Source organism: Leptidea sinapis, chromosome 47, assembly GCF_905404315.1.
Source record: "Leptidea sinapis chromosome 47, ilLepSina1.1, whole genome shotgun sequence".
Lineage (NCBI taxonomy): Eukaryota > Metazoa > Arthropoda > Insecta > Lepidoptera > Pieridae > Leptidea > Leptidea sinapis.
This window is the reverse complement of record NC_066311.1, coordinates 5,274,814-5,335,761: the sequence shown is the minus strand read 5'-3', so window position 1 is coordinate 5,335,761 and position 60,948 is coordinate 5,274,814. Positions and strand designations below refer to the sequence as shown.

Below are 60,948 nucleotides of genomic sequence, written 5' to 3'. Positions count from 1 at the left end.
GGTGTAAGAACCAAAGCAAATATTCCAAACGGATCTTCAGCCAGGTGCTGCAAAATCGGCAATGCAAAGGCAAAAGTTTTACCAGACCCAGTTTTAGCTGCACCAATACAATCATAGCCTTGGAGTACTTGAGATATGCAACCTTTTTGAATAGGCGTTGGAGTTCTTATTCCTGTAAACAACATATTTAAGTAATGGTCCAGATATTTCTTTTAACTTCAGATAGGAGCAATACGATTAACTACCTAAAGTGGCTAATTGTTTTATCAACCAAGGTTTTACTCCTAACTTAACAAAATCACTTTCCTCGTAGTTTTCCATTTTGTTATTTCGATTACCGTATATATAATAAAACACAGTTTTTTATTTTTACTTTAGTATTAGGCTCAGGCAATCTAATAAATTGTAAACAACAGAGCATGTTTTTAATTGTCAAATGTCAAGTGCAAACCAAAAAAGACCACAGAGTACATTTTGTTTAAAGAAAACAAATAAACATGCGATGATAATGATAAATACGAGTCTCGGTAATGAGAGTATTCTACTAATCCTCCACAGTGTCCACACTGTAAGTTCACTGAAGTGAGTATTGTGTATAGGTCCAAAAATTATATAAAACAATCAGTTTTTTCCTATACAGTAGTTGGACTGAGTTATTCATTCTCTGTCAACTACTCGACTCAATATCAATACTAATTACAATTTAAATTTTCATTAGTCTGTGTGGGGAAGCAGTTGTTAGGAGTTGTATTTATTTAATTTTTATTTTTTATTAATGCCTAATCCCTAGTGCATACTGCTTGCTTAGTATTAAATGTTTCAAATCATAGCAGAAATCTGTGAATGATTAGAAAGATATTATATACCTATATAAATTCAGTGTAAATAACAATAGTTCACAACATAAAACATTATCTGTTTGATGCACTGTGTTGCACATTTCAACTTCTTGTAAATTTTATCGTCTAAAAATTTAGGTCCAACGTGTTCGACGTAGACTTTCTTCTAACCTACTACTGTATAAGAAAAAGTAATTGTTTTTGTTTAGTTAAGCAAGCTTTCAAGGTACGTGAATATATACTATGCTTAAATAAATATTATTTGGACTCTGAACCTATGTGAAATAACTAATAGACATAGATTAGGGAACTAGATCCCAATTCGATTATATTTTCGTTGTCCTTAATCTTAATCTAAGTTATTAAATAAATAAAAATATAAAATTCTCGTGTCGCGGTGTTTGTTACCAAAGTCCTCTGAAACTTCGAAAACGATATATATGAAATTTTGTCTCTGAGAATCGGCATAGATCTACTTTTCATACCCTTAAATGATAAGGGTGAATCCACCCCTAAATACTTATTTTATTTTATGACAATTTATTTTATTTTATTATGATTCAGCATTGAAAAATATATACAACTACAAATATTCACTCTTCTACGATCGTAGTACCTCCTACGATAAATTTTATGTACTTTTTATTTGGTAGGTCTGAGAATCACTCTTCATCTATTTTTTATACTCCATAAATTTTGATTATTGAATATTTTTTTATTATTTTACTTGGCAATACAATGTTTGCTGGGACAGCTAGTAGTTCAATAAGTTTAATATTTTTAAGAATAAATATTTGATTGAAGTTTTGTCAATAAACAAATTAACAGGTTGAGAAAAAAAGTTAGGTGATTTAAAAAAAAACCTTTATCATTTGTTTCAGGGGAGCAGCATCAACAATGAGGCTGTTCAAATTTCTTTCAAATGGTGCATTTACTGCTAGTATTAAAAATGGAGGCAATGTGAGTAAAAAAAAATTCCTTATAACACTGATGCTTTTCAGCATTTGCTAGAAAACCATATTCAAATTCAAATATTATTATTCAAAATAGGATTCCAAATCACTTATTGAACGTCAAAAACTACCGCCCATTCAAAAGATACTTTTTTTTAAATATAAAATGTGGATTACAATGTGATATCGTACAATAAACATTTATAATTAAAGAGCCTGAGAGTGTTCGCTTTATTCCCAGTCCGTGGTGTCATTAAGAAAATTGTTTATGCTATAAATTTCGTAACACATTTGTTTTGTACATTTTCTGGGATCATATTGTAGAAGCATATACATCGCCCAACAAAAGACTTAAAATATTATTCAAATAATTATTTACATAATATTCATATTTTTAATACAATGTAATGTACTTACTGTGAAAGTAGTTTCCGTTCAAATAGAAATGTAGTTTAATTATTTTATTTAGAGGTCAAATAAAAAATATTAGTCACATTAACTATGTAATCATTACTTTTTGAAAATATAAAATAGGCCATTTTAAATGGTATCTTAATATAAGCAGGATTCTGAATGAATTCTCTGGTTCAATACAAAACCCAAAAACTCTGAGCAGTATTACAATTGTGCTCATTACCTTGAGACATAAGATGTTAAGTCTCATTTACTCAGTTATTTCACTAGCTACGGCTCTCTTCAGAACGAAACAGAATAATGCCTACACTACTGCTTCAGGGCAGAAAAAGGTGCTGTTGTAGTACCCATACTCTTGTGGGCATCCTGTGCAAAAGAGCCTCCCACAGGTAAATGTACTGTTTGATAATTATCTACTAACAACCATTGTTATTAACTTTTATCAACTTAACAGTACAATCAGCTTATTGAACTAGTTTTAATAATAAAAGACCATTTCTACCTTGTATTGGCTATGTTTTCAAACCCCCTTATTCATAATAGTCTGCTCACTTAAAGCATTGCTAATTCTCACTCTGTCTTCTTCTATTGACCTAAGTCAGAATGAGAAAAAACACTCCTTAGCGGCTGTTTTAAGTTAGCGGACCATTACGATTAAGGGGGAAAATGTGTAAGCTGTGAAGTGTAGATTTGTAAGGTTTAGTCTTTATTTATGAATCTCCTCTTAATCAAAAAACATGTGGTAGCACTACATTAGGAGTTTTTGAGTTTATCATATTGAAACATTAAGAAATACTTATTTCGTTGTTCCGCTAATCCTTATTGCAAAACACTTCTTCTTCTGTGTTAGATAAAAAGATAATAAGGTGCAGAAAATGTGTATTAATTTAACAATTAATTGTTTTTATCCTACTAACATTATATTAATGAAAGTTTGTTAGAATGTATGGATTTATGTTTGTTACTCTTTCACGTCAAAACTACTGAATGTATTTTGATGAAATTTTACAATAATATAGCTTACACACCAGAATAACACATAGGCTAAAGCATAATATATAAAACAAGGCATAAAGATATTGTGAAAGATTGTGTTTAAAAATATAAAAACAAGTATGAAGTAAGTAGGAAAAAAAAACTGCCATCTGTAGGCTATTCTGGCGTGCGTGGCGAATATCGTTGGAGTTAAACATAAATAATGTATAATGAAAATGTTTATCTTAAAGAGTCATACAAAAAACACGCGACAGGATACCTATATATCTATCTTTTATCTGTAAAGCAAAATAGTGAATCATAAATACAATAAAAATTTATAATTTATTTTTAACGCACAGTTGGTGGTAACAAATTGATCCTTATATCAAATCGAATACTTTTGTCGCATCTGGTATTTAATGTATAGTACTATTTTAAATAGTTAGGACGATTAGCAACCGAGTGCGCGATACTATGGTGCGGTCGGGCGGTGGACGAACTACTGAATAAATTTAATTCAAATTTGAAATTTTAACATGATATCGTGACAAGATATAGGCTAGATGCAGTCATATACATATTTTTGCTGTTTTAAAGCATTCACGTGGACGACGTCACGGACAGCGGTCTAGCAGGTAGTATAGCCATAAGTAAAGTAATAAACATTAAAATATACTGTTGATGTTCTTGTTTAACCGTCCATAATATTTATTAATACTTACAAGGAAGTTATTAATTTTTATTTAAGTGTAAAATGTTCATATGTAGCTCAAGTACAATATACACTGGCCTGCAAAAGTAAGTATCACACTTTTCAAATTAATTTTTTTTCTTAACTATAGAAGGTAGAGATTTAAAATTAAAAACGTTTTGTTGCAAATTTTATAGGCTTTAATTCTTAGAAACTAAAATTATACATTAGTAACATTTTTAACTTAAAAAAGATAAAACAATGAAAATAGACATTTTTAGTTTAGTGTAAAAAAATTCAACTAAAATGTATTACATGTTATTTAATTTTTAATAACCGGTATTGCCTCCTCGAGCTCTGATTACAGCTTCGAGCCGGTTTGGCATACTGAACACTAGGTTTCGGAGCCGATGTTGGGGAATATTCTCCCATTCTTCTACCAGGGCCTGCTTTAGTGCTCTGAGGGTAGTAGGTGGTCTGCGATTTCTGACAAGCCTCCCAAGCTCATCCCAGGCGTGTTCAATCGGGTTGAGATCAGGACTTCTTGATGGCCAAGCCATCACGCTGATACCGACCTCCTGAATGTACTCTTGTACGATATGAGCCGTGTGTGGCCGGGCATTATCATACATCAGCATCGATCCATCACCCATATTTGCTAAATACGGCCCTACATACTCATTGAGAATCTCTTGAGCATATCTTTGCCCAGTGAGGGTGCCATTTTCTATGGCTACTAGCTCTGTGCGACCTTCTGAAGATATGCCAGCCCATAGATGTACACTGCCTCCACCGTATTGGACTCTTTCTGAGATGCAGGCTTGAAGGTATCGCTCACCAGGTCGCCTGTAAACACTTCGCCTTCCATCAGAAGTGTAAAGGGAGAATCGAGACTCATCTGCAAACAAAATTCTTGACCATTCGTCTTCATCCCACTGCATGTGTTCACGGGCGTATCGCAGTCTCGCTACTCGATGCTGTCTCGAGTTTTGGGCCACTCGCTGGTCTTAGGGGTTTCAAATTTGCTTCAGCAAGTCTTCTTCTCACTGTACTGTCACTAATGTAGTCCCTCCGGGTCTGAAGTAGCTGTTGCTGGACTTCAACTGCATTTTGGTGGCGATTTCTTAACACAGTGGAAATAATATAACGATATTCTCGGGCACTGGTGCACTTGGGTCTGCCATTACAAGGTCTCCTCAGATGGTGTCCAGTCTCTTCGTACCTTCGCTTTACCTTCTGGACCGTTCGTACCGTCACACCCACCATTCTTGCAGTGCGACGCATACTGATGCCTAGTTCCAGAAAAGCCATGATCCTAGCACATTCTTCAACTGAAAGAGGCATCATAAATAAATGTTATGTGCTTTTTAGCATAAATTTTTAAAACAAGACCCATCGATCTTGAAAAAAATTTAAAACAGAAAGAAAAATGTGAATGGTAAAATTGTAATTCGGAAACGTCCACTTTGAAAAAGGAATGGTTTTAGTTTTGAAGGTTTTTTTCAGCCAATTCTTAAAAGAAGGTTACCGACTATAAAGTTTTTATGTCCTTTTTATTTCGAAAGTATATCTTGTGAACTTAAAACGTTATCCCAATTTTAAAAGTGTGATACTTACTTTTGAAGGCCAGTGTAGTATTTGTCATTATAAATAGTGCATTTCATTAAAACTGGTATGATGCACTAGTGTGGTAGAACACTATGCCTTTTCAAATACTTTTGACTTTTTTTTTCAAATACATGATTAGCATTTTGGAATTAGTTTTTGAATCTTTGTTAATTTAATTTCTAGCTTTTACCCGCGACTTCGTGCGCGTGCAATACTTTGGGCAGCATTTTTTATTTTTAATATATTCACTTTGTAAATAATACACTACAAACTGCTGTGGTTAATACATTGTTATAAGCTACCAACTATAGAACTTTCATCCCCCTTTTCACCCCACACATGTCTAAATTTTAAAAATGCTAAAACAAATATTTATTTATTTCTCATCAAGTGCCTAAATACAAAGTTTCATGGTGTTATCTTCGATAATGACGAACTTTCATACAAATTTCAACGCCGCCAAGGCTTTTATTCGCGATCACAGGTAGCCCATGTCCATTCCCACGCTCTCGTCTATCTCTGTACTAAATCTCATGAAAATGGATTCAGTGGTTTAGGCGTGAAAGCGTAGCAAACAATCTTACATTCACATTTATAATTTTAATAGTGATTTTTTGTCATAGCGGCAATTTTAGCAGTCTTGTTAATGTTGTTTATAAGATAGATAACTTGGTGATGCGTAGATACGTCACTACAATGTATGTCATTTACCGACTACCGCATTTATCATGGGGAGTGTTCTGAAGATTTGTTCGATCTGATTCCTGCTGCCGAATTACACCTTCGCACGTCACGCCATAATTAGGATCATCCCTATTATCTGGACGTGTGGCGTCTTCCATGTAGAACTAAGCTGTGGAATGAGCTTCCTTGTGCGATGTTTCCGAGACGATACCACAAGGGTTCATTCAAAAAATATGCGCGGGGACACCTTTCTAAAAGGCCGGAAATGCTCCTGGTATTCTTCTGGTGCTGCAAGATAATTGGGGCGGCGGCTTCCATAATAAAAAGATACAACTGGACGACTAGATCAGTGCTGAAGCCTTTGAAAATGGTAAAAAGTGAAAAAAAAAATAGTAGGATGAAACCCATTAGAAACGGAAGAGATTTTTTTTTTAATTTTTCACATAAATTTTGTGGCTATGTGAAAAAATTGTAAAAACAAAAGTTTTAGATCTTTTTATTACCTACAACTTTGCCATTTGACTTATTTCCATAGGAATTGCAGTTTTGCCGGAAATCGAGATAAACCGTTTTTTACCCTTAATCACCCCCGCTTTTCCATTTCCCGACCTCAGAATTTATTTTTCCTTTCATTTTTGTTATATTCTCTTTCATTTCCAATGGGTTTCATCCTACTATTATTTTTTTTGGTTTCAAAAATTATCGACACTGGTCTAGACAATAAAGCAGCATCGAATTCGCGTTTGGAACCATAAAAATACAAACAGACCCAAACCTAGTTTTACAGTATTGTGAAACAATTAATGTATATTAGTGTTAGTAAGTAAAGATATTGGAAACTTAAAACCATTAAAATACTTAATATTATGATGACAGTACAGCTTATAGGCTGACAGTGCAGCTATATATGTATATATATTTAGGCGACACTAAATGCCAGCGACCTTAAGCGATATGAGTTCACGGCTTCCGGCCCTCCATCCATGTAACAAAGCCAATATTTTCAAAATTCTTGCGTGGAAAACAGTTTATATGCTCACAATCCTCGCTATTCACTACTAATCTGAATAAATGAACCTACACAAAAACGTACAAGCTATAAGAATAAATTTTCTGAGAGAAGTACCAAAAAAAAGCGTCACGCCATGCCAAAAAACTTGTTTAACTTCAAAGAAAAGTGGTAGTTCAAAAAGGCTCGGCAGTGTTAACTATAACCAACAGCAAGCATTAGCAACCTACAAATAAGACTTAAGGATATGTGTAACAGGATTAAGTAGTGTTCATAGCTCGAAATGCTATACTTTCACCACAAAACTTGTCTAAAACCACCATGTTTGCGTGTTTTCTGCTTACTCTTCGCCCTAAATGCGCAGCCACTTCTAATTCCATTCTTTATTTGTATATATAAGACGACGAGCTTGTTATTCGAGACTTATGTATGTACCTACTACTCGGTTGCATTATGGCACTAAAATACGATGTTGCATAGAACGGCACATACCAGTCACTAGAGCATCTATTTGCGTTAGTACTGACCTTGAATCAAATACTGTTGATAAATACGAACGAACGAATGCACTTTGTAAGTTTTGCGATAGGGCTGCCAACTCTGATAAAAATAACGCCATAAAAAAAACAGAATCAAGTCTATTAAGTAGAGAGATATATCGAGAAATCTTTTATATCTAAATATATATAAATTACGTGACACGTTGTTGGTCCGCGATGGACTCCTAAACTAATGAACGGATTTTAATGGGGATAACTTCATAGACTGCATTTTAGTCCAACTTGAGAGATAGGATAGTTTTTGTTTTGTATGGACATATTTTCTATGAGAGAATTTAGTGACGCACGGTTTGACAGTTCCGCTGTGAAACAATTTTATTATAACAACAGGGAGCATTTTTTACGAAATAATTCTTGATGTTGGCAAATTCTACAGAACAACGTCTATCGGGTCAGCTAGTGTATTATATTTCTCTATTTAATAATGTTATTATGTTTGTTGCATCACTTTACATATTATATTGTAATTGAATTGATTTGTAAAACGATGTAAATGTAAATCTTGATTTATAAGAGTGGCAATGAGTTTCTTTCCACTTCTTCTCAGTAGCTCAACCCTTTACGAAGTAGCAGTAGTTTATTTACGAAAATTGTTTTGTTTTTACATTCATAATTGTCATTTCCGTGACCTACATGAATAAAGTGATTTTGATTTGATTTGGTATCCAGTTTTTATTATTTTTTTTTGTAATTACTATGTTGCAAGAAAAAAATATATAAAATTTGGATAAACTAATTAATATCAATGACTAGAATTATGACCAAAGCAGTAAAAATAGAGTAGTCTTGCCGGCATTGCAAGTTTAGTCATCATCCTACCTACTGTTTTTTGTAAAATGTGTTGGCAACCCTTGACAGTGCACGCCGTGTCACGTTTTTTGTGTCATAAAATGCATCTATAGATACCTTCCTCTTTTATAATTATTGTTCACGCTTTTAGAGCAATGTTCCGGCTGACGATAAAGCCGAAGAGGATGTTTATACTACGTAATAAGAGGCGGAACTGCCTAAGTAAAAATTGAAATTAAGTTTAATAAGAAACGTGAAGGCATTTGACATAACTTTGAAATAGTAGTATGTAATTACAGTATACTTAACAAAAATAAAGCAACACCATTTGCTAGAGCAAATGCATCGTGCGTTTGACAACAAATGTTAATTTTTATCCTAAATTCACCATTGTTTATTTATTGTTAGGAACTATGACGTCACAGTATAGTAAATCTAAGCGCGCCAACGCGCCTTTAGTTTTAACAATATTTTAAAATATTAAAAAAATATATGCATATCCCTGTTGTCGTATGCTACCTTCGGCATTGACACATTTATAGCAAGGTCATGGTCTTGTGCAGTGGTCAGACTCGGCTCTTATCGTAGATTACCAATTAAGAGGGACTTTAAGGCGCTATAGTCCTAAAAACGAACACTTTTGAAAATCTTCTTAAAATACTACTACAAATATTTACATTACGCGTTCCTTCCGGAGTGGGGGTCGTTGACCCGCATCGCTCGGTTCGTGTCTCAGCCAGGCCCGTGTCTATGAGTACCTATCGAATCTTATAGATATACGTCCGAGCGATTTTTGTCTAAAGTGTTGGGAATACCTTGCTTTAATACGGATCAATGAACGTGCCTATTATTGCGTCCATTGCAAGATGAAGCAGAGATTCGCGCGCCTCCGCCTTGAGTACGGACTCAATAAGATTTTTCGTTAAAATAGAGGTTCGAGTGAACTATCGCAGTGTGCGTCAAGTGATTTATCAATGCCTTATGAAAACAACGAGTTTTATACGTTTTATATTAGCTTCACGTGTATGTTTGTATGTATGTTTGTAACTGACTCCCTTAGACGCGATTTTGACCCACTTTAAACGACCAGATTTCATTCAAATTTTGTAGATTTATCAATGACGGATGACAATACACTAATTTGGTAAGATTATTCCAATTTTCAATTTGCAAATTAAGATTTTTGTCAATTTATATAAATTTATCTATAGTCGATAAGGCAGGAATTGATGTTAAAGTACTTAATAGTTTTAAAAATACGCTTTTATAGAATATTAAACTAAAAAATTAAAAATTAATAATACTTAAAAGAAACTAAAAAGCACGCTTTACATAAAATTCAACTAAAAATAGAAAATAAATTTAAATTGAAAATAGTGTAAAAAAATATATTTTATTGTAAAAAAAGCGTGGGATGCTTTTTTAACAATAAAACACATTACAAAATACAAGCTTTACGCCCCACGCTTTTTTTTACAATAAAATATATTTTTTTACACTATTTTCAATTTAAATTTATTTAAATGTGTAACTAAGTGAAACTTCAGTAGTTACTATTTATTCTTCCTTATTCTGTGTTTTAATTAAACAGTTACGCAAATGATATAAGTTTTCTTCAGTGTTAATTCCGCCAATATTTGTTTTTAAACAATTCGACACGTGTTTCGCCTCTACACGCCTCGTGCACAAATATTGGCGGAATTAACACTAAAGAAAACTTAAATCATTTGTATAATTATGGATTTTCGCAAAGTAAACGCCTACTTCAATAAATTTTCCTTTAACAGCTACGGCTCACTTAAAAGCAGGCTAAGAGGTCGATGACCGCCGCATAGCCAGATGATGAGGGTGGTAATTCTGTTTGTATGATGCTGGAATCCGACGGTAGGGACACGTGAAGCTCTTCTTTACAGTCCATTATTTAGTAAAGCCTCTGCTCGAAAAAGACTTGAAATGACAGCGGCAATAGTAGATGATACACACGTCATAATTTTAGCCATCTTACTTTTTTTTTATGGAATAGGAGGACAAACGAGCGTACGGGTCACCTGGTGTTAAGTGATCACCGCCGCCCACATTCTCTTGCAACACCAGAGGTATCACAAGAGCGTTGCCGGCCTTTAAGGAAGGTGGACGCGCTTTTTTTGAAGGTACCCATGTCGTATCGTCCCGGAAACACCGCACAAGTAAGCTCATTCCACAGCTTTGTAGTACGAGGAAGAAAGCTCCTTGAAAACCGCACTGTGGAGGACCGCCACACATCCAGATGGTGGGGATGATATCCTAATTTGTGGCGTGTCGTGCGAAGGTGGAATACTTACTATTCCGGTTTGAGATTTGGCTGTTGATAGACAGACAGACAGACTGACGGACAGTGGACATTATTAATTATTGGGCTCCCGTTGATAACCCTTTGGGCCGGAATCCTGAAAACCGATTTGTAATCTTATTACTGATCAGATAACCTTCAGAAATTATTATTATTAATAATATAATTAATTGTAATTATGTATGTTTGTAATGTTTTCACACAAACACTGCTGGAACAATTTCAAAAATTCTTTCACCATTAGAATGCTGCATCTTCACTCAGTGACAAAGGCTATATTACATTTTTAAAACATAGGCTATATTACATTAAAACATCCCTGATAAAAATTCAATAATATAACCCGAGATGTGAAAAAAATAGTCTTAAAAAATCTGTAATCGCGTGCGCTGCGGAAACTATTGATATTGATAGAACAAAAAAATTGTTCAACAGTATTATAGGACGTATCAATCAATTTGCAAAAATGTCCACAATACCATTTTAATATTGACACACTAATATTGACACACTTTTTACACAAATCTTGCCCCAAGTTAAGCATAATATATAGCCTGTGTTATGGGTTACAAGACAATGATATATTTAATACAATATACTTACTTAAACATACATAAATTCATATAAACATACATAGATACATTTAAACATCCATGACTCAGAAACAAACATCCATATTCATCATATAAATGCTTGCACCTACCGGGATTCGAACCCGGGACCTCTAGCTTAGTAGGTAGGATCGCTAACCACTCGGCTATACAGGTCGTCAAATTATATGTCGAACTACTGTAGTTAAGCCACTATAACTATTTTTTTACACTTTAAAAGTTGATATTAATGCCGACAATAATCGAACCATATTATTCATACCACTGTATTAATCCGTATACAATTAAGTGATAATTATTTAAAGACCGTTTCAACACCTATCAAATATTTTAAAACTATTAAAATTGGACATTCCATTCCAAAGATATAACGAATTTAAAATTAAAATGTCAATCGAAAGAAAATAATGCAATAATAAACTAGTAACTAAGTGAAATAGAAGTTTTATATTAACAAAAATAAAGCTACAGTCCGTCATAAGGCCGTTCCCAATATACTATCTACAGATATAGATAAATTACTACCTTCTATTGTCAGTAATTAACTGTCAATGATCTGAAGCTTTCCCAATATACTCAATAAGTCATTCTTATCGCCTTATATTGGGATGCGTTAATTGCAATTCCCATACAAACTTCTATCGCTGGTAAGCTATACGTCGTCTCATTGACATACATCGTGTACGGATAAGGTGAGTTACCGCCGATAAGTTTATTGGGAGAGAAAAGTCAACGATACTTATGGTTTTTATCTCAAGTAAGACAAAGACTGAATATTGGGAACGGCTGTTAGTAGACTATTTAAGTGAGTGAAACCGCGCGGCATTGCTAGTGTATATAAATAATTGATTCTGATTGAGTTTTCCATCGATCATATTAAAACAGGACTGGGACAGACTCACTTATTCTCTCACTGAGCTCTTGTGGGAACTGTTGTTGTTCTCTGTTGACTTCTTCGGAGTTTACATAATATTGATTAGAGATAAGTTCTTCGCGTCATAATATTATCAGAATTAGCATAATATATTATTATGATAAATAATTCATTCAAGTCTGGCTTGAAATAACGTGAATCTTAAAAATAAATAATCATTATGCAGTCACGTGTTACTTGATTATGTCATTGAGCTATGACATAGTAACCCGTAATGAAGTAATTAGTTTTATTTTGTAAAGTAATTGTAATTTAGCTTCTGAACTCCTAATTTATTTTTAATTTAGCTACTTGCCAGTTCGCCTCCTATTACACTGGCCTGCAAAAGTAAGTATCACACTTTTCAAATTATTTTTTTTTCTTAACTATAGAAGGTAGAGATTTAAGATTAAAAACGTTTTGTTGCAAATTTTATAGGCTTTAATTCTTAGAAACTAAAATTATACATTAGTAACTTTTTAAACTTAAAACAGATAAAACAATGATAATAGGCATTTTTAGTTTAGTGTAAAAAAATTCAACTAAAATGTATGCCTCCTCGAGCTTACAGCCGGTTAGGCATACTGAACACTAGGTTTCGGAGCCGATGTTGGTGAATATTCTCCCATTCTTCTACCAGGGCCTGCTTTAGTGCCCTGAGGGTAGTAGGTGGTGGTCTGCGATTTCTGACTAGCCTCCCAAGCTCATCCCAGGCGTGTTCAATCGGGTTGAGATCAGGACTTCTTGATGGCCAAGCCATCACGCTGATACCGACCTCCTGAATATACTCTTATACGATATGAGCCGTGTGTGGCCGGGCATTATCATGCATCAGCATCGATCCATCACCCATCCACCCAAAATCTCTTGAGCATATCTTTGCCCAGTGAGGGTGCCATTTTCTATGGCTACTAGCTCTGTGCGACCTTCTGAAGATATGCCAGCCCATACATGTACACTGCCTCCACCGTATTGGACTCTTTCTGAGATGCAGGCTTCAAGGTATCGCTCACCAGGTCGCCTGTAAACACTTCGCCTTCCATCAGAAGTGTAAAGGGAGAATCGAGACTCATCTGCAAACAAAATTCTTGACCATTCTTCTTCATCCCACTGCATGTGTTCACGGGCGTATCGCAGTCTCGCTACTCGATGCTGTCTCTCGAGTTTTGGGCCACTCGCTGGTCTTCGGGGTTTCAAATTTGCTTCAGCAAGTCTTCTTCTCACTGTACTGTCACTAATGTAGTCCCTCCGGGTCTGAAGTAGCTGTTGCTGGACTTTAACTGCATTTTGGTGGCGATTTCTTAACACAGTGGAAATAATATAACTATATTCTCGGCCACTGGTGCACCTGGGTCTGCCATTACAAGGTCTCCTCAGATGGTGTCCAGTCTCTTCGTACCTTCGCTTTACCTTCTGGACCGTTCGTACCGTCACACCCACCATTCTTGCAGTGCGACGCATACTGATGCCTAGTTCCAGAAGAGCCATGATCCTAGCACATTCTTCAACTGAAAGAGGCATGATAAATAAATGTTATGTGCTTTTTAGCATAAATTTTTAAAACAAGACCCATCGATCTTGAAAAAAAATTAAAACAGAAAGAAAAATGAGAATGGTAAAATTGTAATTCGGAAACGTTCACTTTGAAAAAGGAATGGTTTTGTTTTTGAAGTTTTTTTTACAGCCAATTCTTAAAAGAAGGTTACCGACTATAAAGTTTTTATGTACAAAATTAAATTCTCTTTGGAGTCCTTTTTATTTCGAAAGTATATCTTGTGAACTTAAAACGTTATCCCAATTTTAAAAGTGTGATACTTACTTTTGAAGGCCAGTGTAGTATAAAAAAATACCACAAACAGAAGTAAACCTTTTTGGGAGAAATTCCTTTCGAAAAGAGAACTTTCACTCGCCCCGCTACACATCTTTCACTTTTTTTTATGACAATAAGGGACGAGACGACCAGGACGTTCAGCTGATGGCCCATTACAATGCGTAGGATTTTTTAAAATCCCAAAAATTCTGAACGGCACTACAATTGCGCTCGTCACCTTGAGACATAAGATGTTAAGTCTCATTTGCCCAGTAATTTCACTAGCTAAGGCGCCCTTTAGACCGAAACTCAATAATGCTTATACATTACTGCTTCACGGCAGAGTCTCATTTACCCAGTAATTTCACTAGCTAAGGCGCCTTTCAGACTGAAACAATGATGCTTACATATTACTGCTTCACGGCAGGAATAGGCGTCGTTGATGTACTCATAATCTAGACGGGATCCTGTGCAAGGAGGCCTCCCACTTTCGTTCGTTGTTCAGTAACTGGTTAGATGTCTTTCGCCGATTAGTTTTATGTGGACCCGATTGTATAACGAACGTTTATTTAAAATTTAATTTCTCTCGCACACACCGTAGAATTACAATATATTGGCGTACGTACAAAAAAGCGTGTGAGATACAACAACATAGTATGTAACGGACACACAACAAGATAGAAGAGGATAGCAAAGCTATTTTTACCCACTGTGACTGATATTGATTGACAAGTCGAAAACATTCAGCCACGCTTTTAGTAATTTTTATGTTAAGGCGACAATAAATGCCGGCAACCGTGAGCGATATGAGTTCACGGCTCCTATGTAACAAAGCCAATATTTTAAAAATTCTTGCGTCGAAAATGTAACATTTTTACAGGCGCAAACAGTTTAATTGCTTACAATCCTTATTATTGATTACTAATCTGAATAAATGTACCTACACAAAAAAAGTAAAAGCTATAAGAACAACTTTTATGAGAGTAGTATATTAAACAAATGCATCATTCCGAGAAAAAACTTGTTTAACTGCAAAGAAAACTGGTAGTTCATAATAGTTCTGGAGTGTTAACTTTAACCAACAGCAAGCATTAGCAACCTACAAGTAAGACTTAAAGGTATGTGTAACAGGATAAAGTAGTGTTCATAGCTCCAAATGCTATATTTTCACCACAAAACTTGTCTAAAAACACCTTGAATGCGTGTTTTCTGTTTACCCTTCGCCTTAAACCACTACCTAACGCACACATTGACAAATCAAAATTGTTCATGCATTATCGGGTTGTCAGGTGGTGTATATACATGTATAGTACATTCTAAGTCGATGTTTATTACTAAGTTGTACTACTAACAAAGAATATACATATAATAGTACAAGTGTGAAAGTCTCACTCCGCAACATCAATTAAAGAAATAGGGACTCTTGAGGTCATACAATAAGGTGTAATTCAGATCGCACAGCGCTACTAACTTAAATTTTTATTCACCTAGATGTTGCCTCTCTTTCTATCGCGTGACTCTTACCTCTTCTGACGACATTAGGGTTGACTTTTATACATAAACTGTACCTACCTAGTACAAGGTCAATTTATAAAAATAGCTCAGTTTTTCTATAATATAAATAATCGTAATTTTAAATCAATATTCTTTCGTTGTAAAACCTACATTAGTTGCAGTTGCATGTATGCTTTGGAAGACCACGACGTAGTCAAACCTACTTAATATATAGGAAATAAATTGTTAGCTATTATGAATGTTAATTTCATTATAATAATGATCACTTTGAATTAGATTGTTTCATCGAACTTAGGAAGTTTAAAAAAAATAATTTTGGATCGCAACGAGCTTTAATATGCTTTGCTTTTGTTTTTTTTTTTCAATTTTTAAAACATGCATCGGCCGGATCTGTGAAGTTAGGTGACAACAATGATCGCGGGTGCGTCACTTCTCGCTCGTGAGACCCTACTGGCTGGCCTACTGTGTAGAGGCCGCCGCACGTACTTACGAAGTCAAACAAATCAATCTAATCAAATCAAAATCAGTTTATTCACGTAGGTCACGGAAATGACACTTATGAATGTCAAAAAAAAATAAAATATTTTTCTTATTGAATCTACCGCTACTTCGTAAAGGGTTAAGCTAATGAGAAGAAGTAGCAAGAAACTCATTGCCACTCTTTAATATCAAGATTTACATTGACATCGATTTACAAATCATTTCCATTACAATATAAAATGTAAAATGATGCAACAAACACACTCAAACGTCAAATAGTCAATGTCTTACACGAGTAAGTCAAAAAAGTAAATGTAAATTAATACAAAAGTTGTTGAGTACAGTAGCTGCATCATCCACATACACCATAAATAAATAAAGGTAAACTATCATTTAATCCGGCCTTTGTATCGTATTCTGTATCATAGGCTTATCGTGTCATATTGTATTAGGAAATATTGATTGTAATCCGGACTCGAACTAATCTATTTCAAAACATTTGTTCGTGTTGTATCTATTTTGCGGTACTAACATTACTCATACATCGATATGTTCATTATAAACGCATTAAGTCCATAATAACAATAGATTATACTATAATATTAGTTAATAGCTTATGTCAAGCGACGTTGAATTTTGTGGGAATGATGTCCTAATTTCCTAATCCTTATGCGAAGGTGGAATCGGGTGGCAGGAATCAGGTGAAATAGCTCTTCGGAACACTCCCCGTGATAACTGCGGTAGAAGAACACAATGAAGCGACATCTCTACGCAACGCCAAGTGATCCAGCCGTTCACAGAGCAGTCATGGGTCCCCGATAATTCGATTGCTCTGCGTTGCACGCGGTCAAATGGTTCGAGCTGATACTGGGGTGCGTCAGACCAGAGATAACAGCAATACTCCACATATGTGGCCAGACCTGCGCTTTGTAGAGCGATAGAAGTTGAACCGGCTTGAAGTACTGCCGTGCTCTATTTATGACGCGCTGTGGTACCCATAATTTTGCCGGCATCCTGTGCAAAGCAGTCTCCCACTGGTAACAACTATAGTAACTAACAAGTAACAACCAAAGTGCATTCACTTATCGGCTTGTTTTTCTATGGTAATGGTTCTCATGCTTATCACACACTTACTGAATTTCAGACTTGTTACATTTTGGAACTGAGGTTCCGATATTACCGTCATTCGTTGCAAGCGTGCGTAACAATGTTATTAATGTTTTTATAAATATAGGCCACAGTCGTCAAGCACTTATTACATTTCTATTTCGTTCTTATTTAGATTTCTACACTATTTCTTATATTCTAGGTCAATGAACAGCACCGTACAGTATTTGATTTATCAGCGAATCTTATTGTGTCTCAAATGGCTGTATTTTGATTGGTTTGGTTTAGGAGCCCGCTTTTTTCACAACTTTTTTCTGGCTAGATTATGGGTACCACAACGGCGCCAATTCCTGCCGTGAAGCAGTAATGTGTAAGCATTACTGTGTTTTGGTCTGAAGGTAGTAGTAGTAGTAGTGAAATTAGTGGGCAAACCAAAACTTAACATCTTTGTCTCAAGGAGACGATCGCTATTGTAGTGCTGCACAGAGTTTTTGGATTTTTCAAGAATCCTGCGCCGCACTGCATTGTAATAGGCAGGGAGTTTCAATTACCACCAGTTGAACGTCCTGCTTGTCTCGTCCTGTATTGGCATAAAAAACCACCTACATTCCTGCACAAGTTCTTTTAAAAAAAGCGTCTGCACTTTAAACTAAATATTCCTATTTAAATGATCCACTCTGTACATAAGTAATTAATTTCCAGAAAGAAAACGATGAAATTATGTTGATAATTTATACGATGATAAATTATTTCCAATAGCTATTGAGATCCGCCAATGTTCACGTGATCATCACGAGTTGCCAATTGATGCAAACATTGTATAGTGTCGTGGCTGCCCACTATACCGTACCATCTGTACTAACAAGTGGTGAGCCGTATTTTCGTTCGCTTATACTGCGATAACTACTGAACCTATCGGAATAATACTTACACCATAACATGCAGCGTATTTCAGAGAAGGTTTTATATTCGCCATACAAATAATTCAGTCAGTGACATTTCGTTACGAATGACAATTCATACAGTTGGCGCGATGTACTTAATTTATATGGCAAAACAACGTTTGTCGGGGCAACACTTATATTATTATATGGTAGCATGTCTCATTTTGTAATAGGAAACATAGGCGGTGAGGAATCGGTTTAATACGCATAGACGCATAATAAATTTATTGAATTAACTTATTAAAAGTTAACATAAAAACTATACCTATTTTTAAACGAAGTATATACATATATTTGCCTGACTCGTTCCTAGCGCCGTCATGGTATGATGCGTTGTAGTGGCAGATATCTTTATGTTGTCAATATATAATATATACTACTACTACTTATGCAATAAGATCTGGCTATACAGACATTTCGTTGTTTTTATGTCAGTCTCTTTGGCAAGGAAGCTTTTAATTAGATTTCTAATTCACTGATTTTGCAAGAGATTTATCAACGTTCTGAAAGTAACAATGGGCAGTGAGTGATGACTGTTAACAGATGTGCAAGCTACTTTGAAATAAGCAATCTTGTTTTGGATATTCAAAATTATAGCAATACCTAATTTAAATTTAATTTTCATTATGAGATAAATAAACTGTTTAACATGTAAAGCATCGAATGCGCATATCGTACGCGTATTAAAGTTAAATATATCAGTAAATTTCTCTTCCATTAAAGACAGGTCGATATTATAGTTTATAAATAATAATGTACCAAGTATTGAACCTTGTGGAGTACCAATCCTTACACTGTGGCTATTTGATTTGATGCCATCACTATTAACTAAATTTTGTCTATATTCTTGCTATGACGACATTATCTTGAGAGATATTGCATTTTGACCATATCTAGCTAAGTTTATTTAAAAGACTATTAAAATCTATTCAATCGAATGCTTTTAATAGGTCACAAGTATAGTTACTGAAACCTGCAAACCTCCCTAAGATAGCGAACGAACGATACTTGTTTGACAAGGACAACCTCTGCATCAATTGAAGATCTACTACTGATGAAAAAAAATGATGAACAAACAGTAAATGTTAAATTAGTTGAATGATAGTTTTTCTCCTGGACGTACGGAAAATTACTGTACGGTCTTAGTACTGATAGATACCTACGTATAATTTCCCGATTTTAACCCCTTTCGGTACGGAACCGTAATTAATCGCGATTATTTTATTTCACAAATAAAATTTGAAAAACTAAATTTTATGAACGATGTGGGACTCGAACCCACGACCTCCGGCGTTCCGTGCCGGTGCTCTAACCAACTGAGCTAACCGTTCGAGTACCGCCTCGTTACAAAATTCTGTTTGCTTTGTTCAACGCTCAGGTCAGTTTCTGGCAAATTCACTTATGTGCCTATGAACATACATTACATTATCAAGAATATATTGAGAAGCAACAGTCAAGATGTTAATTTCTTTGAATTTTGCTCTCAATGATTCCCTAGGACCTAGGTTATAAATAGCGCGAATAGCCCTCTTCTGCAGCACAAATATTGTATTAATATCGGCAGCGTTGCCCCATAGCAATATACCATAGGACATAATACTATGGAAATAACTAAATACTAATATGGAAATAAAAAATGAATGCAATGAATGTTGTTATATTAATGGTCAAGGTTGAATCAATTTCTATTACGCCAATCTAATAATATAAATAGCCTTGACTTTGAGAGGTTCTCGAACCTTATAGACACGTTTTTTATTGCACATGGCGAAGTATTTGCTACCGCAAAAAAAAACGAACTTGTCTATTCCGTGTGTCAAGCGAACCTAATGATCCTTCAAGCTGTCAGTTATATTACCAGATAAGATTTGATGCTGTCCATCATAGAAGTTCCTTCACAATGCTATTTGTTTCCAAAGCGATGATATTGCTTCTAGCTGATAAAAAGAAGAAGAAAATAAATGTTTGACTATCCTTCCGATATCGGCAGTGCCCCAGGGCACTACATTTTTCGGATTCACCAAAACCTAGAGTGCCATACGGCACACTATTACCTTACCAAGTTCTGAGCCTTATTTTATTTAAAAGATGGTTTATTTTGCATGCAATAGCTTGTTTCAATAGCTTTCAGATACATTCACTCAAATCATCCTTACTATAAGCAATCTATTAATACGCCAGAGAGGCCATTCACTACATACACGACGATATTTTATGAATAATATTAATAATAATAAAAGTGACGAGACAACCAAGATTTTCCCCTGATGATAAAAAATACCTACTGCCCTTTATACTGCAGTCCCGATCAGGATTCTTGAAAAACTCACAATGCTGAGTCAGTAATTTCACCAGCTTATTTCCCCATCAAACCGGAACAGAATAATGTTTTGAAGGCAGACAAAAGGTCCGCTATGGTTCTCACATCGACGGTATTCTGTGCAACGAAGCTTCTATCTGGTGTAGTAGATCTTTTTACATTTTCGATAATTTGGTGCAAAGAAACCCTAAACAAAGTAGGGTACTCCCTAATGTACCTCACGACGAGTAAGAATTTCATCAAGGCGAGATTAATAATACGAATAGAAGTTATATTTGTTTAGTCTTTATTCATGCTATATTACACATGATTTCCGCCGCGGAATGCTAAAAGATAAGAAAGATATACTATGTGTAGAAGGGGCCGACCTACATTTATGCAATTAATATCTACTAATTAATTCTTCGTAGAGTAATAATAAATACTAATATAGGTACTTAAATTATGTATATAAAATACTCTGGGTATATTTTCACTGACTGATCGTGCTCCCTTAGTAGACTTTACTAGGGTAAAGTAAGTAGCTAGGGCTAATTACATAGCCGAGCTGTGCTGTCACAGCTCATTCAGTGATTCCTACAAAAATGTCTCAACACGCCAGTCTTCACTTCAAATGGGAGTTGTGTTTTCATAAATGAATATTGTTTTCAGATGCGTCTCCGGCCGCTGCTGTCGTGTGCGCCCGTCGCGGTACTGGGCGAGCGTGGCGCTCACACACAGGACGTTACGAAGAACATCCAGTACATCACCAATGAGAAAGTCAAGCTTAACACGGATCCGAAGACTTTGAAGTAAGCAATTGTTTACTATGACTGTTTTATTTACAATTAAACCGACTGCTTAATTAATCTATTTTACTTATGAATCTATTTTGTCCCTTTTTCTCATATCACAGAGAGATGGGCGACATACATAATAGCCAAATTTTCGCATCACACCACATGCCACGAACTTGAAAAGTTTTAAAAATTTTCCACAAAATACACTGGGATACCTTCTACGCTATTTCCGAGTTATATTTATACTCAAATATCAGAAACCCTCTATAATGCTTTTGTATGTAATTAAACGAGAGTCAATTGCCAACTAGTTTATTTTACACGAATGCATTACTTTTATTTGCTTGTTGAACTCACAATGATTTTACACACTAATTACGCATGTATTAGTTCAAGAATCGCGCATTCAAAATAGACTGTTTCGTTAGAAAAAAATTGTAATCCGTAAATAATAACAACGATTTCGATAATATTATAATAATACTAGTGGACCCAACAGACGTTGTCCTGTACACACGTCTTAAATTTGAAAAATCGGTCCAGCCCTTAGAAGGAGTACACTAACATACACATGAGCAAGAGAATTATATTATATGGACGGATTTGAGAATCTAAACCAATCTCAAATTCAGTGAAACAAACAAAAAAATCATCAAAATCGGTCCAGCCGTTTAGGAGGTAGTTTAATTGTGAATCTAAACCATTCTCGAATCCACCTGAAGACACACACCTATCTCAAATTCACTGGAACACACAAAAATATCATCAAAATCTGTCCAGCCGTTTAGGACGTAGTTCAATTGTGAATCTAAACCATTCTCGAATCCACCTGAATACACACAGAAAGTTTCATTAGAATCGGTCCAGCCGTCTAGGAGGAGTTCAGTGACATACACACGCACACAAGAATTATATATATAATCTCAAAAAAAAAAATTAGATTCTAATATCAGTCGAGATGACGTGTAATTTGAAATGAAATGTCAATTTGCAAATAAATTTGATAAATTTTGCACTAACAGTAAACTAGAAGTAACTAAACTTATCTGTGAACTGATGGGTGTCGCTTCAGTGTTGCTTATTATTAATTCCAATGAGCACAAAAGCTTTCGGTATATTTAAAGCTTAAAATTCAGAAGTAACACAATAATGTTTTATTCACGTGTGTTCACGGAACACTCGAAAACAGTAGACACTGTCAGTCGAATGACATTTCAACATGGCGACCGTAGTTCCTATTTTGCCACTTCACGGTTAAGTTGGTATTACTGTAATATGTAAGATATCGATTTGTATGATAGTTGGGGCCGACTCTAGTTTGTCTCTGAATTAAAAAGAACTATGACAGCTGGCAGCAAACTTATCATTACGGTTTAAAATTTATGGTGGTCTTAATATGCGGCTCCTGAATGCAAGATGTCATATGTGGGTAGATAAGTCACATAAACTACATTTTTGGGCTTTTTTTTTCATCGAAAAAATATGTTTACAAGGAAATATTGTACAATTAAACTTATTATTTAATAGCTTGAGGGCGGTCGCTCCATTCTCAATCTGTGGTATCATTGAGAAAGTCATTTATGTTATAGTTACCTTTACCACACAAACGTTTTTTAACAATTCTTTTGAATAACGTAATACTTTTGTTTTGGACATTTTCTGGGATCTTGTTGTAAAAGCATATACATCGCCCCCACAAAAAACTTACTAACTCGACTTAGCGAGTAGTACGCATTATAAGTTTATGTCTGTTTCTAGCAAATTATCTTATATTACTTATAGGTAAAGAAACTCACGTGCCATTCACAATTACAAATACATCTAAAAGGACAGCAACACTGTAGTTCATCGCTGTTACGAGAGACTATTAGCAGCGATAATCATTTGCCACCAATAATTATAAAAAAAGTACTGTTATATCCCCTATAAGGCGGTAGTGTGGTTCCGCATTACGTTACGTTTCTACGACCCCGTAATTCGTAATAATAATAATATACAAATGATTTAAGTTTTCTTTCGTGTTAATTCCGCCAATATTTGTTTTTAAAACAACTCGCCAAAATCTGGCACGAGACAACACGTCCTGAGGATGCCTCGTGTAGAGGCGAAGCACTTGTGGAATTGTTTTAAAAACAAATATTGGCGGAATTAACACTAAAGAAAACTTAAATCATTTGTATAATTATGGATTTCCGCAAAGTAACGCCAAATTCAATAAATTTTATAATAATAATAATTAATCACAATTCGTAAGAAGTATGTCCAATTGTTTGCTTAGTTTTTATTAAGATTTTCAATACACAGATTTAATAAAATAATTTAATTTTGTAATAACACAATTGATACACGTGCAAAGGTACGCGAAGCTAATTATGAACTGTACAAATAATTGTAAATTTCACAGTACACAAATATGTATGTAGGAAATGCATGCGTTATATGGAACATTTAAAATCTCGTAATATGCAAACGTGTTATACGTATTCCACGTTATAGGAGATTACTGTAGTTGTAGGAATAGTTTAGTTAATCGATATAGACTCTGTTAACCACATAGTGTTTAATTTTATTCAAATATTTCATTGTCTTTACTTGTCCTAGTTAATTAAATATAAACAAATGTCGAAATCGCATTTAAATGAGGCACAGTTAACCCTTTACTGCATAGGAAACCATATACGGTTTGACATGGTTTGAAAAAACAAAAATTTATGAACGATGCGGGACTCGAACCCACGACCTATGGGCGTTCCGTACCATTGCTCTTACCAACTGTGCCAACCGTTCGAGTGACGTATCGTCATAAAATCTTAAATGCTTTGTTCAACTCTCAGGTTGTGGCTTCAAAACCATCGAGCAAATCAAACTTCGGGTCCCGCATCGTTCATAAAATTTGGTTTTTCAAATTTTATTTGTGTATTGATCCTAGAAGTGAGGGTTATCACTTTAAAAACATAACAAATTTTTTAGTTAATTTATTCTAATAAAAAATAAAAAACTGGCGTAAAAATCCTAATGGGGATTGTTTTGTCATATATTAGGAATTACCAAATCAACTCTTGTCTGTGGTCACAGTCCACTTGGATATAAGCTCACTTTTCTAGACATTGTCAGTGAATTAAAAAAAGAATAAAAAAAAAAAAGAAAAGGGGTTCAATTTACGGATTGAAAGGACAGTTGACAGCACTAAATTATAACCTTAATTTATTATGTAACTACTAATCTGGCCGGAAATACATGTTACAAATCAAATCTTCAAAACTTTTATTTTTTTGAATTCAAATTTGGAACGTGTTTTATCATGTTAGGAGCTTCGATCAGTTCCCGCCAATTCACATATTTACTTCGAGATTAATGTTAAGTCACAATAATGAAATGGGTGCTAGAAATCGGAATGGCATTGATTGCCTTGCACAAAATGCGAAGCGCTCTTCCAACTGAGCCAACCGCTTGAGTGAAGTAAGGTTCATAAATAATGATGTCTTGTTCAACTCTCAGGTTGTGGTTTCATCTTTCATGGTACTAGTCCCGCATCGTTCATAATTTTTTTTCTAAAGTTTAATTTTTGTTTTGTGTGTGTTGTTTTTCAGATTGGACAAACAGATGAACAGACCTCTATGTGTGATGATAAACTGGCTGCTGGCGCGGCAGAAGCACGTGATGAAGTACGCCAACATATACCTGGAGCAGGGCTTCGACGTTCTCTCTGTATCATGCACACCGTGGCAGCTCATGTGGCCCCTAAAAGGATCACAGGTATGGTAAAAGTATGGAAGGAATGGTGCAATAAAAGATACTAGAATTTCCATTGTTTGTGCCTCTTTTAGGGATAGCTAGAATGAAAAAGTCTCTCAACTTCAACGATTTTCTGCTCTATAAGAATGGCCAACAACTCAATTCGCGATATATATCATATATCTTAATACATATAAATCCAATGTCCTGATGTTTCTTTCCAGTGAACTCCTAAACTAATGAACGGATTTGAATGGCGATCACTTCATGGAGTGCAGTTTAGTCCAACTTGAGAGATAGGATAGTTTTTATTTCGATTTTGGATCCATAATTATTTTTATTTCCAATATTAATTGTTAGGTATGGTCATATTTTCTATGAGAGAATTTAATTGACGCACGGTTTGACAGTTCTGCTGTGAAACAATTTCATTATAACAACAGGGAGACTTACGAAATAATTGTTTGATGTTATGAAATATTATTGACAAATTAAAAAAAAAACAGTATTTTATTTATTATTTACCGAACAACGTCTGTCGTGTCAGCTAGTATATTATGTAATGGTTTTGAAATAGAAATAGATTTATTTGCAGTAGGTATAATGAAGTTACGTGTACATCTAATATAGTCATGTGTATCAGTGTCTGTTCCTTTATGAACTAAAACTCATTAATTTTTACGATTTAAAGACTCGCACTCGGGGACTGCCGCGGTGAAGCTATTGCATAGCATTTTTTATCAACTTATGCAATTATAATTACTTATTTATTTTATTTATGCAGTATTTTTTTTAATAAAATAAATTTAAAAAAAAGCAAACGGGAACTGAGTAAAATTTAACTTGCAAGATTTGATACCAGACAGACAACGGGACAGGTGAAACTAAATAAAAATGCTTGTCATAATAATAAAAATTTAAAAAATGCCGAAATATCTATATACATCTAGTAAGTAAGTGTTAGGTTTATATTCGTTACGGAATTTCTGGATTCGGTCCCCACGCTCAAGGCCCGCGATAGAAGCTATGCAATAGCTTAAAAATTGGAAAATCCAAAAGTGCACGCCTCGAACACTCATATACACTATATATTTTTTAAAGTAAAATTTCGAATAAAATCGAATCAAAACGAGAATGCCTACAGTAGTGATTTTCGAAAGGAACCTTTTCTGCTTAATTCTGAAAATTGTGAAAAAACATAAGTCGTTTCGTCAAGTCGTTCTCGAGATATCCTCATACCATGCCGTTTTTTTGAACCACTTACTAATGGACGTCCACGATATTTTTTTTTAATTAACTTTTTTTATATTAATAAGTATTCGACAACATAAAGAAAAGTATCAGGATTATTCATTAGTGTCTCAGCTTTTATATTGATGTGCTTTTTATAATATACTAGCTGACCCAGCAAACGTTGTATTGCCGATATTAAAATCACGATACAAAAGTAACTGTTGATCGTAGATGGGTGAAAATTTGAAATTGTATGTATTTTTTAATGCTGACTCATAATCAAACAAATTTAAAAAAAAATGACAAATAAAATTAAAAAAAAATCGTATGGACCACCGTTAACATTTAGGGGGATGAAAAATAGATGTTGTCCGATTCTAAGACCTACCCAATATGCACTCAAAATTTCATGATAATCGGTCAAGCCGTTTCGGAGGAGTTTAATGTTTAACACCATGACACGAGAATTTTATATATTAGATGAAAATATGCAGTTTAAAGAGCGGAAATCGTGTGACAGGTCGGTTATAAATCACAACTTCGCCGCTTCGCGTTCGAGGCGTGCAATTTAATTGACGATTCACAAGTGCGTTTTTTGGATTTACTTGAATATTTGTCTTTGCCTTTTTGGATTTAATTAAAAGTAATATTATGTTAATTTGAACAGCTGGTTGCGGGTGACCTGATCAAGTTCATGGCGGCGAATGAGAACGATCAACCCCTGGTGGTGCACGGGTTCTCCGTGGCCGGCTACATCTGGGGAGAAGTGTGTGTCCACGCTATGAACAACCAGCAGGCGTGAGTTTACCACAACTATAATAATAATAAGAGAGGTATCGTCAAATAAGAATTTCTCATCTAAATTGAAAATATACCTTAGTAAAAACTGCTTATATTCATTAGACGAATACTTCCAACTAAAAACTTAACTATATACTATATAATACTGCTACAAATCTTTTGTTAAATTTATATTATTGTAATTAATTTTTTTTTGTATTGTAAGAAATGTATTTTATAAAATTTGCACGTCATAAATGTGGCAAACATGTACTCAATAATATTTATGTAACATCAATCTAACATGTTTATGCAAATAAAAACTTTGACTTTACAGTTCACGCTTGTTTGGTCAGTATAACTAACGACATAGTTCTTCCGAAACTTTCTTCTACCACAGCTATTTAAAGCACAAAATAACAGTGCATAGTTCTGTTGTGTTCCGGTCTGGAGTAGGCCGCCATATACGTCGTACGATAATACTCCGAATATATCGCAACTATCCTACTCTAACAAATGTTCGATTTCCTTATCGTTTATTGTTACCATAGACTAATATTTAGATTTATTTACGATGTTAGTGTGAATGAAATATGTTGAAACCTAAATATTATCTGTGCTATATCGCTTTTAAGTGTCAAAAGTCAAAACATAGTTTAGGCGCTAAGGAAAATGCCAGACTCTGCACCACCAATTTGGTATTATTTACACATAATGTAAATATTAATAAGTTGTGCAATGAATATAATATGACCATTTAAAATTGAATAAATAAAATGTAAAAAAAAATAACTCAGCCCTTCTCGTCGACTTCCTATTTCTCAGGCGGCCATTTGCATTATTTCTACGCATAAACGATCAACAAAATGACTTAAATGACTTGGTGGTAAAAAAAACCTCTTGAATAGTAAATCACATATCATTATTTTAATAATATTTATTAAGTATGTATATTGTATGGCAAATATATCTACACAACGTGAAACGATAATAGCATCGACAGCCTAGAAGGTGTCGTTGAGATTATCGTAAAAGTGACGTTTGATAATGTATGAAAATGAGATTCTTTCGTTGATTTTTTTATCATTATAATAATAATATACCACCTTTAAAAATTAAATCATTGTTTATTTATTAATAATAATATCCTAGTGATGCTTGTTTTGCACACCGTAAAAAGCGACGGGGTGACGTCATCGATGACAGGACCATAATGAAGACGAATGTACTTCTCATCTCTATGAGTATCCAACTTTGGTCTAGTTACGTGAATAAATACAGTATTTGGCATGGTTAATATTGAATTGTTCCTATCGTTGTAGTTACCAGCCAATACTGGACCGCGTGGCCGCACAGACCTGGGACTCGGCTGCTGACATCACGGAGATCACCATCGGAGTGCCGGCCGCTGTCTTCCCCAAGAACATGATCATGCAGAAGACTCTCAAGGCTTATATGGAGTGAGTATCAGTTGGAACAAGAATGATACGTCCTGTTATATACTTGTATCCAATATCTCATTACAATTGCTTGGATTATATCCATGAGATGAACTGTGGTGGCGAGTGGTATATGGAATGGACATACTTTCAAATATCTTTAAAATCGATTATACCAATGGAAGGCTCCTAACGACACCTATTTCTGCCGTGAAGCAGTAATGTGTAAGCATTACTGTGTTTCTGTCTCAAGGGCGCCGTAGCTAGTGAATTTACTGGGCAAATAAGACTTGACATCTTATGTCTCAAGGTGACGCGCAGTTGTAGTGCCGCTCAGAATATTTGGGTTTTTCAATAATCTTGAGTAACACTCCATTTTAATGGGCAGGGCGTATCAATTACCATCAGTCCTGCTCTTCTCGTCCTTTATTTTCATAAAAAAAGGAATAAAAGTCAAGTAAACTTTATTGTGTATCATATTTATGTTCGTAAAAAGTAGAGCTCGTGAGAAGAACTTACAAGCAACTCAACGGCCTCTCTTTTCATTCAAACAGAGTATTTTACAATGGCTGTAATATACATAACAGTTTGTAAAGTGCTGCATCTAATATATGAAGCGAGTTGAATCTTAAAAGCGTTTTAAATATCAAATTTTTAATTTATTGACTTTACTAAATGTGATACTTTTAGATCACGTTTTGAACGTAAAATCACCCATTCGAATAGATATGCCTTGATAGTAGAATATATAAAGTCGGTGTTCTGGGGGTTAAACTGAACAATTTTCGTTTTGCCTTCTTAAGAGCAGCGCTAAGTTTCTTTTTGGATTAACGTTTGAGGAAAAAAAATCTGTAAGGGTAATACTTTAAGATCGCGAATTGGTATGGTGAGGCGGTAAGGGGGCGTCCATTAATTACTTAAGGTGTTTTTAGGTGGGGGGATTAAGCGAAATCTTTCCAGCTCACTTATGGCCGTTCCCAATATACTATCTATAGATAGAGATAAATTACTACCTTCTACTGTCAGTAATTAGCTGTCAATAATCTGAGGCCGTCCCAATATATCCGATAAGTCATTCTTATCGCCTTATATTGGGACGCGTGAATTGCTATTTCCATACAAACTTCTATCGCTGGTAAGCTGTACGTCATCCTATCGACAGACAGCTTGTACGGATAATATGAGTTACCGTCGGTAAGTTTATTGCGACAGAATTGTCAACGATAGTTACGATTTTTTTATCTCAGTTAGGCCACAACCGGAGATAGACTAAATATTGGGAACGGCCGTTAGGAGTCTTGGCAAATATTGCGTAATTATTTTTCTAGAGTTTCTTTATTTTGATTTTATTGAAAATCACTTGGAGAGGTTGGTTCCAGTAGGCACTCTTGAGCCCGTGCACGAGTCACCATGGATTGAATTAGAATAAATACTTTCTTATTTTTTTGTTTAATATTCATTTATTATTTTATGACTGTGATTTTAAATTACGGTTATATTTACAAATACTAGTCTTTAATATGAGTAATAGAACAAGTTGGGTTTTTTTTTCTCTCACTAATCCAACACATTTACAGTCTATACATAGATTTTTAAAAATCTCGCGTGAGATTAGGGGTAGGAGGAGGGAGTTAAGAAAAATCTTACAATATCTCACCAAGGGTCGAAAAATTCTCGACGCCCCCTAAACGTGATGCAAAAATAAATATAAACAAACCATATCCATTGTAATTACAGCCAAAACATAGATTTTAAAGAACCTTCGCACGACACGCCACAAATTACGATATCATCCCCACCACCTGGAGGTGTGACGGTCCTCCACAGTGCGGTTTTCAAGGAGCTTTCTTCCTCGTACTACTAAGCTGTGGAATGAGCTTCCTTGTGCGGTGTTTCCGGGACAATACGACATGGGTATCTTCAAAAAAAGCGCATACACCTTCCTTAAAGGCCGGAAACGCTCTTGTGATTCCTCTGGTGTTGCAAGAGAATGTGGGCGGCGGTGATCACTTATCACCAGGTGACCTGTACGCTCGTTTGTCCTCCTATTCCATAAAAATTGGGAGGAAGGAGTTGAGGAAAGTCTTACGATATCTCACCAAGGAGGGGGTCGAAAAATTCTCGACGACTTCTAAATATGATACAAAAATATATGTAAATATGATGTTATCAGGTACCACATGAAGACGTTCCATGATGCAGCCACGGTCCACTACATTCGCTCTTCGCAGTTGTTCCACACCAACCTGTGCCGCGCGCCCGCCCTCTTCCTGCTCTCATCATCAGACCCCGTCGGCGCGGAGACCAGCAACCGAGCCGTCTGCGACTCCTGGCTCAAGATGGGGATGAAGGTGACTGCCGATTGCATGTTTTGTATTCCACACGAACCACTGTACGAACTTACAGATCCACAAATTAAATTTGAAAACAATTTTTAGTTGAACGATGCGGGACTCGAACTACTCGCGTTCCGTGCGAGCGCTCTTCCAACTGAGCCAACCGTTCGAGTGACGTATCGTCATAAAATCTTGTATGCTTTGTTCAACTCTTAGGTTTAGATTTTTTTAATTAAGCAAGTTGTTTAGAATTACAAGAGCGACATCTCATGTCAATTTCCTAGTATGCTAATATTGGGGTTGCGCAGGTTATCAACTGTAAAGTAGATTCTTTAGGTGAAGCCTCAACCTAAGAGTTGATCAAAGCATACAAGATTTTATGACGATACGTCACTCGAACGGTCAGCTCAGTTGGAAGAGCACCCGCACGGGACGCGAGAGGTCATGGGTTCGAGTCCCGCATCGTTCATAAAATTTTGTTTTCAAATATTATTTGTGTATTAATCCTAGATGTGAAGTTATCACTCTTAAAAAACATAACAAATTTGTTTAACTTACAGATCATTTGATGTTAAGTGATCACCCCCGTCCATACTCTCTTGCAACTTCAGAGAGATTATGCGAGGGATGTCGGCCCGTAATTTTTAAAAGTATCAAAGTAATATGCAATACTTAGAATAATAATAATTATATTGACACACTTTTAACACAAATTATCTTGCCCCAAGTTAAGCATATATAGCCCGTGTTATGGGTTACAAGACATGATATATTTAATACAATATACTTATTTAAACATACATAAATACATCAATAAATCCATGACTCGGAAACAAACATCCATATTCATCATATAAATGCATGCACCTACCGGGATTCGAACCCGGGACCTCTAGCTTAGTAGGTAGGATCGCTAACCACTCGGCTATGCAGGTCGTCGTATAATGTACTAACGTTTTGATTAGATAATGTGTGACCAATGTTGATTTGTCAGTGTGTGCGTTAAAAAATACTAGCGGGCTAATGTCAAGTGTGGCTGACTGTTTACGACTTGTCAATCAAAATCGGTTACACTCAAAATAGATTTGTATTCCTTTTCTATCTTGCTGTATCTACGTTAGAAGTTCTCGATGTGATAGTATATTTGTAAGTCTGGGTTATTTACCATAGGATATTCCTTTGCCATGAATTCCTTGAAACTCCCACGTTGGAGACACGCCGGACAACCAGACTGCGAGGATAATATTAAAGCTTAGATCAATTATAACACGTCTAAATAGACTAAGACGGGTGTGAAAAACGTCAAAAAAAAATTGAGTTTAGAATTACCCTCTATTTTGAGCGTCTCCGTCTTATACTTGCGGTTTGTTTGTCATTTTTTGAATGAATGAATGAATGAAAACTTTATTAATAACAAACACAAACCACACAGAACAATAAAAGTAAAAAAGAACTTACAAAGGTAAAAAAAAAATAAGAACTAATAACATAAAAATAATACAAATGACAAAAAAAAACAAGTATTATATATTATAGGGATTATCTTAATTTAAAAGTACTGTGCAGCAGTTATTGTTATCAAAAGGAGCTGACTCAGCGTCATGTTACGTTGGTATAAGACCAACGCAGTGCTGATTTTCAGCAGTCCCTTGGTGACCCATTGAGTAACTTCTATTGTTAAATATTTTTTATTTTATTAAAGGTTCCGTTAGTTTATTTATTTTTAAAAGATGAAATTTGGTACAACTGTTCTGAAATTTCAATTTGACTTATATTTAATTAGAAAGAAAGAAAGAATTTTTTTTATTTTGAAACGTATAAGTAAGTAGTATACAAAGACATAACATAAAAAATAAATATAAACTTAAGATTTATAAACAAGCAAAAAAAACAAAAAGTCTGAAACATTTCTATTTATTTATATACGATTCAAAAAAATGGTCCCAACTCAGCAAGTTGCTGGTTTGAAAACCAACGCTGGTCTTCCGTTGGGCCATTTTGTGACGTCACGAAAAATATCTTTATATATATATAATTCTTCTGTGAGTGTGTATGTCACTGAACTCCTCCTAGACGGCTGGACCGATTTGGATGAAATTTTTTGTGTGAGTTCAAGGGGATTCGAGGATGGTTTAGATTCACAATTGAACAACCTCATAAACGGCTGGACCGATTTTCGTGATATTTTTGTGTTCCAGTGAATTTGAGATTGGTGTGTGTCTTCATGTGGATTCGAGAATGGTTTAGATTCACAATTAAACTACCTCCTAAACGGCTGGACCGATTTTGATGATTTTTTTGTTCGTTTCAGTGAATTTGAGATTGGTTTAGATTCTCAATTCCGTCCATATAATATAATTCTCTACGTCCATATAAATAAGAACTCCTCTTAACGGCTGGACAGATTTTGGAAATTTAAGACGTGTGTACAGGACAACGTCTGTTGGGTCCACTAGTTTATATATATAATTAAAAGCGAAACTTTTTACTGGTAGGAAGCTAAGAGTAACGTGGTATAAAAACTAAATCTTATAAACTTACATAAGGTAACTTAATTTAAAATTAATTTCATAAGTGTTTCTATCTGATTACCTGTCAACCTCAATTTTTTTCGACATTTTCACAGCTGTCAGTGTCTACTACCGAAATGTATCAATGATCTTTTTTTTTATGGAATAGGAGGACAAACGAGCGTACGGGTCACCTGGTGTTAAGTGATCACCGCCGCCCACACTCTCCTGCAACACCATAGGAATCACAAGAGCGTTGCCGGCCTTTAAGGACGGAGGTGTACGCGCTTTTCTTGAAGGTACCCATGTCGTATCGTCCCGGAAACACCGCACAAGGAAGCTCATTCCACAGCTTCGTGGTACGAGGAAGAAAGCTCCTTGAAAACCGCACTGTGGAGGACCGCCACACATCCAGATGGTGGGGATGATATCGTAACTTGTGGCGTGTCGTGCGAAGCTGAAATTCGGCGGCAGGAATCAGGTTGAACAGCTCTTCGGAACACTCCCCGTGATAAATGCGGTAGAATCTAAGTATTTATGTTATAAATGTTCGCAGTGCACGTGGCAGTGTTGGGACCGGTCGCCTCACGTGCAACACTTCACCAAGCACCGCGACGAATACGTGTCGTTACTTCGTGCGCACCTGAGGGAGAACGTGCAACTGGGTGACTCGGTGCTCAAGGGGCGTGTCGCTGTTTGACTGATGCGGGTACTTAAATAATTTATTAAATAGTTATATATTTTGTTGGTAGCGGCGACTGGTTGCGCCACCGTGGTGTCCCATGGTGAAATATAGCCATTAAATATATAATATGATTTAAATTATATATATATATACCTGGTGTTAAGTGATCATCACCGCCGCCCACAATCTCTTGCAACACCAGAGGAATCACAAGAGCGTTGCCGGTCTTTAAGGAAGGTGTACGCGCTTTTTTTTAAGGTACCCATGTCGTATCGTCCCGGAAACACCGCACAAGGAAGCTCATTCCACAGCCTACCTCATATAATATAATGTCTTGAAAACCAATACAATACATTTTATTTAAGTTCAGTAAAAATTATTACAAAAAAAAAACATCAATTAAAACAACTAAAAAGAAGTAAATACAATATGAACTATAGATTATTTCAATAATCTGTATATAACAAAACAAAATATAAACAATATGTTATGTTTCTAAAGTGATAACCCTCACTTCTAGGATTAATACACAAATAAAATTTGAAAAACAAAATTTTATGAACGATGCGGGATTCGAAAGCACGACCTCCGGGGTTCCGTGCCGGTGCTCTAAACAACTGAGCTTACCGTTCGAGTACCGCCTCGTTATAAAATTCTGTTTGCTTTGTTCAACTCTCAGGTTGTGGCTTCATCTACACGATCTATCTATCTACTTATCTATCTATATATCTACTTTACAGTTGATAACCTGCTCAAACGCAATATTTTGCATATTAGGAAATTGACTTGAGATATCGCTCTTGTAAATCTAAACAATATGTTATGTTTTTAAAGTGATAACCCTCACTTCTAGGATTAATACACAAATAAAATTTGAAAAACAAAATTTTATGAACGATTCGGGATTCAAACCCACGACCTCCGGCGTTCCGTGTCGGTGCTCTTATTTTATTTGTGTATTAGAACAAAATATAATATATATAATTATTCTTATACTTTTGCCCGAGGATTGGAAAATGAAAATAAAACTAAGTGGTTATAGTATATGTTCATACAGAAAAATTCGTTTGTTCTACCTTAAATGACAGTTTTACACGTTGTGGTTATTTGACTTTATTATAAAGATTTTGTTGATGAACGGATTAAGAACGGTTCTTCGATCGCCGAGACTTCATTTTGGTGATGATGGGCTAATCAGGTTTAAAGAAAGTATTCTTAAGCACTTACCTGACACTCACTTTGCATAAGCCAAATAAGTGGTTTTTCTTTTTTTTTCTCTCTTTTATTTCAATTCGCAGATTAAATTTAGTCATAGTATTATTTTTTCGTAAGTAATAAGGGAGTATTTTTCTTAATTATTATGTTCACCATAATTGTCATACACTTTGGAATATTAAATTGTGTATGATGTGGTCTACTTTGATAAGTAAGTAAGATAATACACACATCAAAAAAGTCTGAGCAAAATGCATGATATTAGTAGTAGGGATTCGCCGGTTCTGGCTCACAGTAGTAGGGATTCGCCGGTTCTGGCTCCTCGATTCTGGCTCACTTGTTCGTGATGCCTACTAAAAAAAAAAAAAAAGAAGTTTGGTGTCAAACTGGGGGTTTTGATGTATTTCCGAGCGATTGCGCTGATCCGTTTTTCGATATCTCTTATAGTTTCAAAGTTAGCATTTTAAATTAAACAGATCCATAATCATTAATAATCACTGGTCATTTAGCTAATGATTGGTGAGCGACTCAATGTCTAAATTTCCATGAACGTGATACAGGTAATTTACTAATTACCTCTATCACATTCGTTACTACGATTAAAAAGACAGTTTCTGTATTTATTATTTATTTTTAAAACATGATTTAAATAAAGTATATAATAAAACATCATTGCAGATTGTATCATTTTCAAAATATTTGATGAAATCATTCAAACTCTTCTTATTAAACTTAAAGTATAGATACATTATGCAGTACTCGCCACACACTGCGGTATATTCATTCTGTACTCTTGCAGTATTGTAGTTATACATTCTGCAATTCCTTTGTAAAAACATCAGCTGGAATCCCTGAGGTGGACGACCATATGAATCGAAGTATTGTCCAATACCCTGCTCATCAATGTGTATTGCAACCCAGTGAGTGCCTGGCTTATTATCACTATCTAAATTGCTGACAATATAACAGGGCGTTACAACATATATCGGCAATCGGTTTGCCGCATAAACATTATTTTTAATACTGGGATCGATTTTGTTCAAATAATTCTGTATCTCGATTGTATTCATATTAGTTGAGAACAGGGTCTTGTCAGTTGCGATGATTGAATAGTTATGTGGATCATAATAACATAAGCACTCAATAAATAAGGCTTTAATGTATCTTATTCATGTATTTAAAACTTATATGGTTACAATAAAACAAAATATCATTACAAGCGATTCAAATATAAATCTATGAACATTTGATGAAATTATATTTTCATCAATTTTATTATAATATAAAAGCTGATTGAAAACGAACTTTGTACCTACATACTTACGTAGTCATTAGTACAATCTGGAAATGTTGACTCCATTAAACTATCAATAATTGAACTTATCATTTAAGTGCCATTATGTTTCACCATAATAAAACAAAATATCATTTTATATACATATTTTTATTATATAAATTTATAAGGTAATCTAGTATTTAATCAACATAAAAAATACACAAGGATACAAACGATTCAAACATTAATTATTATATTCTAACTGCTGTAATCTACAGAAATATTACGATTTTTATCAATTTCAATAACATTATCGAATTCCGCATAAACAATACAGTTAATTGTTTGTGTAAGAGCTGATTCAAAACGAACTTCTAATCTTACACTACCATGTTTTATAAGATTCCAATGACTTGAAGAATTTGCTGATAAATCGGGTGTTAAGTCGAAGGCTAGCAAGCAAAACCCTTTGGCATATTGCTCTCTTGATACTCCATTGCCTTCATTTAGGAAATGTATACCTGTTCCTGAGAATAACGTATGATAGACCGTAGTAAAAATATTATTGTCAAACGATGGCTGTAAGGCTTTTGAAGGTATCTGTTGTCCATCTATGTATAAACAAAATGTATTAATATCATAATTTTCGAAATTGAATGGGTTTTTTGTGAGACTACCATTAAAGGATGCATTATTCACAAAACCGACTATACACCTTTTGGGTATTTGACCAAGGAATATGTTATCAAGGGTTTTCCCCTGAATGCCTGATGGTATAGTTAAAACTTTGACTTCTGCTCGCGTGATTGGATATTTTGCTGTAGTAGATGATAAAACTTTTTGATGTGCAAGTAGCACAGTTGGGTTGATTCGTGCTCTTCGAATAATAAGAGTTGCATCTGTAATAGACACTTTAAATTTATGGTCAGTTGATGAAGCCATGAGATTGAAATTTTCTCTAGAACGAACTAACTTTACGCACATGTCAACGCCATTAATCAAAAATTTTTCTTGATTGAATAAATCTCCATGTAAATGTCCTATCATTTCTATTTCTTTGCTTTCACTAGCCAATTCTTGTCTTTTAATAAATCCTTTATTTTGTTCATCAGTTGCATCCATTTTTCCAGCTGAATCTTCATACCATAGACCACAAGTGAGATGAGATTCTTTTGCAGCAGGTGCATAATTCAATAGAGTTTCAATATAAGCTCGATATGCATATGTATTATTCGGTGGCGATACAAGTTTTTGATTTAAATATACATCAAGTTGACTGAAAAGTGTATGTAACCAATTATTAACTGGGGCCACAACTGTCGGTACTGTCAGTTTTGTATAATCTTGATTCAAAACTTTAGCTTTTATATGGAGTAAAGTATGGGATAAATCCACATAGTCATCACCTGCCCCAGGTACTTGAAATTCTATTGGTCCATCATCAGCAAGTGATGAAATGGGCTTATAATGAATCCATAGTCCACTTTCAATGCTAGTTTGAGTTGATGGTAATGCAAATAAATCCAATTCGGACTTAATGCATTCACAAGACTGACTATGTAAAAATGACATATTTAATCAGTAAATATATCTTTGATTTGTTTTTGATTCAATTTTAATTTCTTAATAGCTTTCGCTTTCGCAGTCAATGATGGAATGATCGCAGAGCGACGTTTTCGTTTTGTTATATACCCAGATCCAAACATGTTGATATTATCTATTTTAGCATCGGCTTTTCGTTTCAAATTTGAGCTGACTTCTTTTAGACGAGTTTTTATTGAATCTTCCATGGGGCGTGCATTAACCATATCTGATAATATACCTACACCGGTACTTAATGCTTCTTTACCAATAGTTCGAACACCACTAGACAGTAGTGGTAAAATAGATCTAAACAGCCCCCCAAGAAAACTTCCGATTCCATGACCTCTTTGATACGGTGCTCCTTTATAAATAACTCCGATACCCGATCCGGCCTGGTGAGTATAATAGTGTTCATATGGACATGAAATATTATCACGTTTGCCGTACATTATAATTTTTGAAAGTGGAGTTTAATGCACACTGTTCCAAATTGGAATGGTATCTTTTGACCGGTGCTTGTTCTTATATCTATTTCAATTGTATCAAATTCTCTACGCATCACAGGTAGGTAATGGGGAGGAGAGAAAACGTGCATTTTGTACGCTCCATATATGTATTTTGAGGGATCCAATGGTATTATTCGTAAAAGGGGTGTCATAACATCTCCAACGATTTGAGGCTCCACTATGTCACAATAAACAAATAATTGAGACGGTAAACCCAAATGCAAATTAGCTGGACACTTTCCAAAATTTTTTTCAACGAGGTTCCTGTTTGGTTCGAACCCTAGTTGAAGACATAATTTAGGTGATAGAGTTACAGATTTTATGGATTCATCCGTTATTGTAGCAACTACAATCCTTGAAACCTCATCGCACTTAAATTTAATTTTTTCTCGAGTGTTATTCAGTGCCATCAAAATATGATTTATGTTATCGTAATTTGTGGCTGGAATATGTGTCTTGTAATAAACATATGACGGTTTACTTTCATTGGGTACTTGCATCAACTTTGTTATATAAATAATGTTTTCATGTTCTTGAACGGTGAACATAGTGCATGGGTACTGAAATTCTACTACTCCAACCCTCCATTCACCTTCTAGTATTGTTGGTTTTGGCAGTTTCGTAGAAAATAATGTTGTTGTATTATCAGGAAAATAATCCATAGAACTATTGCTTAGTAAAGTTAAATAAAAACTATCTTTATTCATATTTTTTTCAAAGTAGAAGCTAATATCCAGCTATTAAATTTATTTGGATAACCTCTCCACTTCACCAACAATTCTTTTCTGTTACCGGTATATCGAGAGCGTATTATTTTATCTATTTTGTATTTAGTAGTGGGGTCGAATATGATTTTTTGTAACTCTTTTTCATAAAAAGTACCAACTATCTCTTCGCCTTCTAAATCCTTTAAAGTAAATACTACAAACGGAGATCGGTGTATTATAGTAGATACGATGAATATTTCGTCACTCCAATTTGATTCATATCCTTTTTGGAAAATATGTTTATGTTTTGTTATTCTAACATAATCTCCAACGTGAATTCTTGGATTCACCATACTAATTGATGTTTTTATCTTACTTTCTCTATCATATAAATTTCGCCATACACTCATTATATTTGTATTATTAACATCACATGGACACATTTTTATACTAGAATGAAAACTATGATTATATGAATGCACTAGATCTTGTAAAACATCAATGTATTTATGAGTATTTTTGTGTGTAAAATAGCGCCACATTTTCATTTTAAGAGTTCTCTGAAATCTTTCGACAATACTTGCTTTAATATCTGGATTATTGGTTGTATAATAATTTATGTTTTTTAATTTAAAATATTTTTGTACATATTTGGAAACAAATTCAGTTCCTTTGTCAGACTGTATATGTGTAGGTGTAGTATTAGCTTCAGCAAAAATACTTTCAAAGCATTCCTTAACTGTTTCAGAGTTTTTCTTTTTCATTGCTCGAACATACGCATATTTACTAAAGACATCAATAACACAAAGTATGTATTTGAAACCATCATTATATTCAGAATAAGATCTCATATCACTTAAATCGGCCTGCCATAACTCATTAATATTAGACAAAATATATCTGTTACGAGGAAATTTTCTTTGAACAGGTTTATGTAATGTATATGTTTCTTGTGATTGTAACCACTTTAAGACACTATTTCTGTCCATTTTACCCTTCATTGCTTTTGACAATTTATCAATAGTGCTGTAGCCAGCAGGATGTGATGCATCATAATAAATTTTATTTATTTCTAATATGGGGTCCATTTTTCCCAGTCCGATCTTTTTTTTAGTTTCCCTGTGTACTTATTACTTGTTGGTGTAGAAAATTCTTCGTCAGGTACTGATTTAGCTTCAACCTCTTTTAATTGCAAATGGTTTATAAAATCCAATCGCTTTGGGTTCCCGATATAAGTGAGTGGTACTTTTATTTCCTTTAAAGTTGTTGCGAATTTTTCCCAACCTATAGGTTCACTTTTCTGAAGAGCTCTCAAGGAATCACTCACCAAGTCCACAATATTACTCCCAGGTATTTTTTCATTATCTATAATCACGGTACCAGATTCATCCCAGCTTATTTTATTTTTATTCAAGGAAATCAAATTTAGTAAAAGTTCACCTTTTTTAGCATATGTTTTCGGTATTAGTTTCAGTATTTCAGAGCTCGTGTATATTTCTCCAATATTTTTGTTAACCTCCACTGATGTTTGAGAAGGAACTACATTTATTTTATTCACATCATGATTTATATAATCAGTATCGATTTCATTATGACTTTGATTAAAACCAATATATGAATCATTATCATTTATAAGTGGTATGTGGTATGGTTGTCGATCCTCTTTGACGAAGTTTAGATATCTTTGAAGGGTTTGCAAATATAAAATACATTTCTTTCGATCTTCTATGTCACTGCTTAAGATATTTTGCATATCAGTATCTAATCGAGATCTTGGCGTATCATTTTCTTTGGGTTGTTTTAACTTCTCCAATAATGATGGTTCAATAAGTAACATTTTTTTAGCATTATCCATTTTCTTAAATAAATGAATTAATCAACCCACTTAGAATAGAACCCAATATTATCGGTAGAAATGAACCTCCTTTTTGTACAATTATATTTTTTCTAATTTTATTCGTACCTTTTCTTACCAATTTTCGAAGAATATTTTTATATTTCTTTAATTTAGATTTTTCTTTCTCGGCCAATTCAACGTTACCCCGCAGTACGTTATGAATACATTCACAAATGTAATTTATTTCTGTTTTGTTACATGATTTTAATAAAGCTTTTTGATATTTTGGCTTCAGTTTATGTAGAGCAATTAACAAATCTTTATGCGTCTTTAAACGTCTATGCATCATTTATAAATGATCGAAATTTCTTGATTCTTACCATATTTAAACCCTTTTGTGGGTACATAAACAGTGCAATATCCATCGGATGGAAATATCTTTGTCTTAACGCGACACAATTCATTTGTTTCTTGTTTCAAATCAATCATTAAATAACCATGAGCTTCATTGGTAGCATCTCTGTAAGAATCTTCCAAATATTTCGGATTTTCAGGGAATACTTGACGAGATAAGTATCGAATTTGGGTTTTATCTCGAGGATTTTTGAAATATATTATATAACTTGAGTTGAGTGATATATCTCTTTGTCCTTTACCTTGATGAAACAAATTTTGAGATAAATAAAACACACTTAAGTTTCTATGATGACTTCCTTTCGTGAATATATCAACAATACGACCATCTGATTCCCTCATCAGGTCATCAATTATTACAAGTTGAGGATTTTTTCCGTCAAACATAGATAAATCAGGTAAACCTTGAAGATAATTAATGTGGTTGAGATTATATAAAGGCTGCATTTCATCAAAGCACCAGGTGATTTGGGTAAAATTTGTATCACAGATATCATTCAAAAATTTTATAAAATTATTTACGAAAACTGATTTTCCACATCCACTTGGACCAGCAACTATTGCAGTGAATGGATGATTGAAATGATGCATTATCTACTACGTCTATGTGTGTTAAGGTTTAGTATAGTAATGAAACAATCTGTTATTAAACCACCATTTATTTAAACAGAAAAATCGATAATTGAAACAATATACAGTACATCATGTTTTACTCCGCAACTTATACATCTAAATACAATAATCTCTCATTTGGTTTTTTAAAACTATAATAATTTATTCTTAAAATTTAATTTAATATTTAAATTATTAATATAATATTTAAATTTTAATATTTATTAATATAATATTTATTCTATTTTATGATGACCCCAAGCTAATGTATCAATATTATTCGGTAAAATGTACCGTTTGGTATCATTAAATGACAGACTAGATTTATTTATTCTTTGAGTAAAAATATTATGCTTTATTGACTTAAATCTAAGCATTGAACAATATTCGTTCTTATTTTCAAATAAGCAAGTCTTATAATTTTCCATTTTCATATTCTTAGTAACACTTTTATTAACCCCCTTAGCTTTAGCTGTGAATTTTCCCTCAACATCTAATGCATACATTTTAGATCTAAGTCCTACAAATTCATTAAATATATTACCATTGTTTTCATCTTTAAAGTAGCCTAACTTCTTTTTATTGAGTTTTGGATAGCCAAATATATTTTTTTCTGTATAGTCAGAGGTATCGAAACGCAAATGTAAATCAGGTTTTATATCTCTGTAAAAATCATCTGTAAAAATTTGATATATTAAACTATCAGTATCTGTGTACAATAATTTTAATTTGTTTTGAAACTTTTTAAACATATAGTTATAGTGAAAGTCGTACATTAGAGTTTTAGAAATATCCAATATACAAAATCCCAAATAAATAGGTTTATTATGGAACAATTTCGTCTTTCGTAATTGAACTGCAACCAAATTTTCATTAAAAATAGATAAACTATGGAATTCTGGCTTAGCAATTAAATCTTGTGCGCCTAGAATTTTACCCTGATTTTCCCAATGACTCAATAATTTTACATTTACTCTTTTTTCGATATTTTCCATTGTTTTTCCAAACACTGAGTTATTCATTAATTTATAAAAATCTTTTTCGAAATCAGATGTGGCTAGTTTACGCATGTTTGTATTTAAATCTATATAATATTGTAACCATGCGCATTGTTTGAATTTTAAAATTCTATGAATTTTTTGTAATTTTAAACCCATTGTCAGACATTGCTTTAAATTTCTGTAGTGAATCACATATTTAATTTTATTACGAAGGTTTGGAACTAATTTTATGTCTTTTGTATTACCAATACATATATTCTCAGGACATAAGGGTAGGTCAGAATGTAAATCATGCAGTTCAATAGGATATTCTAGATCTACTTCCAAAATAAAACCATATTCATAATCATCAGGGACATCAAAATTAGTTGTGACATCTACCCACTCAAAACCTCCTGTAGGAAGGAATTGAGACATGGCCCATCCGTAAAGGTTATTAGCATCAAGATAAGTTAAAAATGAGTTTGGTGTGTCTTTATCATATTCTCGCATATATTTGTTATTTGCTTTGGCATAACGATTGCTACATTGAGATACACCTCCTCGAATGCCCGATCTAATAAAAGCTATTTGTTCAAAGTCTTGAAGTAATTCTAATTTAATTTTTGTGCATTTTAACATAGCATCCCAACTTAACCCAGGTGCTGTATAATAATGAGCTGGATCTAGACCATATGTTTGCAAACATAGGGCTCGGAAATTTTCAAACACATCTGTTAAAAGTAAAACATCGGTTTTAAGATATAAATCAGAATAATCTGACATATTTTGACAATGAAAGTGTTGCCAAACATCCTTGGCATGTTCATAATCTTCATCGGAAATATGTGTGTCGGTTAATGTATTGTAAAATTTATCGCGACTAGGGAGTGCTGAAAGTTTTAAGGAATCATGTGATGACATAAATTCATATGGATAAATTCCTTTTTTTCTAAGACGTAAAAAATCATTATTATTTGGAAAATTATATTTTAATGTTTGAAATTGTTCCTCCATCAAATTTTGAACAAGTTTGTCTAAACTACAAGGCAAAAATTTAAACGAATCAACGAATCTCAATTGAATTTTATGATTATTAAATTTTATCGTTTTTGTGAAAGAAATGTACTTTTCTTTCGTTTGTGGAATAATATCAATTTCCCCTTCAATAGAATTTAATGCATGAACAATAAAATGAGAGTCATATTGACTAAGATTGTGTAAAAAAACTGGGATGTGATAGGGGATTCTAAACTTTGTCTTACATACTTCGTGTGCAACTCCTCTAAAATGTCCTGTATGCGAGTCAAAGTATAATGCACATTCACCATTTAAATTAAATTGACATATAAAGCAGTCTTTACATTGCGAAATAATTTCATTATCATTGGAAGTCAAAGGCTTTGGACTTATGACAAAAGAATTCTTTGTGCAAATCACTTCTAAATCTTTATACAACTGATTCATAAAGACATGAGTACAATGAGGACCACTATATGTTTCATATTTTGATAAACTATCATCATATGAACATTTGATATAGTACCCAAAACTATAAACTTCGTGTTTGTGAACATTAGTTGTATAAGGTTTTGATGGATCGTTAAAGCATGTCTGAATTGGATTAAGGAAAGCTTCAAAATCCGCGTATATAACAAATGGTATTTGTAACATCTTATTAAATTTATCAAATTTTAAGACATTGTTTGAAATTGGTTGTCCAAACCAATCTTTTAAAGTTTTTTCTGTACTAGGCAATTCCACTTTAATATGACAACAATCATTCAATTGATGGGCTGATAACTTATCATTTGTTGAGAAGTGTAAAAGACAACCGTCACAGATGTAGATTGCATGTTCATGGTTTGAAATTTGACCACTTACTAAACGCGATAGGTTTTTAATGTAGCAAAAATGATTAATTGTTCCGTGCGAAATAAATAATAAATTGATATGAACAATTTTCCGTGATTTTGTTAAATACAATGGACCAACTAATTCATGTACTTTCTTTTTACAATTGTATTCAAGACCAAAAACATTTACACTTAAATTATTTAACCTTTCTACTTTTTGTATATCTGTCATTTTAACAGGAAACGTAACTCCGTCAAAATTTAATTTATTTGAATATTTACTGTAAGATGAAACTCTCTGAGAGTTCTTAGTAACTGGATATAATGCAGAAAGCAAAGCCCATTTAAAGCATAAATCATCCGAGTTTTGTACATTTATAACACTTTTTTTTAATTTGATTTCTTTAGGTAATTCAATGTATGATTTTCCACGTAATGGATTGAATTTGTTTATATTCATGTCTAATGCATTTATTTTCTTAAGACTCCAACCACTATCTTTTTTCTCAAATGTGCTAATTTTAGTCATCAACATATCACATAAGGACGAAAAGAAAAAATTTAAATCCTCACCCTGCATTATAGTATAACTACATGTTTGAAATTCAAATTCATTAGAAATATTTTTTGTTTCTTGAACAAAATTAGCGTGCAGAATAAAATTAACTTTAAAAATTGTAAGCAATCGAACAGATTCCTCAAATAGTGAAATAATTTCATTTTTAATAGAATTCAAAAACATTTCTGGTGTTTCGAATGTTTGTAATTGGTTGGATTTACTCTTTATTTTATATGAGATTATTCTATTACCAAAAGCCGATTCGTGTACTGTGACATTTTTTAAAGTACTATGTAATTGCATTACGTTATTCTTATGGAGGTTACTTCTAAGATGATTTGCATAATATCTTTTCCGTATTAAGATTTGACATAAAGAACAGTTCACCATTTCATCGTTCACACTGGTGAGCCCCGATGATGTGGATGGTTCCCCTTGTCTTCCTCTCTTTGTACTTGTATCATTGTCTTCACTGTCTTGTAATACTGCACTTCTTCTCTTAAAACCTCCTCCACTTTGTAGAACAGGTTGACTACAACATAAGTGAATGATATTAGCCACATTTCATCAATAATATAATACTAAATAATTTACAAAGAAAATAACTCACTTGATCATTTTTTCAACCTCATTACATACAAAGCAGAGTTCCATATCGTTATGTTTAATTTTCCAAATGATGAGAATATAATAATATTATTTGTATAAGAGAATAAATAAACTAATAACTAAACTGAACTAATATTTATGTATTTCTTCATAGCTACCTACTTATTGTTAAAATTATATTTCTTATAATTTTCTGTTTCTAAAATTTTCTTCGTAACATTGTATAAAATCTTTTTAATGTCCTTATAACTTTCATTATTGTCGATTGTATAATATTTTAATCTATAATCAGCGTATTTCCATTGTTCTTGTGCAGGCGTGTTTTTTATTTTATTGAGATCATAGATTTCTATTTTAACCAAATGTGATGCATTTCTTCCGTCATCTGCATTAGTTGTAATGTAAATACTTCCATTATCCTGTGCTCTGGATATTGATGATGATATTTTCTTTTGTTTTGTTTTTTTCACTTCGAATAATGCATCTATATTTTCATTTGAGCTGGCCCTCTTCAAGGATTTAAGTTGAGGAACTTTTAATGAATCCTGACTATCTTCAGACAAGGGATAGTAAAATGTTTTATATGTATTTTCTTCCATTGTTGGGTTGAATGCATTCTACAACAACAATAAGACTGCTTTAGAATAGTATTATACATACATATCTTAATATAACAAATGATATAACTTTTTAATTTCAAAGTGAATAATAGATAAAACTTACCTCCATTGCAGCAAATCACTCAACAATTACACAAGACACAAAATATATAATAATTTGACTGAATACGCCACTTCAATGATTATTTTTCTGAACAGTTCTAGCATTTTATACTAAAATATCGTAAAAGTAAATTTGTTTATGATTAGTACTGGTTTTTAAATATTGTGATGAAACATAATGGCACTTAAATGATAAGTTCAATTATTGATAGTTTAATGGAGTCAACATTTCCAGATTGTACTAATGACTACGTAAGTATGTAGGTACAAAGTTCGTTTTCAATCAGCTTTTATATTATAATTATTTTAATTAAAATTATTGATGAAAATATAATTTCATCAAATGTTCATAGATTTATATTTGAATCGCTTGTAATGATATTTTGTTTTATTGTAACCATATAAGTTTTAAATACATGAATAAGATACATTAAAGCCTTATTTATTGAGTGCTTATGTTATTATGATCCACATAACTATTCAATCCTCGCAACTGACAAGACCCTGTTCTCAACTAATATGAATACAATCGAGATACAGAATTATTTGAACAAAATCGATCCCAGTATTAAAAATAATGTTTATGCGGCAAACCGATTGCCGATATATGTTGTAACGCCCTGTTATATTGTCAGCAATTTAGATAGTGATAATAAGCCAGGCACTCACTGGGTTGCAATACACATTGATGAGCAGGGTATTGGACAATACTTCGATTCATATGGTCGTCCACCTCAGGGATTCCAGCTGATGTTTTTACAAAGGAATTGCAGAATGTATAACTACAATACTGCAAGAGTACAGAATGAATATACCGCAGTGTGTGGCGAGTACTGCATAATGTATCTATACTTTAAGTTTAATAAGAAGAGTTTGAATGATTTCATCAAATATTTTGAAAATGATACAATCTGCAATGATGTTTTATTATATACTTTATTTAAATCATGTTTTAAAAATAAATAATAAATACAGAAACTGTCTTTTTAATCGTAGTAACGAATGTGATAGAGGTAATTAGTAAATTACCTGTATCACGTTCATGGAAATTTAGACATTGAGTCGCTCACCAATCATTAGCTAAATGACCAGTGATTATTAATGATTATGGATCTGTTTAATTTAAAATGCTAACTTTGAAACTATAAGAGATATCGAAAAACGGATCAGCGCAATCGCTCGGAAATACATCAAAACCCCCAGTTTGACACCAAACTTCTTTTTTTTTTTTTTAGTAGGCATCACGAGCAAGTGAGCCAGAATCGAGGAGCCAGAACCGGCGAATCCCTACTACTGTGAGCCAGAACCGGCGAATCCCTACTACTGATATTACAAATTTACCATTTATATTAATTAGTTTCTTAGTCTTTATTCACACAAAGTGCATAGGTATGTAAACTTTTTTGTTATTGATGACATACTGGCTGGTTGTAAAAAAAAAATTCGATTATGTTTTTTTTTTCATAAAATTAAATGAATGGGAATTTGTTTGAATTTAAGTGCGGTTTTATTGCTATTTTGAGTTGATTTTATAATTTTACCAACCATTTAAATAAAGTTAGCGACAAAATTTAATTGTTAGATATTCTTTACGTCATGGAGCGACGTCATTTGACGGCAAATGAAATGCAAAGAGCTGTAGGGATGTTGGAAGCGGGAAGTAATCAATCTCAGGTATCTCGGCATTTTGGCATTCATAGAAGTGTTATTTGTCGTCTTTGGCAGCGCTACAATAATACAAGGGAACCCCCTGAACAGCATTCAGGCCGTAAGAGGAGTACTCGGCAAGACCGGTACATACAACTGACTGCAAGACGCCAGCCGATGTTAACGGCTCGAAAGATAAGTTTGAGGCTACAAAATTCAAGTGGTGTTGATGTAAGTCCCCAAACTGTGCGAAATCGACTGCATGAGTACGGCCTACGAGTTCGACGCCCAATTAGGTGCCCATCGATACGTCACGGGAATCGCGCTCGTCGGTATGAATGGTGTAGAGAACGCAGAACATGAACCCAGGAAAAATGGGATAAAATTATGTTTTCCGATGAGTCGCGATTCGGGTTTAGGCCTGATACAAGAAGGATGCGAGTGTACCGTCGGCCCGGAAATACTGAAAGGCTCAGGTGCATTCAGGAAGTTCATCCATACAGCGACTCAATATCGACTATGGTATGGGCGGGTATTATAAAGAACAGGCGAACTGTTTTTGTTCGAACGAAATTGCACAAACCTTTGGCTCCGATTTTACGTTAATGCATGACAATTCGCGTTCACATACAGCTCGACGAACTAGTCAATACTTGGCAACGGAGAACGTCCGGGTATTGCCCTGGCCTGCACAATCGCCAGACCTCAACCCCATCTCTTGAGACGTGTTTTGAAGGACTTGGACGGAGTGACAACAACCCAACAGCTGAAGGATTTGTTACAATTCCATTGGGAGCGAATACCGCAAGATGACATAAAAAGTCTCATTAATTCAATGAATAATCGTTGCCGACAAGTTCTGAATAGCAGAGGAGGCCATACTTTGTATTAAATTATCCTATTCTTTCACAATAAATTAATTTTCTTTAGAAATTTCATTTCGTTAAAAAATGTTTAGTTGCTTATGTACCTTAGTTTCTACAGTATATTCTAATATTGTTAATTTCTGTTATTAAAAGAACTTATAAAGACAAGAGTTGTTATTTTTACATCATAGGTCCCTAAAAATATTATTTTAAAAATAAAATACAACGTTATAATGTGAAAAATCATCCTAAAATTTAAATTTGTACATGTTGCTTAGACTTTTTTGATATGTATAATATATAAATACTAACGGAAGGCTCCTTTGCACAGGATGCCGGCTAAATTACCGGCACCTATTTCTGCCGTGAAGCAGTAATGTGTAAACATTATTGTGTTTCTCTCTGAAGGGCGCCGTAGCTTGTGAAATTACTGGGCAAATGAGACTTAACATCTTATGTCTCAAGGAGACAAGTGCAAGTGTAGTGCTACTTAAAATTTTTGGATTTTTCGATCATAAAAAATAAATAAATATATTAAATGATGGTTTGGTTCACGTAATAATATATTTTGTGTTTATTTCAGTGACAATCGGTGTGTTTATCAACTCTTCAGTCCACTCAACTTAATTTTACTAGAATAATGAAATTTATAGTTAAATATATTTAAAATTTGTCAATTATATGTGTACCCTTGTTTATTCATTTGTACGTTTGTCAAAAAGCAAACTGGACTTTGGACAGAAGTCGTTGTCTATTAGATATAAAATGGATATCCAGTAAATATCTATTATGTGACCAATACAAAGTAGGTAGTCCACTATAAGGTCATATATTAAAACAAATATTAACTTCTCTTAAAAAGAAGCTAAATCATATCCCACATTTGCTTATAAATAGCATTTATACATATATGCAGATACAACATTTGATAAGTGTAATCATATTAAAAAAAAAAAAATTAGTCAGTACTCAAAATAAAGAAAAAGTAAATAAAATATATATTTATGTATTACGTTATCACGGTAAAGTATAATTACTTCTGCGGCTTGATTCAAATCCAACAAACACAATAAACCGCCTTAACTTTTACTGCCTTATTCATAATAAAACGCTTTTAGAAGGTATTAAGCTATATTTGTTAAAACGCGTTTTAAGCCTATCGAACGTTCGATAAAATTCCTTATTCATATTCGCTAGATAAATCTCCCATAACTAATACGTCTCTATAGTACGCAATGTTGCCATTTCGTACAAAAAAACACGATTTTATCTAATTTAATGAGGAACTGTGAGTGGAAACAGACATCTTTTCAATGTCAATGGTTTGACAGTTGTCAAAAGTCGATGTCAAAATAATTTCAAACTTCAAAAATCAAAGTTTTGAAGTCTGTCAATCTATGACGGATTTGCAACAACTTTGAGCGGGAAGCTATTTATCACATTATTTAACGAACAGCTGATCGTTGTCGGCCATGTTTTTCTGCGTTCGAGTGTTTAAAATAGGTTTATAGAAGGGTCATAGCTACTAAAGTCACGTCAGTTTTATTGAAGAGATAACGAGCGTTTTAGCTCTAACATGCGATTATGAATACCATTTTTTAACAAGCGTATATTAGCGATGTTTTAAATCTCCGGTAAGTCATTATGAATAAGACAGGTAATATATCCGTACCGATACCTCAGTTCCAAAGTGTAACAAGTTAAGAAAATGTTACATAAAAGATAAATCACAGAGAAACAAGGCGATAAGTGTATGCACTTTAGTTGCTACTTCCAATACATCTACATAAGTCTAAGATAATTTCGCGTCTTACAGTCATAATACGGTTGCGGTGATAGTAATGTACGTAATAAGTATCCATCCATCTACTTTGTAGTTAATGTCTTTCATAGCGGTTGAAATCATCCCAGCAACATGTACCAGGACTTTATATGTAGTTTAGAGGTTCATGCACAATGCACATCTTAAAATTATTATACAAGTGTTGACCAGTTGGTGTTCTGAAGTTATGTATGAAAGTTGTTTTTCTCAGAGATAAACTTTTTTTCTGAATCGTTAATTTGTTTATGTAATATAAATTGTAATTTTTTGTGTTTAACCACATATTTGCTAGTACTTTTATTCTGATAAATAGAGTAATTCGTGCGAAATTATTCCCTAACAATTCCTAAATATTCACAAATGCACAACCTTAATGTTCAAGTTTTCACTTCTGCTGGCACTCCCAGAGTGTAATTCGTATTTTTTTTAATTTTGTTTGAAATACCTTTTCATTCAGAAAAGGTTTTTAAGTTACTCTTTGGAAGTGAGGTATCGTTACAATCCGTTTCGTCTCTAGTGAAAAAAGCTTAAAACAATATGCACTCACGGACGCCCCCTGTCATCTGAAAGAGTGGAATGGAAAACGAAATCCACAGGGACTTTTATACTGTCCTTACATATTTGTCGACAATTTGTGATTTTGTCCATGAAATATAAAAGTAGTTAAGTTATGAAATATCCTATATTATAAGGTAAATATCTACTGTTAACTGTCAATATTCTATTTGAGTAAATTTTTCTAACAAGACGGTTAACCTCCTGTCTGCTGCCGTTACCATATGACAAATGGAACCACCGTGAGGTTTAGTACGGTGTTATTAAGTTAGCACACGAGACATTAATCGAGTTGTAATGACGTGCGATTATATTTTTTAATTGTCTTAGCCACTTAATATAGCGAGCGACTGCGCAAGATAGCGACTAACGAATGAGAAATAGAGAGTTAACCTAAGGCGAGAGAAAGAGAAGGAGATCTTTCACAGGCTTTCGTTGTCATTGTTCTTTGAAGTTATTTTTTGGTCACATGGCCTGAGTGATCGCCTTAAAATACCCTTACTCAATTGGTTTTTGTATTAAAAAAAAACTGATTTTAGTTTTCCTTTATAATATATATATTAGGATTACTCTCATTTCGACACCTATGACGATGTCTGTGTACGCTTTAGAATGGAACCTCTGTTTATACGGCGCAAAAAAAGCGATTTACTGTTACTCCATATGTTATGGAATAACCTTATAGACTGTTCGAAATTATTAGAATCTATATATCTAAGCGTACCGGACTACAGAACCCGTCACACTGCCTTGTTTCACGTCCCCCAAGTAACTACAAATTATGCCCAGAACAATATTTTAAAACGTATAACATACTTATATAATACCGAGTACGCAGGTACTGACATTTTTGCGACGTCTAAGCAACGCTTTTTACACGAAATCTCTATACTTAAAACACACGAAAATAAAATTGTATAACATAAACACGAAAACACTCTATCACCTACACCCTCACTCACCTACACTTAACACACACACACACACACACACACACCTCTTAAATAATATTATTTTTAACGTATATAATAATATAAGCATAAAATAACAAATGTATACCTATTAAAGTTTTGTAACTATTATTCTTAATCCTAAATTGGCATATTTGTAAAATTATTTGTAAGTCTATTGTAATGGTATATAAAGCTGTTGGATTATTAGTAAATAAATAGATAAAAATAAATATATATTTCCAATATTCATTTTGTTAATAGTAAAAACCAGCCTAGCAAAACTCTCTAAGAAAAAAGCGATTCACTCGATGGTATGAAACGTGCAGTCATTGATAGATTGACAGATGACGGCTATAATCTTGTAAAAAAAGGAGATAGCTGAAATCCACTACGTTCTGAGCAAGTGTTCGCTTTCAAACTTAACCGGATTATACTTCGTCGCCAATCGCCATACTGTAATTACTACTATTTCAAACTTATGTCAAATAAATGCACTTATGTCAAAAGGCCGCCTCTTATTACGTAGTATTTACATACTCTTTGGTAAAAACTGACGTTTTCAATAATATGCCTGACATATTTTTTCGACGAAAAGTAGTTTCACTTAACCCGTTTCTATTGTTTAAATAAATATATTCTTAATCCTAATTGCCAGTTCACAGTAGATAGTTAAGTTAGAGTAAAATTTAAAAAAAATGCGAAATAAAACCAAATTATAAAGCGGGTTTCTCTACGGCTGACGACTGATTGGTTTTAATATAAGGTTAGTATTATGTTTAAGTAAATATTGCAAATACATTATGAAGAACAAAATTGATTGTGAATTCCTTTAGATCGAAGTATTTTTATGAGTATTTAGTTGTTAATAAAAATTGTCTTAAGTACAGTTACAATTTTATATTGCTTTTAAATTTAGTTGAAAGATCATATACTTTGTTAAAGAGAAATAAACATTGGTATATTTTAATATTTTAGTCAAGTATTTAGTTTTAATTCAAACTAAAATCTTACTAATTGTTTAAACAGGGTCCTATTTAGGTGAAGTACTAAATTTTATTGTATTAAATTATTTAATATTTACAGCTTTATTCACGTTTTATCGGTGTCCGTACCGACTAGTAATTGGTAAGAGGTTGAGATGAGAGATGTTATCGCGAACCCTGCACACTCACCCTGATGAAGGACCTCCGAATGGTCAGAAAATAGTCTGTACGGACACCGACTAAACCTGAGTAAAGCTTTAATAATGACTCACGAAAGTTTTAATAATTCATTGTAATAAGCGTTATGTTCGGAGTTATTCGCCTTTGAAACGAAGTATTAAATATAACTACGAAAATGATGATAGTATGTCAAAAAAATGTTCCCCAGTGTATTCCAGCCCTACAAATTATTTACGAGAGCAGACTCATGATAATATACTTTGACAGTGAGACAATAATAAAAAGATATATTACACATTAACTATCTACTTGAAACAGCCCCTAGCTATTACATAGTTTATTCAGCATGTTTATTACAGGCACAGACTAGTAAAAAAATAAGGACTCCGTGTCACCTTACATAACAGTGTAGCACCAAAACAATCCAATTAACGTGTAAATACATAGCCCCAGGCACACTACAGGCCGATAGGCGCCATTATGAGAATTGTCATCGTCTGTGACAGATGAGTTTCAATAAAATATTTTAAAAATATATAGTATTTGTGGCCATATATGATTATTTAAGGAAGAAAAAAATGTGTAACTAGTATCCCCCGTAACCGCACACACACACGCTTCACTTGCTAATATCACGGCGCGGAGTCCTTCTTTTTTACTCGTCCGTGATTACAGGTAAGTTAACGACACATTCACAGTTCTCTGGTATGCAATTTTGCTATTTTTTATGAAGAACTAGGAAAAGCGCGTTGAAAAATCGTGAGACAATACACAAATCATACACGAATCAAAGTCGTCTCAACCGTTGTCAATCGTCGTCTTAAAAAAATACGTAATGGATTAGTTAAATGAAACAATTCTTAATAATAGCAGAAAAATAATAATAAAATGATAATAATAATTCCTATTTGCAGCATTGTAAATGTAGTCATGCCAGTGTATAACTCGTGGCAAACACGAAACGAATCCAAAATGGCCACCAATAGTGTTTCGCTCTCACTCGCACATGCTATATCATCTATTTGCCATCCCTGTTTTGCCGCCATTTTCAATATTGGCTCGAGTTGTGTGGGTATAATTTCGGCCTTACATAATTTGCCTGTAACTCTTAATTTACACTAACGTCATACGTAAATAAATGTGTGGTTAATGTTTTTACGGCAGTAAACTTTAGATAATTTATGCGTCTAGAAAGAGCGTCTTGTTGGCAACACACGATAATGGGCCGGGCTTATTACGCTCTGCACTTTGTTTTAGTGTACTTGCGTTGCTGAAAATAGAGGGTAACTGTTCGCCGCTATTTTTCGACGTGTTCACATCTGTCACAGTCTAAACGTATGAATTATCTAAGCAGTAAGCGAATACTGATAAAACGTTCTCAGGTGAATAACTCCGTAGCTCGGTAGTAATGTTTGATTCACAATAATTCTCAAAGATTAGATCTAGCAGCTAAATAGTATATTTTGTATGTGTTTTAAGGTGTTTTAATAAACATATTGAAAGATATTTTGTTTTATTTGTGTTTTTTATAAAAAATCTTGTTACAGTCGGCAAAACAAATTAATGTTATACTTTCGTTATAATATCTAGCCAGCTTATAACCTATTTATAGGTCTACTAATTATTTATAAGTAGACTTACTTAAGAGCGAAAATTTATTGAAGTAGGCGTTACTTTGTGGAAATCCATAATTATTCAAATGTTTTGAGTTTTCTGACTCTGGCACGAGACTCATGTCAGAGTTTGGCGAGTCAACATCTGATGCCTCGTGTAGTGGCGAAACACGTATCGAATTGTTTAAAGACAAATATTGGCGGAATTATCACTAAAGAAAACTCAATACTTTTAGATACTTAAGAGCGTTAATGCCTTGTGAAATCGCACCTGGGCCACAAGATTTTCGCAAAATAAGTAAAAAAAATCTAGAAATATTATTTAACAACTCACTGTAGTTATTATAACATCACTAGCTGACCCAGCACACGTTGTATTGCCGATATTAAAATCGTGATACAAAACAAAACTGTTGATCGTAGATGGGTGAAAATTTGAAGTTGTATGTATTTTTTAATGCTCATAATCAAATTAATTTAAAAAAAATGTCAAAAAATTAAAAAAAAAAATTGGCGAGGACCACCCTTAACATTTAGGGGGATGAAAAATAGATGTTGATTCTCAGACCTACCTAATATGCACTCAAAATTTCATGAGAATCTGTCTAGCCGTTTCGAAGGAGTTTAACTGCAAACACCGCGACATGAGTATTTTATATATTAGATATTCAAATTCAAATATTTTTATTCAAAATGGGATATAAAATCACTAATTGAAAGTCAAAAACTACCACTCATTCCAAAAGTTGCCTCAGACCTGAGAAGAGCGGGCGCAACAAACTCAGCGGGCTTCTTTTTTATATAATAAATAGCTGACCCGACAGACGTGGTTCTGTAGATAATAAAAAAAAAAAAATACTATTTTATAGGAATTTCCCAATAATATTTCAATACATCATGTTTTATTTCGTAAATAATGCTCCCTGTTGTTATAATGAAATTGTTTCACAGTGAAACTGTCAAACATACAAAACAAATATTGAAAATAAAAATCTCTCAAGTTGGACTAAACTGCACTCCATGAAGTAATCCCCATTTAAAATTCGTTCATTAGTGTAGGAGTCCATCGCGGACAAACAACGTGACACGTAATTTATATATATTAACGATATGGTTACAGTGTAAAATCGTACAATAAAATTTATTATTTAATAGCCTGTGGGTGGTCGCTCAATTCTCAATCAGTAATCAGGTATCATTAAGAAAGTCATTTATGTTATATGTTACCTTTACCACACAAACGTTTTTAACAATTCTTTTGAATTTCGTAATACATTTGTTTTGAACATTATCTGGGATCTTGTAAAAGCATATACAACGCCCCACAAATGACTTAGTCGAGTAATAGGCATTATAAGTTTGTTCCTGGTGATAACATTATGGTTATGACAGTTTCTAGCAAATTCACTTATGTGCCTAATGCCTATGAACATACATAACATTATCAAGAATATATTGAGAGGCAACAGTCGATATGTTTATTTCTTTAAATGTTTCTTTAGGACCTAGGTTATAAACAGCGCGGATAGCCCTCTTCTACAGCACCAATATGGAATTGCCAGCATAGTCCCATAGCAATATAGCTACAATAGGACATAATACTATGAAAATAACTAAAGTAAACTAGTCGCGCCGTATCTACGTCGGTTAATTTTCTAATCTTTTTAACCGCGTATGCTGCAGAACTAAGTCAATTAGCCAATCCTTCAATATTGGGGTCCCATTGTTCAAATTAAATGATTTTGTTTCAATCAAAGAAGTTTATGTCTGTCTAAATGTGGTGTTAGCGTCGAAAAATGAACAAAAGATCGATCGAAGATTTGTTCGTAGCTATGCAATGACGATATCTACACGCGTCTCGCGCTAAACCTGTCTGTGTGAATCACCGCTATATTTAAGGGAAGGTATTCATATATTATATAAAAAAAGCTGTGCGATGTGCAATGCGACATACCATCGAATATAGTCCGCGTCTGGCGTATGAAATCCGAAAACTCCGTGTTCGATTCGAGAACACTCCTGTAACTGCCACAGCTGTTTACGGCATACTTGGCATCGATATATCGAGCGACGATCAGTTCTGTGGTCACTGGTTGTAAGAGAGGCCCAAACTACAAAACTCATTAAGGCGAGACTTCACTATAATCAACCACCTGCAACTATATAAGGTGCGAATTCGACCTCAAATGGAGTACCTACTATTATCATATCTGGGCGGGCGCTCCCCAGTACCAGCTTCGTTCATTTGACCGCACACAACGAGGCTCGAATCATTGACGACCAAGTCATCTCCGATCGGCTTGATCCTTTGGCGTTGCGTATAGATGTGGGTTCTCTCTGCATCTTCTACCGTATTTATCACGGGGATTGCTCAGAAGAGCCGCTCGGGTTGATACCAGCGGCCGAATTCCACCACCGGATATAACGTAAAAATGCAAAATACGACCCGCATTACGTTGACGTCTGGCATTCCACAACCGCGCATTTTGCAAGAGATTTGTTGCCTCGCACAGCCACTTAGTGGAATTAATTACCGGCTGCTGATTTTCCGAACCGATACGACTAAGGGAACAACGAATTGAATTATACATATTTGAGTGCTGTATGTTTGTTCCAAAAAATTTTAGCAAATTCAGTAAACATGAAAACACTTCTCTTTTCCCATCCAGGGACCCCACCAAACTACAAGTACCTTGCTGTAGAACTACATTATTTCAGAGAAACTGTTTTGATATGTGCATAAAAATCTATAATCACATCCCAAAGATAATAAGAGAGGTATTGTCAAATAGGAATTTCCCATCTAAATTGAAAATATACCTTGTTAAATACTGCTTATATTCATTAGACGAATATTTTCAATTAAAAACTTGAAATTATTGTTTTTAATAATTTATTATTAATAAATAATACTGCTAGTAATCTTTTGTTAAATTAATGTTATTGTAATTAATGATTTCGAAATGTATTTTGTAAAATTTGCACGTCATAAATGTGGCAAACATGTACTTTATAATATTTATTTATGTAACACCAATCTAACATAATCTAACGTGGTCCATACAGAGAATAGACGGAAAGAATGAATCCAGAAAGAATCAAAAATGGCAAAAATTTAAACAACAGCTCTTTCAAATAATATAACGATGGATTTTGCAAAGTGCTTGTAAGATATATCAGTAAAAAATAAATGTACATGTTTATGCAAATAAAAAATTTGACCTTTGACCTTTAAGAAAAGAGCATTTAATTAAAGGCCAATAACGCATCTCTTGACGACTATTGTTGCGGTATGGGCGGTTTCCTCACCTCTCTCCATCCCGTGAGCCTCTTGCCCGTTGCCCCCTCTTATTTAAAAAAAAATGTTTTTTGTTTTGATTTTTTCAGTTCTTCCAGCTAATACATAAATGCAAAAAGCTTCATTGTTCTCAAATGTCCGCGACAGAGCGTATGAATTTCTAACTAATTTACATACCTTTGTGAATTTTATTTGCAAATAATTATAATATAATAATTAATACAAAGGCTGTGTTTTAATGTGAATGCAATGATTGTTGAAACGCAATAAATTATGATTCTACATTATCAACCTCAAAAGGATTTTATTATACAGAAATTATTCATTTACAGATGCCATATTAATTATTCGTTTTAACATAAATCATTTAAGTATACTATACTTTGTATAGTCATTGTTTATACGTCTAGATAGACTATAACAGCTGTGAAAACTTTAGAACTATCCTCTATTTTGGGCAATTCACGCCCACTAATACAAAGTGTCATACAAATCGCGAGTGTAATCTACGGCTTGTCACGCATACCTACTAAACTATTTTTGTTATGACCATAAGGGACGAGACGACTACTAATATTCCTGGCCTGTTTTTTTCGTTTGTCTAACAGCAAGAGACTAGATCTAGACGTATATATTATCTAAGCGTATTCATATGGTAAAATAAAGATGAATTTTCGTTGTATATGCATGAGCGTGCGTGCTTTGAGCTATCGACCGCTATATGGTGAAATTTGTAGTTTTTATTTGTAAATTATAAAAATTTCACAGTTGATAACCTGCTCAACCCCTAAATTTCCATTTAAGATATTGACTTAAGATGTCGCTCTTTCAAATCTAAACAATTTGTTATTCTTTAACTTTATAAGCCTCACTTCTGGGATTAAATTTGAAAACAAAATTTATGAACGATGCGGGACTCGAACCCGCGACCTATCGCGTTCCGTGTGAGTGCTAATCCATCTGAGCCACCGTTTGAGTAAGAAATTGTTGAGATATGAAAGAGCAACATCTCAAGTCAATTTCCTATGCCAATATCCAAATATTAAGGTTGAGCAGGTTTTCAACTGTAAAATAGATCCTGTAGATCATGGGTTCTCAACGTGGGCGATAACGCCCTCTTGTGGGCGTTTGAGACTTTCGGAAGGGCTATAATATAATACTTTATACTGTAATTATAATATCTCACGTTTAAATATAATCGTAGCAATAGCTGTTTTAAATTCGCGACAGATGGTAAGTAAAATTAAGATGGGGGGGCTCTAGAAAAAAACATATTCTCAAAGTGGGCGGTGAGCAAAATAAGGTTGAGAAACTATGCTGTAGATGAAGCCACAACCTGAGGGTAATTAAAATTTGTTATTTTTGACATAATAGTGCTTTCGTGTCTATAGCGAATTATATTCCCTTACCAAAGGTATAAATATTATTCCAAATTATTATCCAATATGGAGCTAGCACTACATAAGAAATTAATATCTTAGATTATTTACACGTCTAGATAGACTTTTTTTATGATAATAAGGGACGAGATGAGCAGGACGTTCAGCTGATGGTTATTGATAGCGGCACTACAATTGCGCTCGTCATCTTGAGACATAAGATGTTAAGCCTCATTTGCCCAGTAATTTCACTAGCTACGGCGCCCTTCAGACCGAAACACACTATATATATATATACACTATATAATAATACTTACACATTACTGCTTCACGGCAGAAATAGGCGACGTTGTGGTACCCATAATCTAGCCGGCTTCCTGTGCAAAGGAGCCTCCTTGGTTAACAGCATCAAACTGGTAGACTATCGCCGTTCCCAATATACTATCTACAGATAGACATAAATTATTACCTTCTACTGTCAATAATCTGAAGCTGTCCCAATATACCCGATAAGTCATTCTTATCGCCTTAATATTGGAACGCGTGAATTGCAAATTCCATACACACGTCTATCGCTGGTAAGCTATACGTCCTCCCATTGACAGACAGCGAGTCAACGATAGTTACGATTTTTATCTCGAGTAGGCCACAACCGGAGATAGACTGAATATTGGGAACGGCCGTAAGATAGCTGTGAAGAGGTTGAAAAAAAATGAGTTTAGAG

The 60,948-nt window shown here is 33.9% G+C and overlaps 1 protein-coding gene and 1 non-coding gene across 2 annotated transcripts; one reads left to right on the top strand and one right to left on the bottom strand.

The window, feature by feature from the left end:
• The first annotated feature begins 730 nt into the window (after positions 1-730).
• Positions 731-55,440, top strand: LOC126978175 (uncharacterized). Its single transcript, XM_050826941.1, has 9 exons — positions 731-1,065; positions 1,721-1,799; positions 21,206-21,345; positions 24,924-25,089; positions 26,969-27,099; positions 28,404-28,541; positions 30,694-30,871; positions 33,923-34,075; positions 50,025-55,440. Exons 2-8 carry the CDS (start codon positions 1,737-1,739, stop codon positions 34,064-34,066), a joined length of 960 nt encoding a protein of 319 aa, XP_050682898.1. The 5' UTR covers positions 731-1,065; positions 1,721-1,736; the 3' UTR covers positions 34,067-34,075; positions 50,025-55,440.
• Positions 19,492-19,565, bottom strand: Trnas-gga (transfer RNA serine (anticodon GGA)). The gene has a single exon. It is a non-coding gene; the product is annotated as a tRNA-Ser (tRNA).
• Positions 55,441-60,948: the final 5,508 nt, after the last annotated feature.

Excerpts from the sequence above, each read along its gene's own strand:
- LOC126978175 (XM_050826941.1), top strand. The coding sequence starts at position 1,737 with ATGAGGCTGTTCAAATTTCTTTCAAATGGTGCATTTACTGCTAGTATT. Across the intron at positions 21,346-24,923 it reads ACGGATCCGAAGACTTTGAA|ATTGGACAAACAGATGAACA; the intron begins GTAAGCAATTGT and ends GTTGTTTTTCAG. Across the intron at positions 25,090-26,968 it reads GGCCCCTAAAAGGATCACAG|CTGGTTGCGGGTGACCTGAT; the intron begins GTATGGTAAAAG and ends TAATTTGAACAG.